This window comes from Stegostoma tigrinum, chromosome 37 (genome assembly GCF_030684315.1).
Source record: "Stegostoma tigrinum isolate sSteTig4 chromosome 37, sSteTig4.hap1, whole genome shotgun sequence".
In the NCBI taxonomy this organism is placed as follows: domain Eukaryota; kingdom Metazoa; phylum Chordata; class Chondrichthyes; order Orectolobiformes; family Stegostomatidae; genus Stegostoma; species Stegostoma tigrinum.
The window spans coordinates 1,101,703-1,173,791 of NC_081390.1; the positions used below are offsets into that span (position 1 = coordinate 1,101,703).

The 72,089-nt window shown below is 44.4% G+C and overlaps 1 protein-coding gene across 3 annotated transcripts; it reads right to left on the reverse strand.

Annotated features, from left to right (window-relative positions):
- Positions 1-2,801: 2,801 nt before the first annotated feature.
- On the reverse strand, positions 2,802-57,683 carry LOC125467436 (polyunsaturated fatty acid 5-lipoxygenase). Of its 3 annotated transcripts, none has more exons than XM_059640247.1 (14): positions 57,663-57,683; positions 51,486-51,680; positions 45,598-45,679; positions 41,921-42,043; positions 33,977-34,083; positions 33,240-33,412; positions 32,169-32,315; positions 19,036-19,239; positions 17,938-18,024; positions 17,679-17,857; positions 15,654-15,775; positions 10,460-10,560; positions 8,346-8,516; positions 2,802-7,460 (listed from the first exon to the last, which is right to left on the reverse strand). In XM_059640247.1, the coding sequence occupies exons 2-14, from the start codon at positions 51,667-51,669 to the stop codon at positions 7,281-7,283; spliced, it is 1,860 nt and encodes a 619-aa protein (XP_059496230.1). In that variant the 5' UTR covers positions 51,670-51,680; positions 57,663-57,683; the 3' UTR covers positions 2,802-7,280. The 3 variants fall into 3 exon arrangements, with proteins under 3 accessions (XP_059496230.1, XP_059496228.1, XP_059496229.1); XM_059640245.1 differs by lacking the exon at positions 57,663-57,683 and adding an exon at positions 56,720-57,185 and having other exon boundaries at positions 51,486-51,684; XM_059640246.1 differs by lacking the exon at positions 57,663-57,683 and adding an exon at positions 56,720-56,816.
- Between the last annotated feature and the right edge of the window lie 14,406 nt (positions 57,684-72,089).

The following is a 72,089-nucleotide window of genomic DNA, read 5'->3' on the forward strand; positions in this document are numbered from 1 at the left end:
GAAGTACCTTCTTGAACAAAAGGTAGTGAAAATCTGCAACTCCTGCTTTCCAAACCCTGGAGATGCAGGAAGCTGGTTAAAGCAGATGAGAGTGGAGCAGGTTGGAGTAAATAGCAGATAGGAGCTGCAGTTAGAGGCCTGCAGTGGTTTGGAGCGGCTGAGGTCCAGAGTGGAACGGGCTGGAGACTTGGAATAACTGAGAGACGGAGCAGAATGGGCTGGAGGCTTGGAATAGCTGAGAGCCAGATCAGAGCTGGCTGAAGGTCGGGAGCAGCTGAGGGCCAGAGTGAACCGGGCTGGAGGCCTGGAGCAGCTGAGGGCCAGGGTGGAGTGGGCTGGAGGCTTGGAGCTGAGCGGGAACAGTTGTTGGTCTGGGGTGTGGCATGGACTGTCAGACCATATGTGGAAGCTCCTGAGCTGAGCTACTTGTAATGCAATATTTATTTGTAATTTGTTTATCTGACTGTAATGTTTGTCCATTTAACTATGTCTTTCTAACTTATAGTATAAATCACTGTACGGTAATGCAACTTTGTTTCTTTTTTATTCCTCTTCATGTACCTATGATTTGTATCTAGATACTCTGTACCTCAGACAGTGCCATTAGAGGTGACATTGTAAACTTTTCACTGTACTCCTGTTCTTGAGTACACATGACAATAAAGGATATTCTATTCTATTCCCCATTCAAAACTAAACAAACACAGACATTCATTTACACATGGGACAAGCAGAAGGAGGCAAGGAAAAGTCCTGGGACAAATTGATGAACACAGAGATCTGGGTGTTCAGGTCCACTGTTCCCTGAAGGTGGCAACGCAGGTCAATAGAGTGGTCAAGAAGGCATATGGCATGCTTTTATTCATCGGACGGGGTATTGAGTACAGGAGTTGACGTCATGTTACAGTTGTATAAGACTTTGTTTTGGCTACATTTAGAGTACTGCATACAGCTCTGGTTGCCACATTACCAAAAGGATGTGGATGCTTTGGAGAGGGTGCAGAGGACGTTCACCAGGATGTTGCCTGGTATGGAGGGCACTCGCTATGAAGAAAGGTTGAGTAGATTAGGATTATTTTCATTGGACCGGAGTGGATAATATTAGAAATTGCACGACACCGGATTATAGTCCAACAGGTTTATTTGAAATCACACTAGCTTTTGGAATGCAGCCCCTTCATCAGGTATAGTGAGAGAGTTTAGCACACAGACACAGAGAGATCAAGGGCAGAGAGATCAAAAGATCATACAACTGGCGTGAGTGGAGTGTCAGAGAACAAGTCTTTGTAGGTGACTAAAGTGTAAGTAAAGTGTCAACAGCTGAATAACCACTAAAGGGATTAGATTAGATCAGACTCTCTACAGTGTGGAAACAGGCCCTTCGGCCCAACAAGTCCACACTGCCCCTTGGAGCATCCCACCCAAACCTATAACCCACACACCCCTGAACACTACAGGCAATTTAGCAGGGCCAATCCACCTAGCCTGCACATTTTTGGATTGTGGGAGGGAACCGGAGCACCTGGAGGAAACCCACACAGACACAGGGAGAATGTGCAAACTCCACACAGACGGTCGCCTGAGGCTGGGATCGAACCCAGGTCCCTGGCGCTGTGAGGCTGTAGTGCTAACCACTGAGCCACCGTGACTTCTAATTTGATTAAACGAGGCAAAGGGATAATTACAAAAAAATTAAAAAGGTGGTGTTGGACAAATTAAATGGCTGGAATTGCATGCCAAATTTAAAACTGTACAAACCAGTTAAGGTAGAGAGATGATAACAATTTATCAAGGTGATGGTGTCAGAACAGTAAGGAAGATTTCTGTACCGCAACACAAACCCAAGATCGCAGTCAAGGCCTTCTTCATGGCTTGTCTCCAGCGTCACCATCTTTTTAATTTTTTGTGAATATTTCTCTGCCTCACTTAATTGGATTATATGTCAGCCCTTTGCTGGTTATTCAGTTGTTGACACTTTATTCACCATCTATCACTATCACCATCACCTACAGTTACGTCTTATCTGACACCAGAAGCTTTCTTTTCCCGTGCTCATTGAGCAATGACTGGAATCGAAACAGAGTCCCAAACAACAGATTGTCCAAAACCAATCGACTCATTACCTTCCTGTCATATCACCCTTTGACTCATTTCTCTTCCACTCATGTTGGAGTCTTCTGTCCCAATTGTTTTAGTGCTAGTGCCTGTCTCTGGGTCTTCCCCAGGGCATGTGGAACTGAGATGGAGTTCGGGAGTGGGGTAAAGGTCACACAGTATGGTGATAGGGCAGTCCGCAAAAAAGTAGTTGATCGACAGGTCCTCCCAAAGACAGGTCACTGGATCAGCTACTGAATGTTTTTCAGGTTCCCAATGTAAACATGCCAAGATGTACTTCTACTTACATTACACACTGAACACCTCCCCAAACTGTGTGGCTAATATCAGAGGTGGAGGGGATGTGGCCTTTAAATACCATCTGAGGGGTATCCACTTGCCTTCTCACCATGAACTCAGTTCGAGTGGAAGTGGGAAGTTGGCAGATTCCCCACCCACCATCTGATTAAATGCTTCCCAGCACCCAAACCTGCCAGGGGAGGGGGCACAAGATTCTGCTCAGGCAGATTTCAGGAGGAAAGGGAACCGTGAGAAACACGTTCACTTGTGGAAGGCTGTGTCTGAGAAGCACAATAGTCCCACTGTGCGATCAAACCTCCACCACCAACTGACTCACACATTGATAGGTCACAGCTGCCAGATGTAGCCCTTCAATTCCCTACTATACAATAAAACATCACATCAAGCAACATTTATAAAGACATCTTTAATGGAAGCATTCCATATTTTATGAGCTTGTAATACCAAAAATGAACTATCAAAAGTGTAGCATTATAATACAGAAGGGTCTAAAGCAAGAGTTTCCATCTTTAATCCAGAGGCATCTCCCTGTTTTCGTTGTAGAAGCTCATACTGCCCGTTGCAATGGTTCATGGAGACTATCTTCCTCCTTATTACATCAGATGATGTTCAGGCTAATTTCTGGCTTAGTGACTTACCCCCCGAGTTTAAATATCAGCTGGACTAGACCCCAGCAAGAGGTCACTTTGTTGACATACTGCTGTGACATTGTGTCATCACTGGAACCATTATCTTCATTAGTAAACTCTTCATTAGTAAACCCCCTTTATACATTCCCATTCCACAATGTTAAAGCAAGAAACTGGGAAAATCGTACATGCTCCAGAGAGTTATGACTGTCCAAAGCTTTTTTTAATTCTGGGATTGTTCCCATAGACTGGAAAATTACAAAGACACTTCATAATCTAAGAGAAGGTGATAAACTAGAAATTTAAAATCATCTCCATATTCTATTTTTATTTGGCACAGGATGAATATGCATAATTGGATAGATAAGAAATGAGAGAGATCCAACATGCTTTCGTAAAGAGTAAGTCAGTTCTAGGAAACCTGGTTAAATATTGTAAGATGGTAACTAACTTGGTGGATGTGGCTGTGTTTACAGGTTTTTATGAAGGTGTGCAAATGGCATTCAACAAGGTTCCACAAAACTGACCATGAACAAAAATAAAACACCACCTTTAGGCATTTCTCTGGAATTGGTTTGGTGGGAGGAAACAGAGTTGGAATAAACAATATTAAGTCCAATCAATGGGATGCGACAGTGCTCGAAGTTCTCTCTAAAATGCATGCACACAGTAGCTCTGATGCTCTGCACACAGTGAGTGGTGTTACTTTAGAGGCTCATGCAGCCCAGAAGAAAGTTAGAGGAAATGCTGCTGGTGGTGTCCATTAGGAGCTGTCTTGGGCTCTCTCTCAGTTGTTGTGGCCACGGAGAAACCAACACAGACGGAGTTAAATAGTGAGCCAGTCTGATTTCTTCTTCATTGGCCTAAAGGAATGTCTAAATAGTTCAGAAGCTGGCAACTATGCACAGAAAACACTCCAAACAAGTGAACAGGCACAAAAGAGAATGTATCAGAGATTATGGGAACTGCAGATGCTGGAGAAACCGAGATAACAAAGTACAAGAGTGTTGCAGTGGGACAGAGATCCTACAAGAGAGCTGCAGTGCGAGAGAGGTCCTACAAGAGAGTTGCAGAGGGAGAGAGATCCTACAAGAGAGTTGCAGAGGGAGAGAGGTCCTACAAGAGAGTTGCAGAGGGAGAGAGATCCTACAAGAGAGTTGCAGAGGGAGAGAGGTCCTACAAGAGAGTTGCAGAGGGAGAGAGATCCTACAAGAAAGTTGCAGAGGGAGAGAGGTCCTACAAGAGAGTTGCAGTGGGAGAGAGGTCCTACAAGAGAGTTGCAGTGGGAGAGAGACTCTTTTCTGATGAAGGGTCTAGGTCCGAAACATCAGCTTTTCTGGTCCTAAAATGCTGCTTGGCCTGCTGTGTTCATCCAGCTCCACACTTTGTTATCTCAAAAGATAATGTTGATTTTTCACCTTAGAAGAGTGGGATGCAGAGTGAGGTGATGGTTATCATGTTTGTTTATTTATCCAGCTCTAGTTTAACCCTATCCAAAGGACTGTTTACAGATCTGGGTGCTATTTCTCAGGAAGGGACAGTTTGGCATTACAGTCTGTAATATAGGTTCACCAGAATGGGCCTTTGTTATAGACAATGAACTGGTGGACCACACTTTTATGAATAAGTGCTGGTGGGGTGAGAAGCGGGAGATGGGGGGGGGGGGTTGGTCGTGTCAAGATTTACTACAATGTTACAAAGCATCTGTTCACAGCTAAGGTGATAATGTCCCTGGAATGGGAATCCAAAGACCCAGACTACTGCTCTGGATTTGTGGGTTCAAATCCCCCCCAAGGCAGTTGGCAGAACTTAAATTCAATAAGTACATCTGAAATTGAAAACTAGTCTCAGTGATTGTGCCCATGACAACTATGATGGACTGATTAAAAATGATCTGGTTCACTTGAGGGAGGGAAACTGCAATCCTTACCTGGTTTGCCCAACATGATTCCACAGCCACGGTGATGCAGTTGTCTTTTAACTACTCTTTGAAATGCACCAGCAAGCCAGGCAGCTCAATGGCAATTAGGGATTCACAATAAATGTTGGCCCAACCAGTAACATCCACATTCTGTTAAAGAGAACTCCTTCCCATTAATTTTGTATGTGTGATGAGATGGTCATTTTGAAAAGGGAAAGTTTGTTGAGGGTTCGGGCATGGGATACAGATCTAAGCTATGTGCTAGAGATAACACAGCGTGGAGCTGGGTGAACACAGCAGGCCAGGCAGCATCAGAGGAGCAGGAAAGTTGATGTTTCAAGTGAGGACCCTTCTTCAGAAATGTGCTACGTCATGTGCTGTTGTTTACTGTGTCTCATATCTATCACTCCATAACACTCCTTCTCATTCTTGACACGTATAGCCTTTCCCATGAAGGAGCTATGCCACGCCCTTTACAGGAGCTCTCCATAAGTGGCTGTATCCCATACTGACTGTTCTAAACACTGCCCTCCAAATGGCCATGAGTTTACAAAATGGCACAGCTGACGAGTGGACTGAATGGCCTACTTTGGCTCCTATATCTATGACCCTACTAAATAACACTCGATATTAAAATTGCTCCTGCAGACACTCTGCTGAAGTAACAACAATTTGCACTCATCCTGCACCTTTGCTGCAATAAAACATGGAGGATTTTTATGAAGCAATCTGTTATGCTGAGTCTCATAAGATAATATGGGGATAGATATCAAAAGCTTGATCAAAGTTTGGTGGAACCTCTCAAAGAGGAATGCGAGGAGCAGACGCAAAGGACAATTCCAGAGTTTCGGACCTAGCCAACAGACAGTCACCTGTGATAGAGCAATTAAAATGGAGAATGAAGTCATGTCCAGAATGGGTGGTGTGCGGAGCTCAGAGAGTTGAAGGGTTGGAGGAGATTACAGAGAAAGGGAAACAGAAACAGATATAAAGTAAAACAATTTCACTTGAGTTGCTTCTTGTCAAACCTATAAACCTTAGCGCGTTTTGTAAAAATGGAACACTTTTGTAACCTGTTTATAACCAGAGTGAAAACATTCCAATGATCAGAAAATCTATGCACACAAGAACAAGTGGAAGCTTAGAATCTTCTCCCAAAAGGGCTGTCGCTGATGTGGGTTCAACTGGACAGTTCTCAAGAGAATTGTGTCGGGTGTGAAATATGGAACATTCAGAGCTACCCTGGTCTACTCAAATGATTTCCTCATTGCAGCTAACTGCCTGGTTAGAAGACAATCTGGTTAAAGAAGCACTCCTTGGTGACAAGGGATTGCTGTTGTGTTTGTTTTTAAACATAATGTGATAGAATTCTCCAACTTGGCAACAGTTGTCAATGAGGATGAGGATAGTATTGTCACAAGAAGCCCACCACCTTCAACTCCCTTCATGAATTAAATGTCATCTTGACTTAGAATCATAGAGAATCCTTACATTGTGGAAGCAGGCCATTCGGCCCATCAAGTCCACACCAACCCGCCAAAGAACATCCCATCCAGACCCACCCATCTACCCTCTAACCCCACATTTCCCCTGGCTAATCCACCCAGACTGCACATCTTTGGACTGTGGGAAAAAATCAAGGCACTCAGAAGAAGTAGGCACAGACACAGGGAGAACGTAAAAAGTCCACACAGGCAGTCACTCGAAGGTGGGATTGAACATGGGGTCTTGGCACTGTCAGGCTGCAGCGCTAACCATTGAGCCATTGTGCAGCAAATTTGGATTCAGCTCTCCATTCCTTCATTGTTGCCAGATCAAAATCCTGGACCATCCCACATAACAACAAACACTCTTGCCTTAAGGACTGCACTGGATCAAGAAAGCCACCTTCTCACCATCTTTTCAGGGGCAAATAGAGATGGGCAATAAATACGGCATTCCAAAAGATGAAACAAGTTTAAAATGTTACAAACCAAGAACCAAATTAGAATAACCAGGGGCCCAGATTTTCTTCACTAGCTTGCGCTGAGGTAAATTTGGGGAGCTTTACCTCCAGGATTGAGGGTAAGGAACTCTCAGGGTTAAAGCAGGGTTGCCTGTGCTCAATGCACCAAAGCCTGACAAAGCTAAAACCTCACATTCTCACCAACACTTTAAACAGAAGATGGTTAAAAAGAAATCAGAAGCGATGATTTTAACAAGAGGGGCTGACTGCAAAACATGTAAAGCAGGAAGCAGAGATCCTCTGTCTGATTTTCTGCCTATTCCAATTGACTAGATTCTCTCTCTCTCTCTGTTTGAGGTATATCAGACCCTTAGACTGCCACACTGTTGGGGATTCTGTCTGGAGAGAAGTAGTAATATGGGAGCTTCTTATCCTTATTGCGTTCTGCAATGCGATGTGTAATTTCTTGAAGGTGCGCTTGGAAATTCTGAATAGCTTCCTTGACAGGTTTTTCTATGAAGTGTTCATCTGGATACATTCCAAGGAAGAGCTGCAGAAATAACAATCATTTTTGATAAATATTTATATAAATCATCTCATGTTATGTTATTCTAATATGATATGAGATATATATGCTTGTACACATGTGTAATAAATTATCCAGAGTTCCTGATGAGGTGCTACTACACTATGGTCACATAACAGAATACCAAGCAATAATTCAACACAAGGTGCAATCTGACAAATATATTGGATGAAGCTCCAGCATTATGGTCTAAGAGTATAATTACTTTACATTTTTGGAAACTACAAGACACAGCATGGTGATAGTGGGGTGTTTGTGAGTAAATTCCATTCATCTTAAATGGATTCAATACAGAATTAGGTCGAGAAAAATGGAAAGAAATGAACAAAAATTGAATAGTCAAAGAACTGGGGATGTTGGAAATGAGAACAAAAACAGAAACTGCTGGAAAAGCTCAGCAGTTCTGACAGCATCCATGGATGGAAAGCAGAGTTCAGGTCCAGTGACCTTTCTTCAGAACTGTGTTCTATGGGAAACACCCTCTCATATCCACCCTGCGGAGTCTCCTCAATGAGATCACCTCCCACATTCCTAAAACTATGATGGATACAGACTGAGTCTGACCAACCTTCCTTGGGGGATAAGCCTTTCATCCCAGGGATGTACTCATACAAATACATCCTTTTTCAGATAAGGTAACCAAATCTATATACAGTGCTCCCGAAGCATTCTCACCAATGCCCTGTACAATGAGCTTTTATTTTATATTGCTATCTTGACATGACCCTTTGTTAAGTGCCAGTGATGGTGATGTGGTCTCAGGGTTACAGGGCACTGAACCTCCTGCCCTGGGAGTCTCCTGTAATCATATCCCTACAAACAGAGATTGGTTACTTACTGTATCCTTACCTCATTGTCCTGAAACTGGCTGAGTGCCCACACAGCACCCAGGTGCCAGCACGAGCGCCCTCTGTCTGGCAGACTCTCAATGATGTACTCCACATTCACAACACCTTTCTTGCAGGGCGGGGGCTGCCGCATTGTGGGAGGAGAGTTTGGGATCCACGAGCACCAATCATACTTTAAATAAAAACAATTACAACATAGAACTAACAATACAGTCAAGAAGGATATTGGTTTCTTCTCTCCAATTTGATCCTCACTTGTGAGAATATGGTTCAACTGGTGGATAAGGAATTAAAATTTACCAGGCAGCCTACCTGCCGAGTCCCAGTACTTTCAATTTTTACTGGCACTTCTGGACAGGCAGTTAAAGCATGGTCCTTTCTCAGCACGCACACTTTGGCAATGATTTGACCTCTGCTCTATGTTCCTTTTCAATGAACACAGTGAGGAAACATAGAAAAGAAGATCAGGAGTAGGCTTTTCAGCCCTTCGAGCCTGCTCCACCTTCAATTGGATCATGGCTGATCATCCGACTCAGTACCCTGTTCCCACTTTCACCTCATATTCTCCATCCCTTTAGCCTTAAGAATATATCGCTCTTTCTTCAGGAAGTGAACCAGCTCTGAGAATATACCAGGCTCCACAAAGGAGGAGCTGACCTCCCCGACCCAAACTCCCACTTCTTTCCAGCACTTCTTCTCCCACGCCAACATCCCTATTTCTCCCAAGTACAGTTCCTGCAGCTGGTTTTCCCTATCCATGGCAGGAAGTGACCTGGCTAAAGTTAGTGCGGATCTGGTATCAACAAGTTAGATATTGGGTGGGTAGGAGCCTGATCAAGTGCCAAGGTCTCACACCCACTGGCTATTAGAGTCAAAGATCCACATTTCCCTGGGATAGCACCATCAGCATCCTTCCCAACCAGAATGTCAAACAGAAGCTTATAAATGGGAAGGGTCCCCTTTGAGTAGGTTCTGTCTAGCCAGCTGCAGGGTTTCCAAAGTTCACATTTTAATTGTGTCTTTTGCATATTGTTCCTCGAGTCATTTTTACTATCTTCCCTCAATTCTCTTCTTATCCTTGGCTGGTTTTTTTTTCCTATGAATGTATCATTGCCCCATATCTTTTTCCAGTTTTCTTTATTATATTCAACTTTTATAACCCTCCAAAGTACGACTATCCTCACTCCCTCAATATACTTAGTTCACTGGTCTTGGGAAATCCTTATGGATCTTAGGCCAGTGATCCCTGACATGATTGTAACAAGGTCAGCCAGCTGGATATCACAGAATATGAATTCCTTGTGTGGGGCTTTTAATCTGGTCCAATCAGGGAGCCCTGGCTCACAGCTTAAAGAATGGGTGTCAGAGAATCAGACACTTTGGGTGCTGACTCCGACAAAGCTGTGGTAAAATTGAGAACTTTCCATGTCTAAATAAGGGGTGACTTTACTGAACACTGAGAGGCCTGGATGGAGTGGACATAGAGAAGATGTTTCCACTAGTAGGGGAGACCACAACCAGATGGTACAGTCTCAGAATGAAGGGCCGACACTTTAGAACTGAGATGAGGAGGAATTTCTTCAGCCACAGGCTGGGTAATCTGTGGAGCTCATTGCCACAGAGGGCTGTAGAGACCAAGTCATTGAGGGTATTTAAGATAGAGATAGATAAATTCTTGACTAGCAAGAAAATCAAGGGTTACAAGAAGCAGGCAGGAGAATGGGGTTGACAAATATATCAACTATGATTGAATGCGGAGCAGACTTGATGGGCCAAATGGCCATTTCTGTTCCTGTGGTCTTATGGTGTAAGACTTTCTACCTACTGCCAAAGATCCACGCTAGAACTGAGAAAGCTTCCCCAGCGCCGAGTACATCAGTAATCAGTTGCCTGGTGACTTTAAGCTGAGCTCCTTATCCTCACTTTTCATGCATATTCTAAATGCCATTGGGGCCACTTTCTGTTCTCCAAACTCCAATAAAAGGTGCCATGCATTGCTGGCCGATATGTGCCCCTCAGTCACTTAATGGAGGTGCACCGATCTACTGTTCCACCAGATTGTAACAAACTAGTCAAAGAACAGTGAGGAATCTGTGAATGATATGAACGCAATACCTGGCCAAAGTTGACTGCAGCATGTTGAGCAGAGGCAGTGAAGATGACCACAGTCAGATATTCAATCAGCTTCTCAATTGTCTTGATTGTTTTGGGAAAGCCTGTAAAAGGAAATCTGTCATTAGTCTAATGTAACTGAGGATTTTTGAATAAATGTTTTACCTGACGGGTCTGAATAGCCCAGAGGTCCATCAGCATTCCAATGCTCCAAGGTGTTCTTAACACTAAGGACATGTGATTTCCCCCCCTCCACCGCTACAATGTCCCAGAGGGGGAAACGTTAATGTGTGACACCTCTTTCAATATCCCGGGGGGGAGGGGGGAAAGAACAGTGTGTCATACCCCTTCCAATGTCCTGGGGGGAAGGATAGTGTGTGACACCCCTTCCAATGTCCCGGAGGGGGAAAGGACAGTGTGTGACACGCTTCCCTACTGTCCTGGCGGGGGAAAAGTCAGTGTGTGACACCCCTCCCCAATGTCCCGGAGGGGGAAAGGACAGTGTGTGACACTCCTTCCAACGTCTCGGGGCGGGGGGGCGGTAAGGAAGGACAGTGTGTGATACTCCTCCCCAGTGTCCCGGAGGGGGAAAGAACAGTGTGTGACACTCCTTCCAATGTCCTAGAGGGGGAAAGAACAGTGTGTGACACTCCTTCCAATGTCCTGGAGGGGGTAAGGACAGTGTGTGACAACCCTCCCCAGTGTCCCAGAGCGGGTAAGGACAGTGTGTGACAACCCTCCCCAGTGTCCCAGAGCGGGTAAGGACGTGTGTTTTCCAACTGGGCTGAGAAGTGGAGTGAAAACCTGTCAGGATGCTGCCGTTTTCTCTCAGTGATGTAAAAGCTGCAACAGCTGAAAGCCAGAGGGATGTGGGTGCTAGCAGGCTCCACACAGTCCTATGTATATTGACATTGTGCGTAATGACATCAGTGTAAATGCTGGTCCAGATCAGCATGTACGAGGGACACGCTCCATAACTGATGCTTAAGGGATAGGCAACAGCATTCAGAAAAAGGTGGACACCTTGGGGGCTGGAGAGTATACCTTTTCTGTCTGATGCAATCTTAATCTAATCATCTCCCTCTTTTGCTCACCTTCCCTTTGGTTATTGTTGTACTGTTCCGGCGGGCAGTGCTTGTATTTTGTTAGTTTAGTCAAAGAAGAGACACAGTAACTTGGTGCTGATTTGACAATAAAAAAGGGTTGGTTTGGGCCCCTGGTGGGTGGTGATTGTTAGTTGTTTACTTTCTGAAACAGGTAACTTGCTGGTGGCTTATTATTTTAAACAGGTACTCCCTTTTCCCTTTGCCAACCTCTTCCTCATCTTTAATGGTCTGCATTGACCTATAACAGGCTTTGCATGTAAATTATTCAATTGGAAACACAAGTAATTTACTGGGGTAGTTAATAGATTAATAGAAATATACCATGAGTGATTTAGTAATGCAAAATAACTGTTCAGCTGTGTGTATGAGCAGTTTTGAATATTAAACCAAAGAGGAGGGTTGGTTCCAAAGTGGAGAGAGCAGACTAACATTTGTATTACACTGTGAAATGTCAGTGAAGAGTATGGAAGCCAGATTGACTCCAGTTTGCTGCTGGACTGAATGGATATCTCTGAATATAAGCTGCAATTAGAGGGGAGTTATCCCCAAACTGTCCAGTGCCTGGTCAAGCTGAACCTGGATTCCGTTTGATCTGGGCAATGGAGCACAGCACAAAGCTACGGAATTAGAGGCTGAGTGATGAAGAGGTATTGCAGAAATGCCAGCTCCTCAGAACTTACGAGAGACAACGGATGAAAGCATGATAAAAGCTCAGGAGAAATTGGGGGAGGGGTTTAGCTCAGTCTCCAGGGAACTGTCACACATGGAGTGTGTGGTGAACAGGGAGAAAGATTCTGGGGAGGAGGGTGGGAAAGTTTGTCACACAGCCCAATCCTCCAGGATGTTTCTGTTTAACTTGTGATTTCATTTTTTTAATTCGCTTGAGGCAGATGGCTGTCACTGGCTGGGCCCAGCATTTATTGCCTGTCCTGAGCTGTCCTTGAGAAGGTGGTGGTGAGCTGCCTTCTTGAACTCCTGCTGTCCACAGGGATGTAGGTAGACCCACAATGCCCTTAGGAAGAAGGTTCCAGGGTTTTGACCCAGTGACACTGAAGGGACGGCGATATATTTCAAAGTCAGAATGTTGAGTGGCTTGGAAGGGAACTTGGAGGTGGTGTTCCCATGTATCTGCTGCCCTTGTCCTTCTAGATAGAAGTGGTTGTGGGTTTGGAAGGTGCTGTCTGCGTATCTTTGGTGAGTTTCTGCAGTGCATCTTGCAGATAGTACACATTGCTGCTACAGAGGGTCGTTGGTAGAGAGACTGAATATTTAAGGATGTGGTGTCAATCAAGCGGGTTGCTTTGCCCTGGTTGGTATCAAGCGGCTTGACTGTCGCTGGAGGTGTACTCATCCAGGCAACTGGGGAGTATCCCCTCACAGTCCTGACTCGTGCCTTGTAGATGGTGGGCAGGCTTTGGGGAGTCAGGAGGTGAGTTACACACCACAGACTTCCTAGTTTTTGACCTGCTTTTGTAGTCAGCATTTATTTATTTATTTTTAAATTAACCTATTTTTATAATCAACCTGTTAGAGATGTTATTATACAACACTGGAGCATGTGGGACGTGAACCCAGGCCTTCCGGTCCAGGGGTAGGTCACTAGCAACATACTACAGTGATCCCACTTGAGTTTCTGGTTAATAATAACCCAAAATGGTTGATAGTGGGGCATTCAGTGCTGGGTCCATTGAATATCAAGGTGTGGTAGTTATATTGACTTTTATTTGAGATCATCATTGCCTGGCATTTAAATGTCATTTTCCACTTGTCAGCCCAAGCCTGGATATTGTCCAGATCTTGTTGCAATTGAACAACAGCTGAGTCAGTATCTGAGGAGTCGTGAATGCTGCTAAACATTGTGCAATCATCGGCGAACATCCTCACTTCTGACCTTATGATGGAGGGAAGGTCATTGATGAAGCAGCTGGAGATGGCTGAGCCTAGGACACTACCCTGAGGAACTCCTGCAGAGATATCCTGCAGCTGAGATGACTGACTTTCAATAACCAGCCACCTTCTTATATGTCAGGGATGACGCCAACCACTGGAGACTTTGCCTCTTGATATCCATTGATTCCAGTTTTGCTAGGGCTCCTTGATGCCACACTCGGTTGAATGCAGCCTTGATATCAAGGGCTGTCACTCTCACCTCACCTCTGGAATTCGGCTCTTTTGTCCATGTTTGAACCAGGGCTGTAATGAGGTCAGGAGCTGAGTGGCCCTGGTGGAACCAAACTGGGCATCACTGAGCAGGTTATTGCTGAGCAGATGCTGCTTGTTAGCGCTTTTAGTGACACCTCCCATCACTTTACTGATGATCGAGAGTAGGTTGACAGGACAGTGTTTGGCAGGGTTGGATTTGTCCTACTTTTTAGATACAGGATGAAACTGGGGAGTTGTTCACATTGTCAGGTATATACCAGTGTTGTAACTGTATTAGAACAGTTCTGAAGTGCATCTTTTCAATACTAAGGGTGGCAGACTGGCTCAGTGTTCAGCATTGCTGCCTCACAGCACCAAGGGACCTGGGTTCAGTTGCAGCCTTGGACGCTTGTGTGGAGTTTGTATGTTCTCTGTGGGTCTGCGAGGGGTTTTTGCTAGGTGCTTTGGCTTCCTCTCACAGTCCAAAGATGTGCAGGTTAGGAGGACTGGCTACGCTAAATTGCCCTTTGGTGTCCAGGGATGTGCAGGCTAGGTGGCTTACGAATGTGTGCAGTGTCACAGGAGTAGGGTGAGGGATGGAATGCTCTGCAGAGTGTCAGCACAGACTCAAGGGGCTGAATGGCCTGCATTGTAGGGATTTTATGATAGCCCTTGCAGTATCCAGAGCTTTCAATTATTTCTTGATATCACATTGGAGTAAATTGAATTGGCTGAAGACTGGTATCTGTGCTGCTGGAGACCACTGGATGAAGCCAAAATAGATCATTCACTTGGCACTTCTGGCTGAAGATGTGGCAAATGCTTCAGCGTTGTCTTTTCACTGATGTGTTGTGCTTTTTGATGGGGATATTTGTGGAGCCTCCTCCTCCAATGAGTTGTTTAATTGTCCACCACCATTCCTAATTGGATGTGGTAGGTCTGCAGAGTTTAGATTTACTGTGTTGGTTGTGGAATTGCTTAGCTCTGTCTCTTATTGCTTGTTGCTTAATGGTGTTTGATAAGTAGTCCTGTTTGGTGGTTTCACCCCAGGCTGGCAACTCATTTCCAGACATACCTGGCGATGTTTCTGGCATGCCCTCCTACACCTCCATTGAGCCAGGCCTGATGGTAATGGTTGAGTGGGGGATAGACTGAGCTGCTATGTTGCAGGTTGTGCTGGAGCACAATTTTGTTGCTGTTGATGGCCCACAGCACCTCATGAATGCCCGGTCTTGAGTTGCTAGGTCTGTTTGAACTCTGTTATCTCAAATAGCATGGTGATAGTGCAATGCAGTGTATACTCAGTATTAGAGTGGGACTTCATCTCCACAAAAACTGTGGAGTGGTCATTCATCCTGATACTATCAAAGACAGATACATCTGCAAATTGGTAAGGATGAGGTCAAGTATGCTTTTCCCTCTCTTTGATTCTCATATTCAGAAGCTGCACAGACCTAGAATCTCATAGATTGCGCAGGCGGTTTCACACCTGATGGCACTCATTTTAATTGCTCACTTTCCTGACTTGTAGCACTACCTCAACTTCCCAAGGGTTCAGAGAAACCTTGGCTACAGTTACATTGATGGACAAGAAATCTGCAGGGCTAGGCAGTGCAATGATATGAAACAAGATCACACATGGAGCTCCAAGAATATACCCTGACACATGTTGAATGCTACCTATTATCTACGGGAGGTCAGGGCCTGACTGAGCTGTGAGGTTTTTCCCATTCATGTAGACCCCAAATGCAGTGTCAAGACTGGTACCTTAGCAGTAGTCATGGGTGAGGTACATAAGGGTGCTAATGTATCCAGCCCAGCTCCAGCAAGTACATCTAAACATGGAGATGAATTCCTCCATAGCTGGGAGACCAAGCAGCTAAGCCTGCACAATGAGGGAACTCTGTTGCTCAATACTATTCAAGTCACCTTTGTTACCGGGCAGTTACCTGTGCTTTTATTGTCCTTCAGCCCATACACAAAAACATCTTTCACGAAGGCCTGCAGTTCTGTGTCTGTCTGAACAGCCTCATCATTATCATAGTAGATGTTCACCACTTCAGTGACAAAACTGTCAGAAAGAAAGGAACACTCATCAATAACAATTAAGACAGAAAGGTCTCACTGTTTCAGAAGTGCACTTTGAGGTATACAAGATGCTAAAGGAGATTGACAAAGTAGATATAGAGAGGATGTTTCTTCATGTAGGGCAATATAGAACAAGGGGTCACAGTTTTAGGATAAGAGGGTATCGGTTTTAAAACAGAGATAAAGGAAAAGTATTTCTCTCAAAGGGTCATGAATCTTGCGGAATTCACTGTCCCAGAGCATAGTAGACGCTGGAACATTGAATAAACTTCAGGAGGAGATAGACAGGTTTTTAATTAGTGATGGGTTGAAGGCTTATGGAGAACAGGCAGGAAAGTAGAGCTGAGGCTGAGATGAGATCAGTCATGATTATATTGGAAGGTGGAGAAGGCAGAAGAGTCTGAATGGTCTACTTTTGCTCTTAGTTGTTATATTCTAATGTCTTGGTCTTCTCAGTTTTCTTCAATCTGGAATCTCTGGTGGGTTCTGTGTTGGTCGATGGTCGTGCACTTTGTGAACTTGTGTGTGCACACTGACCTGGGAAGTGGAAATGGTGAGATATTTGCCTTAAAATTGCTGAGGGACATTGACACACCTGGAGAATGACAATGTGCCTTTTTAATTTCTTCAGAATTCCTATCGAGATTACATTCTCTTCATTTTTAAAGCCCTTTTTCATACATTTGCCACTCTTCCAAGCACTATCACTGAGCCCTATGAATCCTGGAAGCCTCACTGTGGGAGGTGTCATTCTGTTTGAGAATTAGTCCTGGGTTTTAGCTGTGCCTACTGACACAAGCGTCTTGCCTTCATTTATCAATGCAAACACACAGAGTTATTGCTGGACTGCAGGTCAGCTGGTGAGGAAAGCAATAGTGCACACAACCTTTCTCAGCAAAGGAAGGCATTTGGGGCAGCGGTATTTAGAAAGGATCAGGTGGGGAAAACGAAAGTGGAGAGGAGATTTGAACAAAGAACAAAGAAAATTGCAGCACAGGAACAGGCTCTTCGGCCCTCCAAGCCTGCGCCGATCGAGATCCTCTGTCTAAACCTGTCGCTTATTTTATGAAGGTCAGACAGAGGTTTTCAAAGTCATGAGCAGGTTGGATAGAGTAGATGGAGGAAACTGTTTCCTCTTGTAAAAGAGATAAAAATGATAGGAGCATAGAATTCAAATGATGTGCAAATGAAGCAAGGATGATGTAAGAGTAAATTTATTCACACAGCAAGTAATTAAGGTAAAGAATTCACCGCCTAGAGGTCTGCTGGTGGCAGATTCAATTGAGGCATTCAAGAGGGGATGATTATTTGGATAAAAATGGTGTTCAGGATTATGGGGAACGGGCAGGAGATTGGCAGTTGGTTAGAGAACAGGTGCAGGCATGATGGGCTGAATGGCCTCCTTCTGAGGCACCACATTTCTAAGGTTCTGTGATGTGGACAGCTTGGGCAAGGCCAGCATTTGATACTCATCCCTAACTGCCCTTGAACTGAGGGATTCATGAGGACAATGTCAGAGGGCAGAATTAAGAGTCAACCACATTGATTTGTGCCTGGAACCAAATGTAGGCCAGACCCGGCTAAAAAAAAACCAGAAAGGACATTAGTGACATGTGGTCTTTATAACAATTAATAATAAATACTAAGACTAATGTTTCTATTCAGTTGTTATTAAATGAGTTTAGACCACATCAGGTGCCACAGGAGGACTTGAACACTTAGAGCCTTAAACTGGGACCTCTGGATGCCTAGATGAACCTGGGGCCAATGGATGATGCATTCAAGTACAGTACCACAACAACACTATCTCCCCCGTGCCCTGAGCACTTGGGTTCAACCCATCCTGAAATCCAGATTTTGGGAAAGGGAGACGGCCCCCAAATTACCTCTGGACTGCCTCCCAGACTCTCAGGCCGTCATCCCTGTAGTAGTAATAAGGAAGAGCCTCTGTGCTGTCTAGTCCACGCATCTTGATGCTCTCAGGAAAGCAGAAGGATTTATAGGTGAGGCTGGACATGGCTCGCTGAACCATTCGAACATGGCCCCCTCCTCCTGTGCCATTCGCCTGTATACAACCAGACAAATATCAGACACACATAACTTGAGACTGTACCAATGAAAACAGCTCCTCACAGCTGCGTTTACCTTGTCAAAGAGGCCACACTCACAGATCAGCTGCTCCCTTGCTTTGGTGTTGATTGCAATGGTAAATCGAACATGAGGCACCAACAGCTAAAGATCCATGCAGTGGGAAGAGAAGAGGAAAGATGTTAAATGGCAAACGAGTGAATGATTGTATTTCAACATCGGTGAAAACAGAAATATTAAAATATCCAAACACTCTTCCTTCAGCCCTATGTCAACTTAGTATTAATCCCATCCCAAACTCATCCAACTAATCCCAGGGCACTGTTCTCTCTCTAATAGCTTTTTTACACTGCCTCAGCAAACATTCCCAGGATAGGCACAGCATGGGGTTAGATATAGAGTAAAGCTCTCTCTAAATATTTTCTAATCAATTAAGAGCTGCTCTGGCACACCTCTGGAGCAAGTGGGACTTGAACTAAGGCCTCCTGGCTAAGAGATAGGGATACTACCATTGCACCACAAGGGTACTTAAAGCTCTTTCTACCCTGTCCCCATTAAAATCTCCCTGGACTGATATAGCACTGAGTTAGATACAAAGCCAAGCACCCGCTTACATTGTCTCCAACAAACACTCCCAGGACAGGAACAGCAGTGGTTAGATACAGACTAAAAGGTCACTCTACACTGCCCCCAACAATATTCCAGGACAGGGATAGTACATGGTTAGATATAGAGGAAAGCCCCCTCGACTCTTTTAAACTGGAAGTAGTATAGCTTCCCCTACGCTTTTAAACTGAAAGTAAAGCGTCCTCTACATTGCTCCCATCAAACACTCCCAGGCAGGGACAACACAGGGTTTGATACAGAGAAATTGTCATGGAAAATGACAGCACCCTCTCCTCTTCCTACATTCAGAGCGGGTTTGTACCTTTGCTGAGTTTTCACCATGAATGAGACAGGGACTGATCACATTAACTTCAAGCTGACGGTCAGTGTAAAGGCAACATTTCTGTTCCCGGGAATGTGATTGCTGCCCCCTCCCACGGATGAAGCCACAGAATTTATCCTAATCTCACCCAGTTCATGATAAGCAGGTGTTTTTGCTACATTCGTTTGACAATATCTCAGGGAGGCCAAACAGCATGGCAGCATTACCTTGAACAGAGGGTGGACAGCTGCAAGCTGTCGATAGAGCGCTATACCAAACACTTCCGACATAAGGTGAGTCTTCAGGAGATGGGTGACCGTCTGATGAATGTGAAAGTCTGTTGACCTCACCCATATTTTTGCCAACAACCATTCATACTTATCATCAGTGGGGAGGAATATGGGATTATCTGGCCCAGGTTCTTGTTTCAGCTGTTGAAGCAAAGAAAATCCTCGCGTTACTGGTGGTCAGGTATTTGATCCATGACCTTTGCAGGATTTTAATCAAGAGCCAAGGTAATAGGAAATAAGTCCCAAATAAACCTCAGAACAGAAGGCAGAGCTTGGGGGACACTGTGGAATAGAACACAGAGCTATGGGAGAGTGACTGGATTAAACAGTGTGGGAAAGAACCAGTCATGGTTTCATGCAGAGCGGCATGATTAACTCAGCATGGAACTTGTGTCCTTCGATGAAGGTGACTGAATTACGGAGTGAATTATAGTGCAAGGAAAATTCCACCTGTGTAGTGATTTTTTCCGGATCAGCATTGCACAAAATGCACTCAAAGGACAGTGCAGGATAAATGAATAGGCCACAAGGAAGGAATTAATGAACAGCGACGGAGGAATTAAAGGTCAACGCAATGAGAAGGAAAATTAATGTTGTGATATCATAAATGGGTTGTAAGCAATTCTGAGTTTTTTTTATCTCAGTGTAATATTTAGGTTATCTAGTGTTCTTAGAAACATTTTACAAACACATGTTATTGACTAATGAGCTCTGGTTTTAGAAGTACCAAAGAGGGCAAAATAGAGAAGATGGGGAATGGAGTAAAGTAATAGAGGGAAGGCTTGAGAGTTGACAGTGAACAAAGAATTTGTTTCCTTCCAACAAGCCAGAAAGAGATATGGGTAGAGTTAAATTGTATGCCTGTAAATGCACAGAGTATTGTAAGCAAGATTGGGGAACTGGAAGCAGAAATTACTCGAGGGGATATGACATAATAACATTGACAGGAATGTGGCTCAAGGCAGAAAGAACTGGATACTTAATATGCTGTGTCATAAGGCATTTAGTAGAAATGAGCTAAGTAAAACAGGAGGAGATGTAGCAGTCTTGGCCAAAGATAGTACACATTTTGAATTAAAATCTATATTGTTGGAGGGGAGATACAAGGGGGAGTGGTGACTTTGTTGGGCAATTATTGCAGACCTTCAAAGAGTGGGGAAGAAGTAGTAAAGAGCATTTGTAGGCAGCTTATGGAAATCTGCAGGAGAAGTAGAGTTGTGATAGTTGGTGACTTCAATTACCCAAGGACAGACAGGGAAAAAGGTAGAGTGTGGGGCACAGAAGGTGAGAACTTCTTGCAATGTGTACAGAAGAACTTCCTGGAACAGGAATTTTCCAGTCCTACCAGGAAGGGGGCTGTGCTGGATCTGATCCTAGGAAATGAGGCAGGCCACCTGGAGAATGTTGGAGTGGGGGAGCATTTAGGAAACAGTAATCATTATATAATAAGGTTCAATATTAAGTTGGATAGGGCAAAAATCAGTCAAGGACTAAGATCCCAGGATGGAATAGGGAAAATTTTAGGAGTCTAAATGTTGAACTGGAGTATGTTGATTAGAAACCTATTTTGGTAGATAAACAAGTGGATGAAAAATGAGAGATTTCCAAAAGAGAGATGAATAGTGTGCCAGCTAGCTACATGGTCATGAGAAGTAAACACAGGATATCTAAAGCAAGTGAACCCTGGATGACTAAGAATATTGATTAAGAAATATGGAAGAAAAAGAAGGCAAATGATGCACACTGGAATAATAATAGCAAAGAAATCAGGAAGAGTATCTCAAATGCAGGAGAGAGGCTAAGGCTAGAATAAGGAAGGCTAAGAGAACGCATGAGAAAAGGATGGAAAACAAATAGTAATATGCACATTAATAGTAAAAGATTAGTGAAGAATAGAAATGAGGAGAGTAAACTGCTTGCTGAAGTAATGAGTACAACAGAGTTACTAAATGAATATTTTGCTTCTGCCTTTACGAAATTAAGATAGAGACAATGGCCGATGAAAATGTGTCTGTTAAGTAACTGAGCAGCATAGTAATAGATAACATAGGATTTGTCCTGGGGAACTGGAGGATTGCAAATATGATGGCATTGTTTGAGAATGGGACAAAGGATAAGTGATAGACCTGTCTGCTTGACATCCATAGTGGGAAAACTGATGGAAGCCAAAATGCGGGTTAAAGTAAATATACACTTAGAGAAAGATAAGCCACACTCTTTGGCTTTGTCAAGGGCAGATGATGTCTAACAAATTTAATTGAATCCTCTGACAAGGTCACACAGGCAGTGGGTGAGGGTAATGCTGTGGATGTTGTATATTTGGACTTTCAGAAAGCAGTTGATACCGTACCATGTGGCAGTTTAGAAATATGTGTGATTTATCTTTTCTTGGCAGCATGGATTAGAAGTTGGCAAAAATTTCGGAAACAGATGATAGGTTTAGATGGACATTTCTCAGATTGCAGACAAGATGAAAATGTTGTTCCTCAGGGATTGGTGTTGGCACCTTGGTTTTTCTGATGTATATGAATGATTTGAAGATGGGTGTTGAGGACAAATTCTCAAAATTTATGCATGATGCTAAGCTAGGGAGAACAGTAAATTGTTAGGATGATGTTGAGCGACTTTCAGGGATATTGACAAGTTGGCCAAATGGGCAGATACCTGGTAAATGAAATTCAACGCAGTCAAATGAAGAGACAATACAGGCTCAATGGACAAACTTTGAGGGGAGTACAGGAGTTGAGGGACCTCGGGGTTCATGTGCATGATTCTCTGAAGGTGGCCAGGCAAGTTGAAGCAGTTGTGAAGAAGCCTTATAGGATCCCTGGGTTTATAAATAAAGGCACAAAATATATAAGCAAGGAAGTGATGCTACACCTCTCCAAATCATTGGTCAGACCACATTGAAGTATTATGTTCAGTTCTGGGCACCTTATTTGAGGAAGGATGTTAAGGCCCAGGCCAGAGTGCAAAATTAGAATATAACCAAGAATGAGGGGTTTTAGATGCCAGGAAAGATTAAACAGATTGGGCTTATTCTCATTGGAGCAGAGAAGATTAAGTGATAAACTTATCTAAGTGTTCAAAGTCATGAACAATTTTGACAGGTTAAAGAAGGAGATTCTGTTTCCACTAGTTGGTATGTCAGTAACTAGGGGGCTGCAATTTCAAGATTTTCAGCAAGAGAGGCAGGAGTGAGATCAGGAAAAACATCTTTACCCAGAGAATTGCTAGGATTTGGAATGCGCTGGGAGAGTGGTAGAGATGGATTCAATAAGAGATTTCAAAAGAGAGCTGGATACATATTTTTAAAGTGATGGATTTAGCAGGCAATAGAGACAAGGTTGGAGAATAGGAATAGCTAAGTTGCTCTTTCAGGAACCAGGACAGATGCAATAGGGCAAATGGTATCCTTCTGTATTATAAAAGTCTATGGTTCTATGCATTTTACTTATCTAACAAAGCAAAAATAACTGCTGTTGTTGGAATAAGAACTGTTCTATTTTTACTGAGCCACACGTAACAAAAACCATAAACAGTCTGCAAACACCTCAATTGTCCTGGAACTGAAGAACAAGCAATTAATCATGAGCGAATAAAGACTACTTTTATTCATTTTTAGAGGTAAGTCCGAAGGACTGTGTTCTCGTTTCACTGTGGAAAAACAAATGGGCCGTGAGAATAGACATGACGGCACGACATCAGATAACTCTTACCAGCCAGGAGCAATCTCGCACACAGAACACTGACATTTAATGAATGGGATACTGTTCATTTTCAGAAAAGGTGAACATTATGAAAGAATCCATTGTATTAGGCTGAGAGATCATGCACACGTAGAACCATGCAAGCAAATTAAGTAGTGCCTCTTTATCGGCAATGTTTGAATAAGGCTCGGCAGTAAACTCAAGGGGACGATAAAATAAAGGTTTTGAATGCCATGTTGTGTGCTTGTTTATGGGTAATTGGGTGTGGTGAGGAAGTGACCCACATCAACTGGACAAAGGTATTGCTCTAAAGGTAGTCAGGGACTGGTTCCCACAGTGTTTTGTCTCAAGGGAGGAAGAAGCACCCTGTCCAGGAGCTGGGTTTTAAACCCAATTTGAAGTCTGCCCTGTATCGTTGATACATTAAACTTTTGTTTGTTATTGATAGTCCTGGGCGCACCTGTTCCCTCCATCACCACTGCAGATGTCAGATCAGTCTTCATGGGAGTCAACTCAAAGAAAGTGATGGGTCTGGATGGAGTCCTGGCCATGACCTTAGATCCTCATGGACCAATTGGCAGACGTATTCATTGGCATCTTTCAACCTCTCTGCCCTGCAAGCCGAAGATATCACCTGCTTTAGAAGACTACCATCATCCTTGTACCCTAGAAAGCACATGCAAGGTGCCTTAATGATTGCTGCCCAGTGGCTCTGAGCTCAATAATCATGAAGTGATTCGAAAGGCTGGTCATGGCCCACATCAATTCTAATTTCCCAGCATTCCTTGATTTCCAGCAATTTGCCTACTGACATAACAGGTCCATAGCAGTAGCCATTTCCCTAGCCTTGCACTCATCCCAGGAACAACTGGACAACCAGGACATTTACATCAGACTCCTGCTCATTGACTACAGCTCCACCCTCAACACCATTATCCCCTCCAGGCTAATACCAAAACTCCATGTCCTTGGTCTCAGCTCCGCCCTCTGCAACTGGATCCTCAGCTTCCTGACACATAGACGCAATCTGTGAAGATAGACAACTGTGCCTCCACCACAATAACACTCAACAATGGAACCCCTCCATGGATGCATTCTCAGTTCCCTACTGTACTCCCTGCACTTCCATGACTGTGTAGCCAGATTCTGAATGAATGCCATATACAAGTTTGCTGACAAAACCACTGTGGTAGGATTATGAGGGCTTAGTGATGTGGGGTGCCTCTCTCTCTCAATGTTGGCAAAACTTTAGAACTGATCATTGCCTTCTGAAAGAAAGGAGACAACGCCCCCATCTACATCAATGGAGCGGAGGCTGAGACGGTTGAGAGCGTCAAGTTGCCAGGAGTGACGATAACCGACAACCTGTCCTGGACTTAATATTGATTTCAACGCCTTTAAATTGTGAACCAATTCCCATTTCTCCTCATTGTTTCAGCTTTACATGTTACATTTTCCCTTTTCTTCCCTTTCTTTTAGCTTTAATTGTCACATTCTCTGTCACCATGTCCTCTCTTCCCTCTCTTCACCCCCGGGGGACTGTCTGCTCTTTCCAGTCTGGTAGTTAGATACAAAATTGTTCTGCCATTCTCACATTCTGATCACTTAATCTGAACTATCAACATCTTTTCCCCAACAACACCGCCACATCCGCCCCAACTACAGCATAAAGAGGGAGAGGCAATGGCCTCGTGGTATTAGCTGTGGACTGTTAATCCGGAGACCCAGATAACATTCTGGTTTGAATCCCGCCCCAACAGCATCCAGATGCTGGAATTTTAATTCAATTAGAAATATTTGGCCTAGTGATAACAAGGAATCCATTGCTGATTGTCAGAAAAATCCATTTGATTCACTAATGCTGTTTAGGGAAGGAAACTGCCATCCTTACCTGATCTGGCCTACATTTGACTTCAGACCCACCGCAATGTGGTTGACTCTCAACAGTCACCTGGGCAATTGGGGATGGGCGATAAATGCTGCCTAAAAGTAACATCTCCTCATCCCATAAATGAATTTTTAAAAAAATGCTGCCCTGTCCACACTTCACTTCAGCCCTGATGAGGAGTCAGACTCAAAACGTGAACTTGCTCTCTCTCCATGGATGCTGTCTGACCCACTGCAATTTGCAGCTATTGTTATCCATATGTCCTTGCTTATTATGATCTGCCTGTGCTGCTCATAGACAAAACTTTTCACTGTACTCAGGTACATGTGACAATCAATTGATATTCAAACTGTTAGTTCGAAGAAGAGATCAGTTTGAAGCTTTTAATTAGATGAACTCCACCAAATTGAACTAATCTAAATTCTGTGATTTTGAAACTTAGGTTATGATTAGATTAGATTACCTACAGTGTGGAAACAGGCCCTTCGGCCCAACAAGTCCACACCACCCCTTGAAGCATCCCACCCAGACCCATCCCCCTACAACCCACACACCCCTGGGCACTATGGGCAATTTAGCAAGGCCAATCCAACTAGCCTGCACATCTTTGGACTGTGGGAGGAAACTGGAGCACCCGGAGGAAACCCACACAGACACGGGGAGAATGTACAAACTCCACACAGACAGTCGCCCGAGGCGGGAATCGAACCCGGGTCCCTGGTGCTGTGAGGCTGCAGTGCTAAACACTGAGCCACTGTGCTGCCCCTGGAACTGAGCAAAGCAAAAATAAATAGTCAGAAGCTCAAAGGATCTGCAAAAGAAATTGGAAAACAAATATACCAGAAAGGATTTATCTACTTTCTATGAACAGGACGAAGGGGGTATCTAAGAACCTGTTGACTGTGGGAAATATTGGCAGGTGAATCTTGAAAAAATTAAAGGCTATGAATACTTGTGGCTGTTTAACCTGGGTTTATACTGGGGGTCGTGGTAGCACTTTAGCAAATTGGTCACACCGCAGATTAGGATTGCAGAGAGAGAAAGGGAATGGGTGACCAAAAGGCAGAAAAAAAGCAGGAAGGCAATGCAGCGTCCCTTGCCGTCTTCTTCCTCCAAAACAGGTTTTTCGTTTTGGATACTGTTGGGGGAGATGGCTCACCAGGCGAAGGCAGCAGTAGCCAAGTTCATGGCACCGTGACTGACTCTGCTGTACAGAAAGGCAGGAAAAAGAGTGGAGGGGCTGTAGTCATAGGGAATTCAATAGTAAGGGGAGTTGATAAGTGGTTCTGTGGTTGAAAATGAGACTCCCGAATGGTATGTTGCCTCCCAGGTGCATATCAGGGATGTCTCAGATCAACTGCAGGACATTCTGAACCGGGAGGGTGAACTGCCAGCTGTCGTGGTGCATGTAGGCAACAATGAGGTCCTACAAGCAGAATTTAGGGAGTTAGGAGCCAAGTTAAAAAGTACGACTTCAGAGCTAGTAATCTCAGGATTGCCACCAGTGCCACGTGCTAGTCAGAGAAGAAATGGAAGAATATCCAGGATGAATGCGTGGCTTGAGAAATGGTGCAGGAAGGAGGGGTTCAGATTTTTGAGGCATTAGGACTGGTTCTGGGGAAGGTGGGACTATTACAAATTGGACGGTCTATACCTGGTCCGGACTGAAACCAATGTCCTTGGGGCTGCTTTTGCTAACGCTGTGTGGGAGGGTTTATACTAATGTGGCAGGGGGATGGGAACCAAATATTGGACAAGTTATTGGACATAAAGGAGGTAGTAACTAAAGCCCGTAAGAAGGTAGATAATGAAGTCAGCGTGACTAAAGGGAAGAGGAGGCAGGGAGCAGATGATGATCAGAAAAGGACAAGTGGTCTGAGGTGCATTTGTTTTACTGTGAGAAGTCTAGTAGATAAGGCAGATGAGCTTAGGGCTTGGATCTGTGCCTGGGAGTATCATGTTATTGTTATTACTGACTTGGTTAAGGGAAGGGCATGATTGGCAACTAGATGTCCCAGGATATCGATGCATAAAGGAAGGTAGATTAGATTAGATTAGATTCCCGACAGTGTGGAAACAGGCCCTTTGGCCCAACAAGTCACACCGCCCCTTGAAGCATCCCACCTAGATCCATCCCCCTAGAACTCACACACCCCTGAACACTACGGGCAATTTAGCATGGCCAATCCACCTAGCTTGCACATCTTTGGACTGTGGGAGGAAGCCGATGCAGACACAGGGAGAATGTGCAAATTCCACACAGACAGTCGCCTGAGGCTGGAATTGAACCTGGGTCCCTGGTGCTGTGAGGCTGCAGTGCTAACCACTGAGCCACCGTGCCGCCCCGAGAGGGAGGTAAAAGGGGTGGAGGAGTAGCATTACTGGTCAAAGACAATATCATAGCTGTACTGAAGAGGGGCACTACGGAGGACTCGAGCAGTGAGGCAAAATGGGTAGAATGCAGAAATAAGAAGGGTGCAGTAATAATGTTGGGGCTGTACTACAGGCCTCCCAATAGCGAGCGTGAGATAGAGGTACAAAAATGTAAACAGATTATGGAAAGGTATAGGAGTATTAATTTTCCCAACATTGACTGGGATTCACTCAGTGTTAGGGGTCAAGATGGAGCAGAATTCACAAGGAGCCTCCAGGAGGGTTTTCTCGAGCAGTATGTATGTAGTTCAGCTCAGGAAGGGGCCATACTGGACCTGGTATTGGGGAATGAGCCCAGCCAGGTGGTTGAAATTACAGTAGGGGACTACTTTAGAAACAGTGACCACAATTCCGTAAGTTTTAAAATACTCATGGACAAAGATGAGAGTGGGCCTAAAGGAAGAGTTCTAAACTAGGGGAAGAGCAACTATATCAAAATTCGGCAGGATCTGGGGAATGTAGATTGGGAGAAACTGTTCAAAGGTAAATCCACATTTGATATGTGGGAGGCCTTTAAAGAGAGGTTGAATAGCGTGCAGGAGAGACATGTTTCTGTGAAAGCGACAAGATTAAGGAACCATGGATGACAGGTGAAATTGTGAGACTAGCTAAGAGAAAAAAGGAAGCATACACAAGGTTTAGGCTACTGAAGACAGATGAAGCTTTGGAAGAATATCGGGAATGTAGGGCAAATCTGAAACGAGGAATTAAGAAGGCTAAAAGGGGACATGAGATATCTTTAGCAAACATGGCTAAGGAAAATCTCAAAGCCTTTTATTCACATATAAAGAGCAAGAGGGTAACTGGAGAAAGGATCGGCCGACTTAAGGACAAAGAAGGAGAGTTATGCGTTGAGTCAGAGAAAATGGGTGACATTCTTAACAAGTACTTTGCATCGGTATTCACCAAGGAGAGGGACATGATGGATGTTGAGGTTAGGGATAGATGTTTGTTTACTCTAGGTCAAGTCAGCATGAGGAAGGAGGAAGTGTTGGGTATCCTAAAAGGTATTAAGGTGGACAAGTCGCCAGGTCTGGATGGGATCTATCCCAGGTTCTTGAGGGAAGCAAGAGAGGAAATAGCCGGGGCCCTAATAGATATCTTTCCAGCATCCTTAAACATGGGTGAGGTCCTGGACAACTGGCGAATTTATAATGTTGTCCCTTGTTTAAGAAGGATAGCAGGGATAATCCAGGCAATTATCAACCAGTGAGCCTTATGTCAGTGGTGGGGAAGCTGCTGGAGAAGATACTGAGGGATAGGATCTATTCTCATTTGGAAGAAAATGGGCTTACCAGTGTTGGACAACATGGTTTTGTGCGGGGAAGGTCATGTTTTATCAACTTAATAGAATGCTTTGAGGATGTGACAAAGTTGATTGATGAGGGAAAGGGTGTATATGTCATATACATGGACTTCAGTAAGGCATTTGATAAGGTTCCCCATGGTAGGCTGATGGAGAAAGTGAAATCGCACGGGGTCCATGGTGTGCTAGCTAGATGGATAAAAAACTGGCTGGGCAACAGGAGACAGAGAGTAGTAGTAGAAGGGAGTTTCTCAAAATGGAGACCTGTGACCAGTGGTGTTCCACAGGGATCTGTGCTGGGACCACTGTTGTTTGTGATATACGTAAATGATTTGGAGGAAGGTATAGATGGTATGATTAGCAAGTTTGCAGATGACACTAAGATTGGTGGAGTAGCAGATAGTGAAGGGGACTATCAGATATTACAGCAGAATTTAGATAGACTGGAGAGTTGGGCAGATAAATGGCAGATGATTAGATTAGATTAGATTCTCTACAGTGTGGAAACAGGCCATTCGGCCCAACAAGTCCACACTGCCCCTTGAAGCATCCCACACAGATGCCTTCACCTATAATCCACACGCCCCTGAACACTATGGGCAATTTAGCATGGCCAATCTACCTAGCCTGCACATCTTTCAGCCGTGGGAGGAAACCGGAGCACTCGGAGGAAACCCACGCAGACACAGGGAGAATGTGCAAACTCCACACAGACAGTCGCCCGTGGCTGGAATCGAACCCGGGTCCCTGGCGCTGTGAGGCTGCAGTGCTAACCACTAAGCCACTGTGTCGCCCACTGGGGTTCAATCCGGGCAAATGTGAGGTGATGTATTTTGGAAGATCTAATTCAAGGGCGAACTATACAGTAAATGGAAAAGTCCTAGGGAAAATTGATGCACAGAGAGATCTGGGTGTTCAGGTCCATTGTTCCCTGAAGGTGGCAACGCAGGTCAGTAGGGTGGTCAAGAAGGTGTTCAGCATGCTTTCCTTCATTGGCCGGGGTGTTGAGTACAAGAGTTGGTAGGTCATGTTACAGTTGTATAAGACTTTGGTTCGGCCACATTTAGAGTACTGTGTACAGTTCCGGTTGCCACATTACCAAAAGGATGTGAATGCTTTGGAGAGGGTGCAGAGGAGGTTCACCAGGATGTTTCCTGGTATGGAGGGTGCTAGCTATGAAGAAAGGTTGAGTAGATTAGGATTCTTTACATTACAAAGACAGAGATTGAGGGGGGCCCTGATCGAGGTCTACAAAATAATGAGGGGTATAGACAGGGTAGATAGCAAGAAGCTTTTCCCCAGAGTGGGGGCTCAATTACTCGGGGTTATGAGTTCAAAGTGAGAGCAGGAAAGTTTAAGTGAGATATGCGCGGGAAGTTCTTTAGGCAGAGGGCGGTGGGTGCCTGGAACACGTTGCCAGCGGAGGTGGTAGACGCAGACACGTTAGTGTCTTTTAAGATATATCTGGACAGGCACATGGATGGACAGGGCAAAGGGATACAGGCCTTTAAAAAATAGATGACAGGTTTAGACAGAAGTTCTTGATCAGCGCAGGCTTGGAGGGCTGAAGGGCCTGTTTCTGCGCTGTAATTTTCTTTGTTCTGTGTTCTTATACTGAATTTAGTAAATGGGGAGCGGTAGCAAAAGCTGCAACAACGAGATCAGAATTTGTTAAAATGCAGATAGAAATTTGGAAAGGTGCAAGCAAATGAAAGATGGGTGCAATTGGGATTTTCACAGAAGGTGTTTAGATCAAGTCAAGAAATAGCAAAAGAGCAGGGAGGACAATGAGAGATAGACAGTGGATGTTTTCCAGTATTGATATGTACAGATTAAAATTGACAATCAGCACGAGGGATGGGGGAGGCATCTACCGAGTGACACCAGAGCATCACAGAGTGTGACAGAGAGAGAGAGAGAGAGAAAGATGGCCCAGATATTGCACGGATTCTTACAGCTGTTTACACAATACCTCTTTGAGAGGTCTGTAACATAGTCGATAGTCAGGATGAAATATGTATGCACCATAAATATAGAACACATGTGGCTATCAAAATTAATATCATTATATGTTATTTTTAATATTAATATAATTGGAATGTTATTAATCATATTAATTTTGTAACTTATCAAAATACCTAGGACAAAAGGCTGTCAGCTAGTTGATGACCATGTATTGACTGGTATCTATATCCTGACTATGAGCTGTTCACTAACTGGGTGGACAGGTCCTGTCTTTTCTCAGCTAAGTATGAAGAGAAGATCACAATACACTATATGAACAGCAGGAACGGACTTGTCCCCAACATTCTGACATCACTGAAACAGTTCATGTGGTCATTATCTCACTGCTGTTTGTGGAAGCTCTCTGCATCAAAACTGGCAACTGCATTTTCAACATTACAGAAGTGAAGATACTTCAAGAAATAGCTCATTGGTTGCAAACACAGAGTCATAGAGTCATACAGCATGGAAACAAACCCTTCAGTCTAACTCGTCCATGCTGATCAAGTTTCCCAAACTGAACTAGTCTCACTGGTCTGTGCTTGTCCATATCCCTCCAAATCCTTTGACATAGGAAGTGTTACTGATATAAACTCATGACCTACGTCAATTCCTTAGTCATGTGATACAACAGTAGTGCAGTTGTTGACTAGTTACTTGGAAAAAGTCCTGAAAGAGTGGAAAGTGCAACATAAAACACTTCTTCGTGTCCCATTCAACAATGTACCTTCACCCAGCACACAATGCCTCCTCTTAATTGATTGAAAGGACATTAACCACCTTAGCTTCCTCCTTCTCAGTGTCTAATTTGTGCCCAGCACCAGCTACAGTATTCTATCTAATTTTGGACACAGCCTCAGGAAGGATGTCAAGGCCTGGCGTATATTAGGAATTCACCAGAATGGAATAAAGGATAAAACTTTATATTTTTCAGAGAAGCTGGGATTGTTCCTATTGGAACAGGAAAATTTTTTTTATAGAATAGAATCCCCACAGTGTGGAAACAGGCCATTCAGCTCAACAAGTCCACACCTCCGAAGAGCACCCCACCCAGACCCATCCCCCTACCCTATCCCTGTAACCCTGCATTTTCCATGGCTAACGCGCCTAGCCTACATGTACCTGAACACTATGGGTAATTTAGCATGGCTAATCCGCCTAACTTGTAATTCTTTCGATTGTGGGAGGAAACCCAACAGATTCAAGGAGAATGTGCCACACAGGCCCGAGGCTGGAATTGAGCCCAGGACCCTGATGGTGTGAGACAGGAATGCTGACCACTGAGCCATCGACATGATGTATTAGAATTGCTCAAAATAATGACAGGTTCTGATGGAACAACAAGAGAGGAACTGTTCTCACTGGAATCATGCTTGGTAACTACAGGATACCAGCATCTAATTGGAAAAATAATTGATAAAAGATGTAAAGAGGAGATTAGGATAATTTTATTTGCAGAGTAAGCTGTCTGGAAGCAGATTCATCTGTAAATTTTAGAAAGAAGTTGGTTAAATACGAAGAGAAATTTGCAGGTACTGTGTGCATGGAAGAAATTGGCTAGTTGTTTCAAAGAGATGGCAAAAATAGGACAGCCACAACGGCTGTAAATAGAAACCTTTCTCTGACAACCAACAGTCTTAAAACCTCGCGTCTACTAGTTCTCACTCCTGTCTCTTATGGTACTGCTTTATTCTCTGGTTTTATTTTCTTGTTTAAAGATGACACTTACCTGGATTGCGATGGGCACCAGTTTATTTTGGGAGTTATTGTATAGCAGGCACATGGGTGCTGTCAGGTATTGGATGGTGCAGGGGTCAGTGCAATTGGCAGGAATCCCATCCATTATCTCGTAGTCTGCCAAGTAAATGTTTCCTTTCTGTCCCAAGAACAAAGTAACACAGTCATGTTAAAATCCTTCCTTTGTAAATTTTCAAGGCACAGGGCTGTGCAGGGGCATGGACCTGTATTGGGGATGATCTGTAGTGATTTGGGGACAGTTAATTGGGCTGGGGTTGATCCAGTGGGCTGTGTCTGGTCTGGTGTCGGGGGGATACTGGGCACTGACCTGGGCTGGGGTGAATTCCCAAGATAGTGATCTGTGCTTGGGTGCCTTGTGCCCTGAACAGCAGTTTTTCCTGTATTCCCACCTTCAGGTCTAAGGTTAGCCCAGGATTTTACCAAGCTGCTTGACTCCGAAAGGCTGTGTACTGGGATAATATCCTGCCCTCTCACAACAAGCAATCTGAGGACGGGAAGTGCAGACTAGGGCTGACTACTTTGACCTGGCATACAGCATCTCATTTTGGCTGCGATGACACCATGTGCCCAGAGGAAATGCAGCCAGTAGCACCGTGGCAGAGAAACCGTGCATTCTCCAGATTACGCTTGTCCTGACAGTCAATCTTCACCTGCTTTGGGGATCTATCCAGGTGAAGGCCATTGGCTGGAATCTCTGTTGGATAATATCAGAGTGCTGCTGACTTGGAAATTAGGAAATGACAGCTGATTTTTAGCTTTGCTGATTCTCGTGGAGGTGATTGACTTTGGAGGTTGTGAGAAGTTGAGTTTTATTGTAATCAGTGATCTCAGCTTTTCACGGGCCATTTTAATCTTTTTTGCTACCCCTGTCCTTGTCCCTCACAGGTGTCCCCTTCCTAAGGGACCCTCTTATGCCCCATGTTGGCACTCTTCCCTGCACCCTTGTACTCATCACGCTCCCTGTAGCCCATGTGCCAGGCACCTTGCCCTCAGCTCTACCCTTTGTATCTCTGCAGTAACTGGAGGTTGAGGATCTCTGCACCTCTACTTCTTCTTCCAGCGTCAATTGCCGTTCCAAGCAGATCTGCACCATTTCGTTGGTGACAGGGAATTTCTCTGGCAATCTGTTGCATTTCTTAAAGATGACGGGATTGCATCCATTCAGGAACTGGTATCCAAACATGAAATCCTCCTGCCAGTGTTGCATGACGTACTCTGCAAGAGGCACAAACATTATCACTCCTCCCTCCTCAGTTACCCTCTTCCAACTTCTCCCCATAACTGTTATAACACAGTGCAGGGCTGGACCCTCCTTGAGTGAAATCCTCGCTGATCTACAGCTGCCCTTTTCTCCTCAACACAAACCCAACTAAAATTTATTGACTAAAGCAGAATACAAGGTGCCTAAATGGAAAACGAGGTGCTGATCGTCCAGCTTATGTTGGGTTTCACCAGAACACGCGTTTCTTCAGATCTAAAAAAAAATGAGATTGGGCTTGAAACGATATTTCTATTGTTTCTCCACAGGCCTGCTGAGTTTCTCCAGCACCTTTTGCTGTTCCTTCAGATTTCCAGCATTTGCAGTATTCTATTTTTATGATGGATAAGTTACTTGACAAAAGGACAGAGGCTGCTTGAGGACCATCTTATTTAAACCAAAGCTGAGCAAGTGTAGGATTGAGTTTTAACCTGGCACGGGTGCTTGGTTGCTGGGAGCAGGTCTACCAGGGGCACTAGGATTTTACAGTGTTTACAGCATGGAATAGATATATGTCATACCTGAAATCGTGTTGCTAATACGAACAAAGATCTTCTCAAAGTCCGCAAAATCACTCCATGAAGACTGAAACATGTGCATGAAGCGATTCACGTAAAGATTCTCCATCCTGTGAAAAAATAGTTCCTTTCATTCGAAACAGGTATGGAATTCTTCTGAGTGAATTAGATGAGCTGGGACGGTGATGGTGGGTCAGCGTGAGAGGAAGGTATTGGGGGGAGATGTGCAGGCAAGGGGATAGGGGCTCCCACTCACTCTTGGAGGGTCCCAGGTTTTGGAGTCTAATCTGTGTTCATAGAAGCCAATGGGAAAATACACTGAATGGAAACAGTGGGATGGTATCTAATTTCCCCAAAAATGCTGGTAATGGCCATCCAGATGGGGCTCAGAAAATGACTGTCCACATAATAATACAGTGATGACCTGGGATCTTCCAGTGAGTCACTAACAAACCCCGTCATTGGCACCAAATCAACTTCCTCAGATTGTATATAACCTTATGACGTGAGACAATTGACAACACAGGCTGTACACAGCCAACAGGAGGAGGCCATTCAGCACCTGATGGCCATTTGCTCATTTCATCAGATTGTGGGTGATCGGGTTGTAGCTGGGACTCCACTTTGCTGTTTACTGTCATAAGCCTTGACTCTCTTAGTCAAGAAACTATTAACCTCTGCCTGGAGAATTTTAAATGGCTCTGCCCCTACTGTGACTCTAAAGACTGTCTGTAAAATAGTACGTCTTTACCTCATTTCCATCTTGAATCTGAGCTCCCTAGTTTTAAACTGCGATCCCGGATTTTAGTCTCTTCCACAAGATGAAACATGTTTGCAACATCCACTTTATCCAATCCCCTCAGTAGCTTGTGTGTTTTAATAAAATCACTTATTATTCTTCCAAACACCAATGGTCACATGTTCCTTATAAGGCAAGTCTCCACTTCCCCTACCCAATCCCAGGTATCAATTGAATTAATATTGCCTTAATTATTTTCAGTGAATTTATGTCCTTTCTTAACTAAGGAAGCTAAAGCTGTTTTTCATACTCCAAATGTGTTCTCACCCATATCTTGTACAATTGTAGTCAAACTTTCCTACTGTTAAATTCCATTCCCTTGTGTAAAGACAATGTCTTTTTTCATTTCCTATATTTTTAGTGGTGGATTAAAATGGGAAAAGAATGGTTTTGGAAGTAAGGATTGCTGCATGTTTTGAAAACAAGTAACTGACCCTCATTGTAAGCACTATTTACATAGCTGCTGGTTCCAGCATTGTTGACGTATAGTTTACAGATAAACTGTAGTCAAAGAGTAGTGTATAATTGCAGCTTTGGTTCGCAACAAATAGCTGATTGGTCTATGGACTAGTGACCAGTTATCAATTAGAAAGACCTTCTGCCTTGCTGTGAATTGTTCCAATAACAACGTGTGTGAAAGACAGTGACTCTGACCAACTTTTATAAATTTACCTTAGAAGGCATGCTATCTGGATGCATCACAACATGGTACAGCAACTGCTCTACCCAAGACAGCAAGAAATTAGAAATTTGTGAATATATCCCAGTCCCTCACGCAAACTAGCCTTCCTTCCAGTGACTCCATTTACATTTCACAGTGCCTCGGGAAAGCAGTCAACATAGTCAAAGACCACTCCCAACCGTCTTCCATACTCTCCATCAGGCAGAAGATACAAAAGCTTGAAAATACTTACTGACAAATTCAAGAACAGCTTCTTCCCTGATGTTATCAGACCTATGAACAAACCTCTCATATATCAGAGTTGATCTTCACCTACACCTTCTCTATAGCTGTAATGCAATATTCTGCATTCTGTTCTATTACCCTAATTACTTGTAGAAAGTATGATTTGTCTGTTAAGCACGGACAACAGTATTTTTCATTGTATCTTGGTACATGTGACAATAATAAATCAAATCAAAGGAAATCATAAAAGGACAGATGAGTTGCCTTAAACCCTAGTAGACCAAACAAACTGTAAATGAACATCCGCCTGACCTGGGCAGTCCATGTAAGAATTCACTGCAAATATCTGGGGCTATAGCCATGTTAATTGGTTTCTGGCACATGAACACCCTGCACTCAGGTTATTCATTAAGGTTGAAGTTTCATAGAAAATCTGGTGAGGCTTACAACACTGTATGAAGCTAACACAAATAAATTTTCTTAAGTTCTGAGGAAGGGTACTCGACCCAAAACATTAACTCTGATTCCTCTTGACAGATGCTGCCAGACCTGCGAATTTTTTCCAGTAATTTCTGTTTCTGTACAAATGAATTTTAATCTGGGGAGGTGGCGTTTATATAAGAGAAGCACGCAAAGAGTGGAAAAATCTAGGTAGCGTTACAGTGAAATGATGAAAAAAAATAGTAATTTGACAGTAGGGCAACCAAACAATTAAGGTGCATTCTCAAGGTTTATTGGCATTGGTTACACATTCACAAAATTGGAACATGTCATTGAAAGTGAGGAGGTTCTACACACTTCATACACAGACACAGTCTCTCACACATGCTCTCTTAGACAAACACATACATACATTCACCCCCCCCAAAACACACACACACACACACACACACACACACATGCACTCACTGTCATTCACAAACACTCACGCATGTACTTCCTGTCTCTCTCACTCACACATACACACAAACATACACTCATGTAATGATAAGCTAGGTGAACTTAAATGAGATGATATAGAAACACAGGACAAAGCTACTTGCTTCAGAGAACAACAACTAAATATGGGGATCAAAGATCCACATATGCCAGAAGGGGCCAGGAACGTAGGAATGCAACTATTATAGGGAGAGCAGGGAAAGACACCGGGAAATGCAAACATCACCAAAAGGGTGAGAAGAAGAGACAGGAGTTTAAATCCATGGATTGTGTGATGATACTAGGGTTTAAGAGGTGTATTTTGTTCAGATTTTTGTTTAAGAGAGATTTTGAGCCATTGGTGATAAATTGTCTGGTCTAAGCCAATAAACAGCTTGTAAGGCCTTGGGGGGTTTTTAATGTTGAAACAATAGAAGTACATGAATGGGTGGAGTCAGGCTCCCACAGAGTCAGGGTTTTCGTTTAGCTTTCAGTAGCTGTTGATGCATTGAAGCTGCATGTTGAAGCTGTTACATCTCTCTCTCTCTGCTACAGCTAAAATCTTGGGTTCTCTCTCTGCTGCCAGAATCATGTGTGAGATAATCTGTTTTATTAACTTTGCCAAGGTTGTGTTTATGGGATTGGAACAGTTACTTTTTCATGGTTGAATAATCTATTGTTCTGATGAGATTTTCAGTAGAATTATAGTTATACCAGCTCTTCTTTCTTTTGTTTGTATTTTAACTGTGGGTAAGGATAATGTTTGCTTAAAGCCGAGTAGTGCAACAAATTGAATCACATCTGGAACATAGCACCTTACATTTGTCTTTAAATACGATAAAAGTTAGCCTAGACCCTATCTCCTTGAGAAATTTGAAGGGGATTCGGTCTGGTCCACAGTGATTGGCAAACTAAAGAAAAGATGTGGAAGGCAAGAAAATGCAGTACAGTCTCTGAAAGCTGAGCTGGAGGTGAACATGGATCTAGGAAAACATTGTGAGCTTGCAAAAGGAATTCTGGTTATTATAAGAGCAGATTTTGTTGTAGTCAACCAGAATGAGACAGGAGGAGGGACAAGGATGATGAAACAGACTGGGAATAACATCATGAGAAGTGAAAAGCCCTTGCAATACAGAACTTTTGTTGGATATAAACAAATTAGAAGGCAAGTTGATTGAGGATGTCAAATAAAAAGAGTTGGAGAGTTGGAAAGAAGTTGGTGTATTTATCAAGTAATCAGATAGAGCATATTTTATTATTACATTATACAGACAGATGTGCACAGAAAAGGTGCTGCCTGAGGCAGGTACAAATCTAAAAGCAGATGAGACACTCAGGAACACTAGCATTTGATCTGGGAAACCTAGAAAATAGAAAGGGTAGTTTAAAATTCCTTGGCTGCTGAAACACTGGTGGTAACAGAAGCTATGGATACATATAGAACATAGAAAAGTACAGCACAGTACAGGCCCTTCGGCCCACGATGTTGTGCAGTGGAATAATCCTAATCCAAAAATAAAATAACCTAACCTACATTCCCCTCAATTCACTGCTGTCCATGTGCATGTCCGGCAGTCGCTTAAATGTCACTAATGACTCTGCTTCCACGACTACCACTGGCAAAGTATTCATGCGCTCACAACTCTCTGGGTGAAGAACCTCCCTCTGAAGGGCCTGTACTGTGCTGTACTTTTCTATGTTCTATATGTATCCATAGCTTCTGTTACCACCAGTGTTTCAGCAGCCAAGGAATTTTAAACTACCCTTTCTATTTTCTAGGTTTCCCAGATCAAATGCATAGTGTTCCTGAGTGTCTCATCTGCTTTTAGATTTGTACCTGCCTCAGGCAGCACCTTTTCTGTGCACATCTGTCTGTATAATGTAATAATATAATATGCTCTATCTGATTAATTGATAAATACACCAACTTCTTTCCAACTCTTTTTATTTGACATCCTTTATCAACTTGCCTTCTAATTTGTTTATATCCAACAAAAGTTCTGAATTGCAAGGGCTTTTCACTTCTCAAAATATTATTCCCAGTCTGTTTCATCATCCTTATTCTTCCTCTTGTCTCCTCTATACCTTCCTCCTAACACCTTAAAACTATGACCCCTTGTGGCAGTCAATCGTGCCCTGGGGAAAAGTCTCTGGCTATCGATTCTATTCATGCCTCTCATTACCTTGTACACCATATGTTTACCAATATTCTAAAAGAAGTATTATATGATGGGCAATCTCCCATTGACTGTTATGTGAATAATTTTGCATAGTAACCTTTGATGTGGCACCTCATCAGGTAAATTTTGGAAATCAAAATACATCATGTTGATAGGTGCCCTTGTATCTCTGTTACTTGTTACTACCTGAAAGAGCCCTAATAAATTAGCTAAACATGACCTCCCTTTCTCAAAACCAAGCTGACTCTTCTCAGTTGCAGAGAGGTTTTCTAAATGTCCTGCAAGAACCTCCGACAGAAAACTTGATCAAACTCCCACTCTTCCCATTTTACCTTCTGAGCCCCTCAGCCGCCAGGTTGAGTAATGACCTGGAACAATTCCTCTGAAGAGCGTTTCATTATGTGTAATATACTCATTTTTTTCCAATTTTCATTCTGGGACAGCCTGGTGGCTCAGTGATTAACACAGCTGCCTCACAGTGCCAGAGACCCGGGTTTGATTCCACCCTTGGGTGATTTGACACAAGCAGATTCAGTTACAGACCCAGGTGCATGTTTCCAGCACTATGTGTGGGTCAGGGGTAGGGGGTGGAGCATGTTTCCAGCACTGCTTGTAGGTCGAGTGGCGGGGGGGTGCATTTCCAACATTGCGTGTGGGTCAGGAGAAGCGGGGGGGGCTTTTCCAGCACAGTGTGTGGGCCAGGAGAAGGGGGGGGGTGCATTTCTAGCACGGTGTGTGGGCCAGGAGAAGGGGGGAGTGCATTTCCAGCCTATGTGTGGGTCAGGGGGCGAGGGGTGTGCATTTCCAGCACTGCGTGTGGGTCGGGGAAGCAGAGGCTGCTTTTCCAGTATTGTGTGTGGGTCAAGGGGTGAGGGGGGGGTGCTTTTCCAGCACTGCGTGTGAGTCGGGGGTGAGGGGGGTGCTTTTCCAGCACTGTGTGAGGGTCGGGGGAATGTGGGGGAAGTGTGTTTCCAGCACTGTGTGTGGGTCAGGGGGATGGGGTAACGTGTTTCCAGCACTGCGTGTGAGTTGGGGGGGAGGGGGCAGAGGCGTGCTTCCAGCACTGCATGTGGGTCGGGGAGGGGGGTGCCTTTCCAGCACTGCATATGGGTCGGGGGAGGGGTGTGCCTTTCCAGCACTGCATGTGGGTCAGGGGAGGGGGGTGTTGCTTTTTCAGCACTGCGCGTGGGTCAGGGGGAGGGGTGTGCTTTTCCAGGACAGCATGTGGGTCAGGGGGAGTGGGGGATTGCTTTTTCAGCACTGCGTGTGGGTCAGGGGGATGGGACGTGCCTTTCCAGCACTGCGTGTGGGTCAGGCAGATGGGGGGACTTGCTTTTTCAGCACTGTGTGTGGGTCAGAGGAGGGGGGGGTGCCTTTCCAGCACTGCATGTGGGTCAGGGGAGGGTGTGCAGCATCTGCATTTACCTTTACTTTTGCTTGCTCTAACTTCATTGGGAAGACAGGGGAAAGAGCTGGCGACTGTCTCTCATCTCTTTGTGTGCTTGGGAGAGGGAGTGTTTGTGGTTGAGTGTGTGCCTGTGCGGTGGTGGTTTTTTGTGTGTCTGTGCGCATGTGTGTGTATGTGTGTGTGCACATGTGCACAAATGCCTGCGTGCATGAGACATGTGTGTGGGTTTGGAGGGTGTGCATTTGTGGAGATGTGAGTATCCGTGTGTGTGGGGATGGAGGATTTGTGTGTGCATGTGCAAGTGTGCGTGGGGATGTCTCTGTATGTGTATGAGGGTGTGTGGGGATGTCTGTGGGAATGTGGGAGGATAGACAGTTTGCGTGTCTGTGGGTGTGTGAGAGTGTGAGTGGGATTGTGTGTGAGTGTGAGTGGGATTGTATGTGTGGGGATGTGTGGATATGTGGGTGTGCATGTGTGCGTGCATGTGCAAGTGTGGGTGTTGTGTGTACGGAGGTGTGTGTGGCATGTGTATGGGAGTGGAGGGTGGGTGCATCTAGGTGAGTGTGTGTGTGTGTTTGTGTGTGGGGATGGAGGATTGTGTGTATATGTGTGTATATGTAGATGTGTGTGGGATGTCTCTGTGCGTGTATGAGGGTGTGTGGGGATGTCTGTGGGAATATGGGAGGGTATAGAGTTTGTGTGTCTGTGGGTGTGGGTGTGGGTGTGTGTGTGTATGGCAGTGGAGAGTGTGTTTGGGCATGTGTGGGGACAGTGAGTGGGTGTGTTTCGGGGTGTGTGGGGACAGTACGGGGGTGTTTCTTGGGGTGTGCGGGGACAGTGGGCGGGTGTGTTTTGGGGTGTGTGGGGACAGTGGGCGGGTGTGTTTCGGGGTGTGTGGGGACAGTGGGCGGGTGTGTTTCGGGGTGTGTGGGGACAGTGCGGAGGTGTTTCTTGGGGTGTGTGGGGACAGTGGGCGGGTGTGTTTCGGGGTGTGTGGGGACAGTGTGTGGGTAGGTTTTGGGGTGTGTGGGGACAGTGGGCGGGTGTGTTTCGGGGTGTGTGGGGACAGTGGGCGGGTGTGTTTCGGGGTGTGTGGGGACAGTGGGCGGGTGTGTTTCGGGGTGTGTGGGGACAGTGGGCGGGTGTGTTTCGGGGTGTGTGGGGACAGTGGGCGGGTGTGTTTCGGGGTGTGTGGGGACAGTGGGCGGGTGTGTTTCGGGGTGTGTGGGGACAGTGTGTGGGTGTGTTTCGGGGTGTGTGGGGACAGTGGGCGGGTGTGTTTCGGGGTGTGTGGGGACAGTGGGCGGGTGTGTTTCGGGGTGTGCGGGGACAGTGAGCGGGTGTGTTTCGGGGTGTGCGGGGACAGTGGGCGGGTGTGCTTCGGGGTGTGCGGGGACAGTGGGCGGGTGTGTTTGGGGGGGTGCAGCGTGGGTGTGCATGGAGCTGTGAGTTTTTTTAGTTGCCCCTCCAAATTTGCCATTGTTCATTGACTGCGAGTCAGTGCTGACAGACGGGGGACAATATATCTTGGTCCGACAGTCACTTGCTAGGTAGGATCTGTAGGGAACGGAATCTTCAGTGTCCCAGTAGAGGTCAGCTCACAGGGTTTGGCCCAGAAATAGATGCTCAGGCCATTGGGTCTCTTGGGCAGGTAACACTTGTGCCCAGTGAATCATCCGGGGGGAGTTGGGCTATGCGGACCGGGCTGGGGTCAGTGGACAGAGTCTTTACTCACGCTTTGGAGTAGTTCAGGACAAAGTCGACTCCTTTCTCGCTGTCAAACTGGATGTCACGGGGGAGCTCACTGTGATAGTTGGCATCAATACTCAGTGGGAACCCTGGGTGCCATTCTTTCCACCTGCAACACACAAAACAGCCAGCCTCAGCGGTATCATTGGTGACCACCTCTGGGGAAGGGCACAGGATCGAAATTAAATGGGACCATTTAAGAAAAAAACATGCTCTATGTTTTAAATAAAGTGTGAAACACTGAAGCAAAAAAGTGACATCTAATATTTTTATACAATATTGAGTAGGTGCAGCTGGAATATTGTATCCAATTGTGGGTCACGCACTTTGCTTTGAGCAAAAGCAGAGGAGATTCACCAGAACAGTACAAGGGAGGAAGGAATTCAGTTCCATTGAGTGGCTGGACACATTCTCTTCCCTTAAAGTTTTTGCTAAGATCTATAGCTTGGGTTGTGGGTGAGGTTGTAGACTTGCTCGCCAAGCTGGCTTGTTCTCGTTCAGATGTTTCGTCACCATGTTAGGTAACATCGTCAGTGAGGCCTCCAATGAAGCGATGTTATTCTTTTACGCCTGGAATTTATACTGTCTGGTCCATTATGGTGACAGTGTCATTTCCAGTTTTGATCCGGGAAGCAAGAAAGGAGGTTGCTAAGCCGCTGGCGAAGATCTTTGCTTCCTCACTCTCCACGGGAGTCGTACCGGAAGATTGAGGGGAGGCAAATGTTGTTCCTCTTTTCAAGTAAGGGAAATCCCTGGCAATTACAGACCAGTCAGTCTTACGTCTGTGATCAGCAAGGTTTTGGAAAGAATTCTGAGGGATAGGATTTATGACTATTTGGAAAAGCATAGCGTGATTAAAGGGAGTCAGCATGGCTTTGAGAGGGGAAGGTCATGCCTCACAAATCTTATTGAGTTCTTTGAGGAGGTCACGAGACAGGTTGACGAGGGTCGAGCAGTGGATGTGGTGTACGTGGACTTCAGCAAAGCATTTGATAAGGTTCCCCATGGCAGGCTCATTCATAAAGTCAGGAGGTATGGAGTACAGGGAGATTTGGCTGTCTGGATTCAGAACTGGTTGGCTGACAGGAGGCAGAGAGTGGTTGTAGATGGTAAGTATTCTGCCTGGAGGTCAGTGCTGAGTGGTGTCCCGCAGGGCTCTGTTCTTGGGCCTCTGCTCTTTGTAGTTTTTAGAAATGACTTGGATGAGGAGGTTGAGGGGTGGGTTAGTATGTTTACTGATGACACAAAGGTTGGAGGTGCCGTTGATAGTATCGAAGGCTATTGCAGGCTTCAGCGAGACATTGACAGAATGCAGAGCTGGGCTGAGAAATGGCAGATGGAGTTCAACCTGGATAAATGCGAGGTGATGCATTTTGGAAGGTCGAACTTAAATGCTGAATATAGGATTAAAGGCAGGATTCTCGGCAGTGTGGAGGAACAGTGGGATCTTGGTGTTCAAGTACATAGCTCCCTCAAAGTTGCCACCCAGGTGGATAAGGTTATGGTGTTTTGGCTTTCATTAACAGGGGGATCGAGTTTAAGAGCTGCAAGGTTATGCTGCAGCTCTACAAAACCCTGGTGAGGCCACACTTGGAATATTGTGTCCAGTTCTCGTCCCCCTATTGCAGGAAAGATGTGGAGGCTTTGGAGAGGGTGCAAAGGAGGTTTACCAGGATGCTGCCTGGACTGGAGGGCTTGTCTTACGAGGAGAGGTTGACTGAGCTCGGGCTTTTCTCTCTAGAGAGGAGGAGGAAGAGAGGTGACCTGATCGAGGTGTACAAGGTAATGAGAGGCATGGATAGAGTCGCTAGCCAGAGACTCTTCCCCAGGGCAGGATTGACTGCCAGGAGGGGTCATAGTTTTAAGGTGTTAGGAGGAAGGTATAGAGGAGACATCAGAGGGAGGTTCTTCACCCAGACAGTTGAGACCGCATGGAATAGTTTGCCAGTGGTAGTCATGGAAGCGGAGTCATTAGTGACATTTAAGCGACTGCTGGACATGCACTTGAACAGGAGTGAATTGAGGGGAATGTAGGTTAGGTTAATTTATTTTTGGATTAGGATTATTCCATGGCACAACATCGTGGGCCGAAGGGCCTGTACAATGCTGTACTTTTCTATGTTCTATGTGTGGGTTTGTATATGGGGTCCGATTCTATATGTTTGTTGACTGAAGTACAGGTGGAGAACCATGCCTCTAGGAATTCCCGTGTGTGTCTACGTTTGGCTTGGGCTACTATGGGTATGTTGTCCCAGTTAAACTGACGGTCTTCATTGTCTGAGCGTACCGATGATAAGGAGAGTTTGTCGTGCTGTTTTGCTGTGAGCTGATGTTGGTGTATTCTGATGGCTAGTTTCCTTCCTGTCTGTCTGATGTAATGTTTGTGGCAGTCATTGCATGGTATTCTCCATGTTGTTAATGGGAGTTTTAACCAGAATGCTCAAAATGACAGGCAATTCAGATTAATCGAGCAAACAAAGTAAACAATCTCCTCTGCCTGAAAATGATGGTAGAAATAGATTTAATACCTGCTTTGGAAAAGGAATTGGAGTTTTTAATTAAACACTTGCACGGCTTTATTTATTAAGTGAAACACTGCATCCCACAGTGAATGGGGCTGCACGGTGTCTCAGTGGTTAGCACTGCAGCCTCACAGCGCCAGGGACCTGGGTTCGATTCCAGCCTCAAGCGACCTGTCTGTGTGGAGTTTGCACATTCTCCTCGTGTCTGCGTGGGTTTCCTCCCACAGTCCAAAGATGTGCAGGCTAGGTGGATTGGCCATGCTAAATTGCCCGTAGTGTTCAGGGGTGTGTGGGTTATAGGGGGATGGGTCTGGGTGGCTTGCTTCAAGGGACGGTGTGGACTTGTTGGGCTGCAGGGCCTGTTTCCACACTGTAGAGAATCTAATCTAAACATGCAGTCAATAAACTGGGAACAAATTATCGAACATCTAAAACAAAACTACCAAAAGTTGCAGGAGGTTCACTTGACTGCTCCAGAGCTGTGGCAAAGGCACAGGCAAATGAGAAGAGGACACTTCTGTTTATATTGAGTAAATAATTGCCAGGGCAGCTCCGAATTTCACAATGCAACAGGTGGTGCGGTTAACTTCCCTCCAACTCTCAATCTGCAGCTGCTAGCTGTGAGTATCAATCAGCACAATTCCTGCAGACTTTGTGAAACAAAGGATGTGGGAAGCTGTAGGGGAAAGTAAGTGGGGAGGGGTGCGGTCAAGATTTGTTCAGTCTCACGTCCAGGGCTAAAGAGCCACTGACCTCACTGTATGAGAGACCAGCCACCTGTACATTGATCAAGTCAGGTGCAGGAAGCTAATCAAATAAAGGCCACCAGCTTCAGACAGACGCTCTGAGCTGAGTTAAGGCCAGAAGAACAGCGGCTGGTGCTTTTGGGATTATGCACTGTGGGAACAATGGGTGGCAAGTGCAGTTCATGTTACATTCAGACACAAAGGTGACGTGTCCCCTTATTCCCATATTCACTGCATACCCAGGACACCACAACAACCTACAACACTCAGCACTCCCCATACCAGGTCACTCTGCCAGTAACTGCAGGAAGATACTGATAGGTCTCCCACATGCACTGGTCTCATCACCTTCAGAAAAAAGCAACCACTCTCGTTCCAGGGACACAATCATTTACCTGTACATCTTCTGCCTCTCCTCGAGTTCTCTGCGGCGGTGTTGTCGGACAATTTGAATCTGGTCATCGCGTGGTAATCTAGCTGCAAAATGACATTTCACACAGCATTACAGAGAGTGCCTATCCTGTGTTCATGAACCATTCCAGAGATTGTCTATCCTGTGTTCATAAACCGTTACAGAGAGTGTCTGTACTGTGTTCACTAACTGTTACAGAGAGTGTCTGTACTGTGTTCACAAACCGTTACAGAGAGTGTCTGTCCTGTGTTCACAAACTGTTACAGATAGTGTCTGTCTTGTGTTCACAAACCGTTACAAGAGTGTCTATCCTGCGTTCATAAACTGTTACAGCGAGTGTCTGTCCTGTGTTCACAAACTGTTACAGAGAGTGTTTGTCCTGCATTCATAAACCGTTAGAGAGAACTGTCCTGGGTTCATAAACCATCACAGAGAGTGTCTTTCCCGTGTTCACAAACTGTTACAGAAAGTGTCTGTCCTCTGTTCATAAACTGTTACAGCGAGTGTCTGTCCTGTGTTCACAAACCGTTACAGAGAGTGCCTGTCCTCTGATCATAAACCGTTACAGAGAGTGTCTGTCCCAGGATAGTGTTCATATAGAGTTATAGAGAATGTCTGTCCTGGAATAGTGTTCACATACGGTTATAGAGGGTGCCTATTCCGGGACAGTGGCAGGAAAGTGTGCTTATTGCACAGACTTGATCTAAAATAATGCAGAGATACTGGAACACAATAATTGAAACTTTTGTTTTTTTAGTGTTTGATGTGAGGTGCTACATTTTGGAAAAACAAGTCAGGGCAGGACTCATAAATCTACTGGTAAGGTCCTGGGGAGTGTTGAGACCTTGGAGTGCAGATGTATTGTTCATTGAAAGTCGTCACAGGTAGATAGGATAGCGAAGAAGGTATTCGGTACGATTGCCTTTATTGGTCAGTGCATTGAGTATAGGAGTTGAGAGATCACATTGCGACTGTACAGGACATTGGTTTGGGCCAGTTTTGGAATACTGTGTCCAATTCTGGTCTTCCTGTTGTAGGAAGGATGTTGCAAAACTTGAGAGGGCTCAGAAAAGATTTACAAGGATGTTGCCAGGGTTAGAGTGTTTGAGCCAGAGGAAGACACTGAATAGGCTGGGGCTATTTTCCCTGGAGCGTTGGAGACTGAGGGGTGACTTTATAGAGAATTGTAAAATCATGAGGGACACGGATAGGGTCAACCGCCAAGGACATTTCCCCAGGGTAGGGGAGTCCAAAACTAGAGGGCACAGTTTTAAGATGAGATGGGAAAGATATAAAAGGGAGCTAAGGGGAAACTTTTTCACACTGATAGTGGTGTGTTTATGGAATGAGCTGCCAGAGGAAGTGGTGGTGGCTGGAACAATTACAACATTTAAAGGCATCTGGATGGAACATGAATAAGAAGGGTTTAGAGGGATATGGGCCAAATGCTGACAAATGCGGCTAGATTAATTTAGGACATCTAGTCTGCATGAACCAGTTGGACCAAAGGGTCTGTTTCTGTGCTGCATATCTTTACAACTCTAAATCTATGTTTTTCCTTTTCTTCACCTTTTAAAATATTGTAGTGATTTTATTTTATGTTCATTTACCTGAAGGTTGTGGCCTTTACTCTTTTAAACAAAATTTAAAGTTTCCTTGACACTGTCTCCATCAAACAGTCCCATGACAGGGACAGCACGAGGTTAGACACACAATGAAGCTCCCTCTGCTTTGTCCCCCATCATATACTCACAGGGCAAGAGCGGCACAGCATTAGATATAGGCACTGTCCCTATCACACACTCCCCGGACAGGGACAGCATGGGTTGTAACACAGTAAAACAACAGAGTAGAGCTCCCTCGACACTGTTCCCATCATATACTCCCAGGGTAGGGCAATGTGAGGTTACATACAGCACAAAGCTTCCAATACGCTTTTAAATTGAAAGTAATGCTCTTTCACACTGCCTCCGATTAATGTCAGGTACAACACACGTTACATATAGAGTAAAGGTCCCTCGATACTGTCCCACATTAGACACTTCTAGGATGGCTACAACACAGGGTTAGACTTGTTCTAAATGAAGATGTGGTGAACTTTAGTCAATGATTTATTATGCAATGCCTTACAAAGAGCTTTTTAGAAATCAAAATATTTTACACATACTTGTCTACTCTCTTTTACACTGTCAAAGGCTTCAGTAAGGTTCGTCAAGAGACAGAGGCACAGTGGTTCACATTGCTGCCTCACAGTGCCAGGGACCCAGTTTGATCCGAGACTTGGGCGACTGTTTGTGTGGAGATTGCACATTCTCCCTGAGTCTGCATGGGTTTCGTGTGGGTGCTCTGGTTTCCTGCTACCATCCAAAACTGTGTGGGCTAGATGGGTTGGCCATGCTAAATTGCCCCATAGTGTGTAGGCAGTTTAGCCACAGGATTACAGGGATAATATAGGGGGTGGATCTGGGTGGGATGTTCTTCAGACGGCCAGGGTGGACTTGACAGGCTGAATGGCCTGCTTCCACACTGTAGGGATTCAATGAAAACAGCTCAGGATTTGAAATCTATCCTGATAGTTCTCTATTCTGTTTTTGGATTTCAATATTTTCCATTGTTATCCTTAAATAAAGATTCCATTCACTTTCGTACCACAATCATGAAGCTAATTGGCCCACAGTCCTTTGATTTCTTCTCAATTCTTTTCTAATTCTAGATATCAGGTCTGTGATCCAATCCTCTGGCAACTCCATTTTCTCATAATATACATTCATGAATTGGACAAAGGAATACAATCTCATATCTCTAAATTTACAGATGACATTAAGCTGGGTGGCACTGCATGCTGTGAGGAGGAAGCTAAGAGGCTGCAGGGTGACTGGGTAAACTGGCTGAGTGGGCAAATACTTGGCAAATGCAATATAATATGGATAAATGTGAGGTTACCCGCTTTGGTCACAAAAACAGGAAGGTGGATTATTATCTAAATGGTGGCAGTTTAGGAAAAGGCGAGATGGAACTCGATCTGGGTGTCACAGTGCAACAGTCACTGAAGGTTGGCATGAGGGTGCAGGAGGCTGTGAGAAAAGCTAATGGCATGCTGGCCTTCACAGCGAGAGGGTTTGAGTATCAGAGCCAGGACGTCTTGCTGCAGTTATACAGGGCTTTAGTGAGGCCACAGCTTGAGTATTGTGCGCAGTTTTGATCTCCTAGTCTGAGGAAGACATTTTTGCTACCGAGGGAGTCCAGCAAAGGTTCATCAGACTGATTCCCAGAATGGCAGACTGAGGAAAGACTGGATCGACTGGCCTTGTATTTGCTGCAATTTAGAAGAATGACGGGGGGGGAGTCTTACAGAAACATATAAAATCCTGATGGGACTGGACAGGCTAGATGCAGGAAGAATGTAGCTGATGTAGGGGAACGAGGGGTCACAGTCTAAGAATAAGGGGTAGGCCATTCAGGACTGAGATGAAGAATAATTTCGTCATTCAGAGAGTTGTGAAGCTGTGGAATTCTCTCCCACAGGAAGCTGTTGGAGCCAGTTCATTAGATATATTCAAGAAGGAGCTGGACATGGCCTTTGTGGCTGAAGGGATCAAGGGGCATGGAGAGAAAGTGGGAGTGGGATACTGAGATTGCACAATCAGACATGATCGTATTGAAGGGTCATGCATAGTCTACTCCTGCACTTATTTTCTATGTCTCTAATAAAGGCATACAATTGTAACTGTGCTGTCTCTTTCTTAATGTGAATTGAATGCTTGCTGTCATTTTCAACCTTAAACAAAGCTTTTAACAAAGTCTCCAGTGAAAGAGTAAGACTAATAAAATATCAAAAACACAGTTAATGTATAAGTTAGTAAAATAATGAAGGAGTTAAGAACAAAGAATAGGCCCTTTGGCCTTCTACATCTGCACCACCACATTTTGCTCTTCCATACTAAACCAGCCTTCACTCACAGTGATTACACTTAATTAGCAACATGGGAAAATTGGGTGATGTGTCTCAGCATGTGGGAGCTCCTGGATGCCAGTTTCGGCCAGAGCGAATATGTCTCAGTCAAATATTTGAAATTTCATCAGTTTTGGCTCACATTTTATGAGCTGGAGGCTGAATTACAGAGATATACAATGCATCAAAGTGGGGAAGTTGGGGGTGGGGCGGTAAAGTTATTTGTATTTATGTAATAGTATCCAGCAGGCAGAAGCACAGGAGCCTCAGCTTTTTAATTGTCTAACAGGTTTGAGATTCTTGCAGCTTGTCTGGTTGAGAGTGGGGGCTGCCAGGTGGATGAGCTAACTGACTGTGGTACAATGAATGGGAAGCCATTCAACTGGGGAGTACAAAAAGGAATGTAGCAGTATTGGGGGACAGTACACATCGAGAAATTGATACTATTCTCTGCGGCAAAGAGCACGAGCGCGAACAACTGTTACCAGTCCGGTTCCAGGTTGTCATGGTCCATGTTGGTACCAATAACAAGAACAACATCTAAGTCACTTGAGAATTAGCGTAGGGCAAATCAGATTGGGAAGATTAATATACAGCTCAAAGTCGGCTTTGGGACAAAGGGATTCTGGTTCATGGGACACTGGCTCCAGTGCATCTGGAATACATCAGGAATCTGGGATGTGTGCCAATGGACAATCTCTTCCTCAGCTGTGCTGGAACTGGTGTTCTAGCCAACAGCTGCATTAGAAAGGTAAGAGAGGACTTCAATTTTTTTTAAAATTCATTCACATGACGTGGGTGTCACTGGCTAGGCTAGCATTTATTGTCCACCCTTAATGGCCCAGAGGGCAGTTAAGAGTCAACCACATTGCTGTGGGTCTGGAGTCACATGTAAACCAGACCAGGTAAGGAGATAATGGGAACAGGTAAGGAGGGCAGTTTCCTTCCCTCAAGGACACTAGTGAGCCAGATGGGTTTTTCCCAATAATCAACAAAGATTTCATGGTCATTGTTACACTCTTAATTTCAGATTTTGTTGCTGAATTCATACTCCACAATCTGCTGTGGCAGTATTTGAACCCAGGTCCCCAGGACATCATGTGGATCTCTGGATTAGCAGTTCTGACTTGCATTTCGGGGTTGGTATGGTGGCTCAGTGGTTAGCACTGCTGCCTCACAGCGCTAGTGATGTGGATTTCCTTCCACCCTTGGGTGAGTGTCTGTGTGGAGTCTGCATGTTCTCCCCGTGTCTGGTGGGTTTCCTCCGGGTGCTCCAGTTTCCTCTCACAGTCCAAAGATGTGCAGGTTAGGTGGACTGGCCATGCCAAACTGCCCAAGGATTAGCCAAGGGAAATGCAGTGTTACAGGGAGAGGTGGGGGCAGTGGGTCTAGGTGCAATGCTCTTTGGTGGGGTGATGTGGACTCAATGTGCTGAATGGCCTGCTTCCACACTTTATGCACTACTGAGAATGTGGCCTGTTTCTGACATTATCAAGCAGTTGATTTCTCAACTAAGTGGCTCTATCTTCCCAAATGCAAAGTGCTTCTGTGATTTCATTATCATTTCCCACTCACTCCCCCATCCTTGCAGCCCAAAGGCACTGCTCAGAATTGTTCATGGTGTTCTGGCCCCATGTATGTGATTCAACAACTTGAAGGCAGAATGTTTAAACACGGAAGGTGTCTCTGCAGAGCCTGACAGCTGCACTACACATCTAGGGTTGGGTATGGCTAGGTGGGTGCTCACTCGATGGAATCAAAAGTAGGTAGCCTAGCTGGCATCTGCTCACTCTCGCCCAGTGATAGAATGGCCAGCTGTAACTCCCTGCAACCAGCTAATCAAACAGAAACAGAGCATTAAACATGCCACACCTCCTCCCACTCACTGCCCAAATTCAGATTCAGGCTTTGGCACTAACCGCGTCCATCCCGTAGTTCAATTTCCTTGTCTTCAGTAATCCATCGGTAACATGGGAACTCCATGTACTCGCCAGAAGGTGTTTTTACGGTGATGTATTTACAGTACCAATCATCCTGTACCCAGTATTTGCGCTTCTCAATCTTCACCAACAGGATTTCGCCAATATCATTCGACATTGTCATATCATATGAGTCTACCTACACAAAACAAAGAGGAGCATTACTGAAGGACTGACTGTAAAGAGACACCGGACACCTAGATTAAGATCAGGTTATCAGGCAGAGTCTACGTGGTTTGGTTAAAGAGAAATCATATTTGACTAATCTATTGGAGTCTTTGAGGACGTAACATGTAGTGTGGATAATAGGAAATGGGCGGTTGTACTCTAGTTAGAGTGCCAGAAATCAGTTGATAAATTGCCACATCAAAGGTTAGTACGGAAAAATAAAAGTTTGTGGTGTATTCAGTAACATATCGGCATCTACAAAAGATTGTCTTGCCATCAAAAAAAACAGAAAGTAACTATAACATGCCAGTATATGATAGAAACAGCCATATCAACAACATGGCTACAACGGCACTTCAGAAGCCCCAACTGCAAGGCAAAAAGCAGCAGCCATGTTCCCCCTCATTGTTTCTCTTCCTAAACAGACTTCTGGGTTCTGCGTCTGTGGGATGTTTAAAGTAGAGCGGAATCAGAGGCGCATACGTGGGATCTCCCAGCAGCTCCATGGCTATACAGCTGAACAGCTGGTACGGAATGCAGTGTCAATCAGGAGTGTGATGGAAGATGCCGCATTTGCCTGGATGAGTTCAGTTCTAACAATACTCAATGCATAGCATTCACAAGATGCACTGAAGCATTCACCAAGCCTTCCTTTATAGCAGCTTCCAAAACCTGACCATCTCCACCCAGAAGGACAAGAGCAGCGGATACATGGGAACACCCACCAGCTGCAAGTTCCCTTCTAAGCCGTGCATTATCCTGACTCGGAAATAGCTTCTTTTTAGAGGCCTGCTACCTTTTCATTAATCAATAATCCACAGTTTCTCATTTTCACTCTCATTCATTGTCACTGGGTCAAAATTCTAGCATTCCCTCTTTGGTCTACTACAGCACATGGACTACAGCAGTTCAAGAAGACAGCTCGCCATTACCTTCTCAAGGGCAATTAGGGGCGGGCACAACCACTGGCTTAACAAGCAATGTCTACATCCCCTGAAAGAATAGATAGATTAAAAAATGCTGTGACAAACATTACCTACAAAGCGAAAACATAAATATTCAGCACTTCCTTATTTTGGTCTAAAATCAGGTTTGAAATCTTCTAAACACAAGTAACTCCAATGTGGGAGTAGCCCAATATCAAGGTTTATCCAGCAAGATCTTTTTTAATTTTCCAATCATTAAAATGAGTCCTGACAAATTGGTCAATGCTTCCAACTAAATATTCAAATTCCCTTTTGTTTACTGCTGGGTTAGCTCTGAGCTCAATTTGAGCACCAAACTAATGATGTTTTCCCCTTCACACTATCCTCAGTTAGAGGACAAATTGGAAATAATTTTCCTTCATCATAAATAAAATTAAATGCTAGGGAAGGCTGTGTGGCAGTCTGGGCTTAACTATTGGAGCAGGAATTTATTTGAAAGGAGAATTATTTTCTCTAGGTCTTAATTTAACATGTTCAAAATGATAGTAGTCCTCTCGGTAAATACTTAGTGTCCTGTAAATTGAACATCATTGGACAGCTTTTAAATTTTTGATTAGGAACAAAGATTTATAAACATAAATCAAGCAAAAGAACTTATCCAATTTAATTCCAAAGAATTATAGTTAGTATTGAACAAAAGGAACAGGTTTATAATGCTCCAAAAAGAGTAGCAAACTCAGGATTGGGAGCATTTTAGATTTCAGCAGGAGACCACTAAGGAATTGGCAAAGAAAAAGATAGGAGAGTAAACTGGCAAGTGGCATGAGCACAGGTTATAAAAAATCCATCAGGATGTAGGAAGAATGTCGAGAAATTAAATGTGTCTCACCAATTGGAGGAGACAGAGGTTTATTGTAAATGAAGAAATGGTTTGAACATTAAATCAACACGTTTCATCTGTTTCCACAATGGAAAATAAAGAAACAATCCCAGAACAGTAGAAAACCTAAAATTTAACACGGACAAGGAACTTAAACAAATAAGCATTAATGAGGAGATAATGTTGGAGCACTTAATGAATCTAAAAACTTAATAAATCCCCTGGTCTACATTACTGGTTTTAACGTACCTAGCCGTAAAGGTAGTGTGGCTGTGGTTCCCTGGATTCTGGGACAATCCCAGTGGGGACAGAGAATAGCAAATAAAACCCTTTTCTTCAGGAAAGGAGTAAGAGTGAAAATGAGAAATTATGTATTATTGCCGAACCAAACTGTAGTAGCCCTCTAAACAGGAGCTATAAATAAGAACGCAGTAAGCACTTCGAAAATGAAACATGTTAAAAACAGAGTCAATGAGGTCAGATCGTGTTTGGCAAAACTGTTGGAGTTTCTAAGAGGATATAATTATTATGATGGCTAAGAAGGAACGCTGATGTATCATCTTTAAAATGTATTACAAGGTGCCAAAACAGAGATTATTACCAAAATCTAGGATTCAGAATTGGTGATAGTATGGTTAAGCATGCATTGGCTCACAGACAGAAATAAATCCTACACCTCTGTATCATTCTTGGAGAACACACTCTTTTACTGATCTGTCAAGATGCAGTGACATCGCAGCCTCACAGACCTGTGCCTGACTTCCCCCTTACCTTCAAAACAACTGCTGAGCATGGGCCAAAGCCAATAAACAGCTCCCTGTCAAATTCTGACAATTCCTTCCAAAATCTACTTTCCAGGGATCTCGGGTGACTCAGGAAACTCAGAAGGGTGACTGTGCCCAGCAGTTTGTGAATGAATAATTATAAATCAGGAACCTCTCTATACATCAAAGTAACATCACTAAACATGAAATGAACTCTCTGACTGACATTAAACTTTCAATGGAAGTTTCAGAAAGCCACTTGCCTTCAATTTCAAACCTCATTCTGTGCTACTATTAGGGCAGAACACGGCTCAGGCAAACTCATGACCATGCATTTAGGTCAAGCCATCTGGTCAAACCAAATTAGAATCAGTTTGTTTATAAACATTTGTGGTCCTTCCCCTCTGGCTTTCAGCTGCTGGCTGACTGTGGACAGTGTCAGCAAACTTTCGGCATAAACCTAGACATCAGAGAACCATACAGGACAGAAGAGGCCTTTTGGCCCATCAAGTCAGTGCTGCCAAGAACACATGTCTTTTGACACTAATCCTGCTTTTCTGCTCGAGGCCCATTGTTATACGTATAACAAATGTTATACATTTCAAGCGCTCATCCAAGTACTTTTTCAAGGTTGTAAGGTTTCCGCCTCAACCCCCCTCCCAGGCAATGCATTCCAAACCCCACTACCCTCTGGGTGAAAAAGTTTTAGCTCTAATTTCCTCTAAACCTCCTGCCTTTCACTTTAAAATGATGCCCACTTGTTATTGACCCTTTGAAGAAAGGGAACAGCTGTTTTCCATTCACCCTTTCCATTCAGTCTTAAAAGCCTTGATCAGAACCTCCTTAACCTTCTCTGCTCTAAAGAAAACAATGTGAGCTTATCAAGCCTCTCTGCATAGCTGAAGTGCTTCAACATTGGTTACATTCTAGTGAACCTCCTCTGCACCCCCTCCAGTGCAATAAGCTTACTGAACTGGGAAGGGCACGACAATTACAACATGTTAAAATTATTGTACTTCCATCCAACCTGTGCAGAATTATTATTACACTCCTCAGTAGTAGGTGGGACTTGAACATGGGCCTCGTGGATCGGGATAGGGGCACTACTGCTGCACCAGTAGAGCCCTATTAGCTTACTGTATGTTTATTCTGGATAAGGGCAGCTACCATTAAAGACAAAGAATTATCAAACAGATTGATCCCATGATGATTGGGACTGGGGAGAATCATCTATGGAGCAGGGAAGTCGGTGAAAAGGGAATAATAATCATTGGAATTTCCTCATGGTTCTACTCAGCGTCTGATCCATGGGCAACGATGGGGGTAAACTGTTTCCCCAGCAGGAGCAATGTGCCCTAGAGCCTATTCTGGAAGGGCTGGGAAACCGAGAGCAAGGTGAATGGCGGTATTACTGTGGTCTTCAGAGAGTCCCAGAACAACAGCAGGCTGGATACAGACTGCATGCAAGAGTGAGTGGTACTATCTGGCTGCAATCTGATTCTTCTCAGAACGTGATCTTCAGCAGGATGTTACTTTCATTTTTTTTCTGACAGGAGACAGAATCTGCTGGATTTATCTGCCTGGGAGTTAGGGGTAGGGGTGGGGGTTCTCAGCAATCAGGGAGTTCTGGTCAGATGAAGGTAGAATGCCAAACACTCACTCTCCATTTCACCAGGCTTCCAACAGCACAACTGAATGTTAGAGATTGGGCACAAGACCAGGCATGACAGCTGCTGGCAGAGGGGCACATCAATCGGTTTTCTGAAGTTTGCAGCAGCCAACAGCAAGCAGCTGAGCACAGGTTCACCTGGCCAGACAGGACACAGGCAGGGCCCAGTCACAGATGCCGCATGGGGCTGACTCACTGGTCCCACTGCAAATACAGGCACCGCTCCACTCAAATTACAGGCACAGATACCATCTCAGCCCTCTCTGGGAGGGGAGGTTTGAGGGGGGCTGAGGAAAGGGAGATAGAGGGGAGACTGAGGTGGCAGGAAGAGAGGGCGGGGAGAGAGAGTATAAAGGGAGGGGGAAGTGGAGGTAGGGGAGGAGAGGAAAGAGAGATGTAGGGATAGAGGGACAAAGCAGGCATGAATTATAGCAGAGAGGGGAGGGTTGAGCAAAAAGTGGGGAGGGGGAGGCTCAGTTTGACAGAAATGAAGAAACCAGGGAAACCGTGGAGGACACTGATGGCAAGATCAAAGAGATAAATAACCAGCGACAGAGAGGGGAGGAATGGGACAAGTTTAAACTGGAAACAAGTGGCATTGAGAAGGGGAGGGAAAGGGAGGGAGCCTGAGCAAAAGGGGCCTCTGCCGGAGTCTGGCCACGTGTAGTCGAGAGAGAGAGATGGAGGTCGTTTCTGGAGCTGAGCCTTTGAGAAGATATCATCCTGGAGGTAAAGTGAAAGAGGGGTACTAAAGAACTGATTCTCACCGCTCCTCGCTCGAAGTCATTGTAGAGGGGTTTATCCAGGAGGGTTTTCTCGCTGCAGCCTTCAGTTCCCACCAGAGTCAGGTAAATATAATCATCCGTGCCTGCAAACCACTGGGAACCAGTGGCCACTGTCACTGTATAGGAGACCATCTTCCCGGAGGGCAGCCTAGTCCCAGGCTCTAACACATCGCCGCACTGACAGCCTTACAGAGCGGTGACGGCTCTGACTCCCGGGGCCGGAGTGACTCGCTGTGGTTCCGCCCAGTGTCTTCACTCTGAATGAAAGCCTTCCTCTCTCGTCCCCAAACGGCGGGGATTAACAGCCCACAGCCTTTGCCAAACAAGGGCACACAAAGTAAAACAAAGGTGGGGTCCAGGTTTCAGACAGAGAGGGCGTACTTTGTAATGTGATCTTTGTAATTTCACATTCTGGTTAACCACGCACAGCAGCTCCACCTGTGAAAGGTCCCGCTGAATAATTTGAGCTGGAAACTGGTGCCTTATTTAAAAAAAAAGACACGGAAGTTTCGTGCTGGAATAGCAGCGGCAGTTTGGGAAGGTGCCAGTGCTGCCGGAATGGTCCCAGTCTAAGGGGAGGCCACTCGGCCCGAACTGGGTGCCAGCTCCCTGCAAGGGGTTGAACAGGTTAGTCCCACTCTGCCCCCTGGCTCTGCAGAAGTGGTCTCTTCAGACCAGGCGGAATATCATTTGAAAACTCCTCAGTGCTTCAAGAACAAAAACAAAGTTGCTGGAAAAGCTCAGCAGGTCTGGCAGCATCTGTAAAGGAGAAAACAGAGTTAACGTTTCGGGTCCAGTGACCCTTCCTCAGGGCTTCACGTTGCTGCTACAGACTCCGGGTGCTCTCCTGTCTACCTGTGCGCAAACTTTCAGGGATCTATGCATTCGGCTTGCCTCTCGCTCTCTTTCTGTCTAAGGGAGAAACCTACCGGTTGAAAGATCGCAGGATACAAAAACCATAGAGTTCAGCCTGCAGAAGGCGTTAGATGGAACTAGATATATAATTTCGCCTGGGGGGGGCGGGGGGGATGGCGGTTTCAATGTTGCTGAGCAGAGTGAACAGCCCTGGAGCCGTCCAGACTTGTCACAGTTCTGATGAAGGGACTCCAAAAGTTGACTCTCTTTTCTTCCCACAGATCCTGCCAGACTTGCTGAGTTTCTCCAGCAATATCTGTTCAGTATTTTATGAAGTTAGAACAAGACTTCCTTGATCTTAGATTCTACAAACTGGTTAATGAAGGCAAGCATCCTGTATGCCTTCTTCATCACCCTGTCCACCTGCGCTGACACCTTCAGGGATGTTTGTAGTGGCCTTTCCTCATAAGGCATTTCTCCCATTCCAGGTATTAGTATTCACAATTCAGGTTTTGAAGATTTTGGCCTAAGCTTGGGAAGAATGGGTTATTCACAGGTTCAGACAGAGATGGATGCTAAGGGGGCTGTTATGTGGATACTGTGGACAAGACTGGAATAAAAAAGTGAGAGGAAGATGAGGAGCTGGAGGCAAACTAAACTGAATGGCGGAGAGGAATGTCTGGTGTAGGGTTATCATGCAGAGTCCAAAAATGCACACTTTTAGGGCCTTTGAGAAAGCTGATGAGCATCAGGACTGAGCCTTGTTTTTTGGGGAGTGCTGTCTGTGTTTGTCCTGATGTTAATAGCCAAGGCATGGGAATCTCCAGCCACAGTCACCGATGGTCAGGCCTCAAACTAGCATACCCCAGTAAGGCAGATCACAATTAAATGACCGGCTAACGCCACTGTGAATGCCTCAATTGAAACTGCCTCCACCACATTTCCAGGCAATGCATGCCATACACTAACAACTCGCTATGTGAAAATGCATCTCTCAAAGCGCCCTTTGCTTTGTTTGCACATCATTTTAAACCTTATTTCCTATCATTTCTATTTTCTTTTATGAGCAGGAACAGCTTCTCCCTATCTACTCTGTGCACTCATGATTTTGAAGCCTCTGACAGATCTCTTTTCAGCCTTCTTCTCTCTGAGGAAAACAGTCCAACTTCTTCAATCTATCCTCATCACTGAAGTTTCTCTTTCCTGGAACATTTTTTGTAAACTGCTTCTGAAAATCTTTCCTATAATGTGGTGCCCACAATTGTACACAGTGCTCCAGCTGAGGTCTAACAAGTGTCTTGTATAAGTTCATCATCACTTCCTTATTCTTGTACTCTAAGACCTACTAATAAAAATGAAACATAGTCAAAAGATTTTGTTGACAAGATATACTTCAAAATAAATTAATTGGTTGTACAGCACTGGGGTCAGAGATGGTGTTACGTGTGCGCATGTGCTCTCTTTTAGGCCAGTGTTGTTGGTCTCCAATGACTGGACAAATTGAGTGATCCATTTAGATCACAGGGAACTGGAGAATTGCTGAATTTGCTATGGGTTATTGTTTTTGATCTCTCAAGGTGATTCCACTGACATCAATTCATTCACGTTTCAGTGATAGTTGATATCAGATGAATATTTTGTGGTCTTTGGGATTCTCGCTTCCAACAAAATGTTCTCTCCACTGATAATGTGCATGTTGCTGACGTATTGCTGTGTGTTGCTCACGTGTTGCTGTTTCTGGCATGGAAGCGACCTGGTGAGGTGAATGGTCTGATTTCAACACTATTCTCCACCCACTCTTCAAGATCGACCATGAGCCTTCCTCTTGTCTTGACTTTTCACTGCATTAGCCTCCATTAACATTTCATTGACTGCCATTTCTATCACCTCCAGGGCAATGCCATCACTGAATGTACCCCCTACTTGGCCTTTCACTTTTCAGCATTCAGAGGGCGAAGGTCCCTCTGCTATTGCCTGATCCAAAGTTCACCAGGATGTTGCGTGGTCTCGAAAGGTTAAAAAGACTAGGATTGTTTTCACTGGAAAGACGGTGACTGCGAGGAGACCTGATAGAGGTCTACAAAATTTTGAGAGGCGTAGATAGAGTGGATATTCAGAGGCTTTTTCCCAGAGTTGAAGATAAATTACAAGGGGGCACAGGTTCAAGGTCAGAGGGAGAAAGTTTAAGGGAAATGTGCGAGGGAATTTTTTTAAACAGAGAGTGGTAGCAGCCTAGAATGCGTTATCAGAAGAGATGGTGGAAGTGGGCACATTGAAGATATTTAAGAGCCACCTGATAGGTATATGAACAGGGAGGAAATAGAGAGATACAGATTGGAAAATGGCAGGTTTGTTTTTAGATTAATTAGGGTATGATGATCGATGGTCGAAGGGCCAGTGCCTATGCTATGCTTTTTCACTTGTTCATTTGAAAACCTGTAACTCTGAAGAATATGGTTTTTAGCAGACCTTTGGCATAGCTGTGGTATTTGCATCCTGCTTTTGGGGCTCCTGACCTAATAATGAGGACTTGATTATGATGAGCACCTGACTGATGTTATCGTATTTAAAAGGACATTGGTGAAGGACAGTATGGGTCCAATGACAACTGAGAAACACACTAACAACCCCATCCTTTCCAATTCACCTTTCCTTGAATACCATTTCCACTGGAATCATAGAGTCATACAGCACTGACACAGTCCCTTCAGTTGTAAGGGTTTGTAAGGAGCATCCCGGAGGGCTTCTTGAAACAGTATGTAGAAAGTCCAATCAGGAAAGGGGCCATGTGGACCTAGTATTCGAGAATGAGCCTGCCCAGTTGGTGGAAGACTCAGTAGGGGAGCAGCTTGGGAACAGTGATCACAATTCAGTAAGCTTTAAGGAACTAATGGATAAAGGTGCAAGATTGGGGGAAGATTAATTACAACAATATTAGGCAGGAACTGAAGAATGTAGAATGGAAGCAGATGTTTGAGGGCAAATCAACATCTGGTATGTGAGAGACTTTCAAGTGTAAGTTTCTGTGAACTCAGGACCAGCACGTTCCTGTAAGGATGAAGGAGATGTATGGCAAGTTTAGGGAATCTTAGATAATGAGAGATAGTCTGAGCCTAATCAAAAAGAGAAAAGAAAGCATTTATCCAGGCTAGGAGGCTGGGAACACACAAAACAAGGGTGGAATACAAGGAAAGTCAAAAGAAACTTAAGTAAGGAGTCAGGAGGACTAAAAGGGACCATGAAAAATCATTGGCCAACAGGATTAAGGAAAATCCCAAGGCCTTTCATGAATATATAACGAGTGAGAGGGTAGCCAGGCAGAGAGTTGGCCCACTTAAGGACAGGGAAGGGAATTTATGTGTGGACCCAGAGGAAATGGGCGAGGTATTCAATGAGTATTTTGTGTCAATATTCACTGTAGAGAAGGACTTGGTGGATGATGAGTCTGGAGAAGGGTGTGTAGATAGTTTGGGTCATGTTGAGATCAAAAGGGAGGAGATATTTGGGGTCTTAAAAAACATTAAGGTAGACAAGTCCCCAGGACCAGATGGGATATAACCCCGAATACTGAGAGAGACAAAGGAGGAAATTGCTGGGACCTTGAGGGAAATCTTAGTATCCTTACTGGTCCCAGAGGATTGGAGAATATCCAATGTTGTTCCTTTGTTTAAGAAGGGTGCCAAAGATAATGCAGCTAATTACAGGCGGGTAAGCCTTAAATCAGTGGTGGGGAAATTTTTGGAGAGGATTCTTCGAGACAGGATTTACTCCCATCTGGAAATCAATGGGTGCATTAGCAAGAGGCAACATGGTTTTGTGAAGGGGAGGTCATGTCTCACTAACTTAGTTGAGTTTTTTTGAGGAAGTGACGAAGGTGATCAATGAAGGTAGGGCAGTAGATGTTGTCTACGTGGACTTCATTAAATGCCTTTGACAAGGTCCCTCCATGGCAGGCTGATACAGAAGTTAAAGTTGCACAGGGTCAGAGGTGAGTTTACAAGATGGATAAAAATCTGGCTCGGTTGTAGAAGACAGAGTGTAGCAGTGGAAGGATGCGTTTCTGAATGGAGAGCTGTGACTAGTAGCACTCCTCAGGGATCAGCATTTGTTTTATATATATATATATGATTTGGAGGAAAATGTAACTGGCCTGATTAGTAAATTTTCCATTATCGCAGAGATTGGTGGAATTGCGAATAGTGATGAGGATTGTCAAAGGATACAGCAGGGTACAGATCGGTTGGTGACTTGGGCAGAGAAATGGCAGACAGAATTTCATCTGGAAAAAATGTGAGGGAATACATTTTGGAAGGCTTAATCCAGATTGAAAATATACAGTAAATAGCAGAACCCTTATTAGTACTGTTAGGCAGAGAGATCTGGGTGTATAGGTACACAGGTCACTGAAAGTGCCAACACAGGTAGAGAAGGTAGTCAACAAGGCACATGGCCTGCTTTCCTTCATCGGCCGGGACATTGAGTTTAAAAATTGGTGGTAATGTTGCAACTTTATAGAACCTTAGTTAGACCTCATTTGGAATAGCATATCATAATACTAGAAGGATGTGATGGCTTTGGAGAGGGTATGACAAAGATTTACCAGGATGTCACCTGGTATGGAGGGCATTAGCTATGAGCAGAGGCTGGAGAAACTTGGGTTGTTCTTACTGGAACAGTGGAGGCTGAGGGGCAACCTGATGGAGGTCCACAAGATTATGAAGGGCATGGACAAAGTGGACAGTCAGAAGCTTTCTCCGAGGGTGGAAGAGTCAGTTATCGGGGCCATAGGTTTAAGGTGCAAGGGGCAAGGTTTAAAGGTGACGTGTGAGCTAAGTTTTTTACACAGAGGGTGGTGGGTGCCTGGAACTCGCTGCCCGGGGGGATAGTGGAAGCAGATACGGTAGTGCCTTTTAAAGAACATCTTGACGAATATATGAATAGGACGGGAATAGAGGGATACAGTCCCTGGGAGGATTATTTGTGATGGGCAGCATGTTGGTGCAGGCTTAGAGGGCTGAAGGGCCTGTTCCTGTATTGTAATTTTCTTTGATCTTTGTTAGTTGTTTGTTGGTCCAACCAGTCCGTGTTGAACATAATCCCAAACTAATCTAGTCCACCTGCCTGTGCTTGGCCCTTATCCCTCCAAACCTTTCCTATTTATGTACTTATCCAAATATCTTTTAAACATTGTAACTGTACCCACATCCACCACTTCCTCAGGAAGTTCATTCCACATGCAAACCACTGTCTGTTAAAAAAAAATTGCCTCTTACATCTCTTTTAAATTTCTCTCCTCTCACCTTAAAAATGTGACCCCAGTCATGAAATCCCCCATCCAAGCCAACTCCATTAACTCTATGTATATTTCATTATTTTATAAACTTATGTCACGTCGCTTCTCAACCTCCCACGCTCCAGTGAAAGAAGATCCAGTCAATCCAGACTTTCTTTATAACTCAAACATTTTATACCCAATAACGTCTTGGTAAATCTCTACTGAACCCTCTCCGACTTAATAATATCCTTGCTATAACTGGGCAAACTGGACGCAGTATTCCAAAAGAAGCCTCACCAATATCTTATACAATCTCGACACAACTTCCCAACTCCTATACTTAAAGGACAGAGCCATGAAGGTAAGCGTACCAAACAGCTTTTTACCATCCTGTCTACATGTGACATGAACTTCAAAGAATTATGTATCTGCACCTCTAGATCCCTCTGTTCTACAACACTACCCAAGGAACTACCATTAATTGTATCAGCCTATTCTTTGTTTGTTGTACCAAAATGCAATACCTCACACTTATCCAGATTGAACTCTATCTGCCATTTTTCAGCCCATTGACCCATTTGATCAAGATCCCTCTATAATCTTAGAAAACCATCTTCACTATTTATGATGCCACCAATTTTGGTGTCATCTGCAAACTTACTAACTGTGCCTTCTATATTCTCATCTAAATCATTTATATAAATGATAAACAAAAGAGGACGCAGCACCAATCCCTGTGGAACACCGCTGGTCACATGCCTCCAATCTGAAAAGCAACCCTCCACCATTAAACCAATTATGTATCCAATTGGCACACTCACCCTGAAACCATGTGACCTCACTTTACTCATTAGTCTACCATGCAGAACTTTGTCAAGGGCTTTACTAAAATCTAAATAAATAAAGTCTGCTGCTCTGCCATCATCAATCTTTTTGGTAAATGGGAATGATTCAGTAGGGATCAGGGAAAAATTCTCTGTTGATTGGAGTCATACAAAGAGTCGTGGTTGTTGGACATAAGTTATCTCAGCTCCAGGACATCTCTGCAGGAGTTCCTTGGGTAATGTCCTAGGCCCAAACATCTTCAACTGCTTCATCAATGACCTTCCCTCCTTCATGATGTCCAGGATAAGTAACAAGTGACATTCATGCCACACAAGTATCTCCAATAACAAACCATCTAACCACTGTTCCTTGACATTTAATGACATTCCCATCACTGAATCCCCCATTATCAATACACTGGAGATTACCACTGACCACAAACTGAACTGGACCTGCCATATTAGTAGCATGGCTCCAAAAGCAGGTAAGACGTTAAACATAGTGCAGCAAGTAACAAAACCTCCTGACTCCCCAAAGTGTCTCTACCATCTACAAGGCAGCACATTAGGAGTGTGATGGAATACTCTAACTTGCCTGGATGAGCGCAGCTCCAACAACATTCGAGCAGCTTGACACCTTCCAGGTCAAAGCCGGTCTCTTGATTGGCATCAGATCCACAAGCATCCACTCCCTCCACTGCTGATGTGTAACATCTACAAAATGCATTACAGAAATTCTCCAAGGTTCCTTAGATAGCACCTTCCAAACCTATGACCATCACCATCTAGAAGGTCAAGGACAGCAGATACATTGAAGCACCACCAACTTGCAAGTTCCTTCCCAGTCACTCGCCATCCTGACTTGGAAATTTATCATTGTTTGATCACTGTTACTGGGTCAATATCCTGGAATTCCCTCACTTAGGGAATTGTGGGTCTATCTACAACTCATGGTCTGCAGTAGTTCAAATAGACAGCTCATCACTCCCTACTCAAAGGCAGTTAGAGATGAAGCTGTTAATCTGATCCAATCAGGGAACCCTGGCTGACAGATAAGCACATGAGTGTCAGACACCCTGCTTACTCTGAGACCTGGCTCTGAGGAAGCTGGATCAGTGTCAAGGACTCTCCGCATGTAAATAAAAGGTGACTTGGTGACTGGATACTTGTATTACTTCATCCATGCCCTGCAGGAAAACATCCTACCACTGTTTCTCTCTCTCCATAGAATGCTGCCTGTACTGTTGCATATTTCCAGCATTTTCTCCTTATAAGCCTGATTTCCAATTCTATGCATTTTGCTTTTATTGGAATTTTGGTTGGTATAGGTACCATAAATGAGAAACTAAGGGTTAATATTTTAAACGTCTATTTAATTTTGTGCCGCTGATTATCGTCCACATACCGTGAATCAGAAACAGGACTGCAACATAGCAAGCTCAGTTATCCCATAGAAGAGTCCACAGAATGCTATTTACACTCTAACTTGCCTACAGCTTTGGGACTATTCGCAAATGCAGCCAACATCATACATACAATAATTCATTTCGGACTTGTCACATTTGAAAAAAACATAAAACAAGAAGACCTGCATAATTCTGACTCCCCTTCAAAGCTTTATTTTCATTTTTTTTAAAATAATCCTCAACCAAATCATCCAGTTGACAAATTAAAACATACAACAAAGTACAAGCATTGCCCACGAGGGGCAGTGCAACAATAACAAAAGTGAAAAAATGGATGGAAGATGAAGGGAACTAAATTAAAATGGAGTTAGAGGGGATGTAATTCACTCTAGCCCCTGTAGTTCACACCTCTGTCTAAATGCCTCAAGCTGGACACCACATGCTGTTTTCTAGGACACCTGAGTGCCCAAAGGTCAAGAGTGTAGGGAAATGTCAAACATTTACTGCAAATTTGCAAACTGGCTGCAGTCCTCCTCCTCCTACTCCTCTGATGCTGCTTGGCCCGCTGTGTTCATCCAGCTTCACACTGTGTTATCTGTAGTCCTCCTCTATTTGGGTTCAGGATGTGCCCGCCCACTGCCCCAATTGTAGCGGCACAATGAGACATTGTATCTTATCTCTTAGTGTGGCTCTGTACTCATTTACACAGCAGCACCTCTGTGAGCCACCTCAGTCTGGTGTAAGTGCTGGAATGCAAATCTCCTGGTTTCCAATGATGTAACCTGAGAGAATAGAAGGAATGTCACCACACTTTCTTCTGAGAAAGAGGCATTGTCAGTTACCAGTACCCTACAGCAAACAGCAAAGTCACCACAGACCTTGAACAAAGAACAGAATGACGTTCCCACTATGCAGAGTATTTGATATTATTTGAGAAATAACAAAGCTGGAAAACAACTTAAAACATCCAACAGGATCCACCTAGTCACAGCAGCAGAGTTTCATTAGTTGTTAGTCGTACTAATTGTCTGATACATGATTGTGTGACTCACTTACAGAGACATACAGCACAGAAACACACCCCGTGGTCAATTCCATCCCCACTGATCAGACAACCCAATCAGTTCTAGTCCCATTTGTCAGCATGTGGCCCATATCCCTCTAAACCCTTCCTATTCATATACCCATCCAGATGCCTTTTAAATGTTGTAATCGTACCTGCCTTCCTCCCTTCCTCTGGCACCTCATTCTATACACGCACCACACTGTGTGAAAAAGTTACCCCTCAGGTCATTTTAAAATATTGCCCCTCAAACCTTAAACCTATAACATTTACAGCACAAAAGTAGGCTACTTGGTCCATTATATCTGCGCTAACTATTGAAGAGCTGACTCTGTTTTCCAGCTCTTGGCCATAGCTACGGCAACGCAGGTGAACATCAAAATGTTGCTGAAACTCTGTTTCAGGGAGTAAGTCCCAGACTCCCCCAACCCACTGTGTGAAAAAAGAATTGCCTTCAGTTCTCCTCTCCACCTTCCATTTCTTAAATCTGTACCCCCAATAACGGCCCCTTTATTTAATGGAGAAAGTGCCTTCCTATTCACTCAAGTTATATCCCTTGTAATCATATACACCTTTATAAGTTCCCTGCTCTGAGGAAAACAGCCCCTGCCTTTCCAATCTTTCCTCATAGCTCAGACTCTCAAGCCCAGGCATCATCCCAGGAAATCTCCTCTGCAATCACATCCCTCCCACAATGTGGTGATTAAAATAGAAGCAGTATTGTGGCCCTATCAATGTTTTGTACAGTTCTAGCATTACCTCCCTGATCTTATATTCTACGCCTGCACTAATAAAGTCAAATAACCCATGTGCTTCACACTTTGTTATCTTGCTTTTTTAACCACTTTATTTACTTGCCCTTCTATTGTTAGGGAGCTGAAGATATCCACACTAAGGTCCCTCTGATCTTCAGCACTTTCCATGGTCCTACCATTCACAGTGTAATCCCTTACCTAATTAGTCTGCACACTTTTCTGAATTGAATTCCATTTTCCAAGCTCTGCCCAGCTGACCAGTCATTGGTCCTCCTGCTACCTTACAGCTATCTCCTCACTATTTACCTCCCTGCCAATTTCATGTCATAAGGAAGTTCCTCGATCGTACACCCTACTTTTATGTCAAAATAATCTTAAATGTACACCACAAACAGCAAAGGCTCCCAGCAGCATTCATAGCTGAACCCACTGGAAGTGAGTTCCCAGCTGCTGAAACATTCCTGTAGCAACACCCTCTTGCTTCCTGTCTCTCGAGTCAATTTTGGATGCCATGTAACAATTTGCCTTGGATCCCATGGTCTCTCAATTTCTTGACCAGTCTGTCATGAGGGACATTACCAAAAACCTTTCTAGAGACCTTTAGACAACATCAAATTCATTACCCTCACCAACAATCCTGGTTACTTCCTCAGAAAAACCTGTCAAATTTGTTTAATACATCCTTCTCTTAACAAATCCATGTTGACTACACCTGACTAATACGTGCTTTTCCATATGCAGAGATATTCTGTGTTAGAATTATTTCTGAAATCTTCTCCACCACCAAGGCTAGACTGACTGCTCTGTAATTTCCTGAGTTTGTCTCTTCCTTCCTTTTTTAACAATGCAACAATGTTAGCAGTTCTCCAGTCTTCTGGCACCTCATCTATGGCCAGATTGAATTGAAAATCACTGCCAGGGCTCCTGATATCTCTTTCCTTTCTTGACTATAACTCATCCTGGCCTGCAGATCTATCCTTCTCTCAGGCTGCTAAACCCAATCATAACTCCTCTCTCTCTCTCTGTCTCTCTCTGTCTCTCTCTCTCTCTCTCTATTAAATTCTTCTAATATTTCAAGTTCCTTCAGCCTGATGAATATACCTGTAGCATCTTGTTCCATTGTGAAGCGTGATGCAAAGTATTCATTGGGATTGTGCCCAAGCCTTGTGAACCCACACACAGATTACCCTGTATGGTCCCCAATGTCCCCTATTCGTTCCCTAGTTACCTTCTTGCTCTTTATGTGCTCTTTGGGTTTTTCTTCATCCTACCCATCCCTGCTTTCTCATGCACTCTTGATTTTGCTAATTTCTGAAATGAGCCCCCTTGCACTTTTTAGCCTTCTCTTGGGATACTGCCGTAGTGAGCCCTCAGTGTCTGCCATAAGCTTCTCTTTTCTTCTTAATCCTAACTGTTATGTCCCTTGACATACAGCATTCTCCGGTCTTGCACGGGAAAATATTTGCCCTGTTCTCTCATAATTTCCTTCTTGAATATCTCCCACTGCTCTAGCAATTAATCTGAAGTAGCTGCTCCCAGCCCACTTGGGCCAAATTGTTTCTGTTTGTTGTAAAACTAGTCTTTCCCAAGCGATTTGAGGAATTATTCCGAGTCCATCCATATGCATTTCCAGAACTACTCTAAATCTAACTGAGTTATTGCCACTATCTACAAAATTCTCCTCCATTCTGAATGTTAGGTCTAGAATTGCCCCCTCCCTATCAGGCTTTCTACGTATTGATTAAAAATATTCTCCTGGATGCAGTTTAAGAATTTTGCTCCATCCCTACCTTGCACACTAAAACTGTCCCAGTTAATAATTGGATAGTTAAAATCCCTACTATTACTGATTTATTATTCTTATAATTCCCTGAAGTTTGACTACATATTTGATTCTCTAGCTCTCCCTGACTGTTTAGGGGACTGTAGTACACACTTAACAACAATTTGCTTGGCCCTTTTACACTTTTTACCTCTACACGTATAGCCACGTTTGATGATTTTTTTCGACACAGCATCCCTCCTCCCTGTTAGAAATAACTGTTTGATCAATATAGACCTTCCCTTTTCTGTCTCATCTGAACAGGAACACTGACCTGCCAATCCTGCCCATCTTTCAGCCAAGTCTCAGACATAGCTATGACTCTCACATGCTTCTCTGTGCTCTCAGCTTGTCTGTCTCATTCCCCGGGTTCCTTCAAATATATTCCATTTCACTTTGCTAAACTCAGTCCTTTTTTTCTCTAGCTGATGTCATCCCTATCTTTCAGTTAATAGCTGTTTAAGTTCTAATTCCATCGCAGCTTCTCTCCCCTCTGATCTACTTGTCAGAGTTCAATCCCCCAACAATCTTGCTTAAATCCACCCCAACAGCATTAGGAAACTTTGCCACTCTTGTTGAAATGTAACCATCCAACATGCACTGAAGACAAAGTTGCTAGAAAATCTCAGCAGGTCTGGCAGCATCTGTGATGGAGAAAACAGAGTTAATGTTAAGGTGACCCTTTCCTCAGGACGGTGGCTGGGAAAACAGCAGTTTATATACAGAAAATAGATGGTTGGGGTAGGGAGTAAACGATAGGATAGAGCCTAAGGAGGGAGAAAGACAGTCGGACAGACAAAGGAGTTGCTAACGATCAGGCTGGGAGGGTGAATAGTTGTTAATGGGGACTGTTAGTGACTAACAACAAGGGGTGTGTAGTGGCAGTCTATATGGTAACAAGGCCTGGTGTGTGGGGCTTGGACATGGGAGAGTTTAGACCCTAAAATTATTGAACTCCATATTGAGTCTGGAGGGATGTAGGGTCCCCAAGCGGAAAATGAGGTGTTGTTCCTCCAGCTTGCATTGGGCCTCGCTGAAACATTGCAGCAACCAAGAGACAGAGATGTTGGCCAGGGAGCAGGGTGGTGCATTAAAATGGCAGGCAACAGGTAGTTCAGGGTCTTTCTTGTGAGCAGAACGTAGATGTTCTGCGAAGCGGTCGCTTTGTTTCCCCAATGCGGAGGAGACCACATTGTGAGTAGCGAATGCAGTAGACCAGATTCTGAGAAGTGCAGGTGAAGTGTTGCTTCACCTGGAGCATATGTTTGGGCCCTTGGATACTGGGGAGGGTGGAAATAAATGGGCAGGTGTTGCACCTTCGTCAGTTACAGGGGAAGGTGCCGTAGAGCTGTGGGAATGTGTTGGGGGTGAAGGAAGTGTAGACCAGAGTGTCCCAGAGGGAACAGTCCCTGTGGAAAGTGGACAAAGGAGGGGAGGGGAATATGTGTCTGGTGGTGGCATCTTGCTGGAGGTGGCGGAAATGGCATCAGATGATCTTCTGGATGTAGATGCTGGTGGGATGGTAGGTGAGGATAAGTGGAACCCTATCGCTGTTGTGGGAGGGAAGAGGAGGGGTGAGGGCAGAAGTGCAGGAGATGGTTAGACCTGGTTGAGGGCCCTGCCAACAACGGAGCTGGGGAATCCTCAGTTGAGGAAGAAGATGGACATTTAGGAGAATCCCTTGTCAAAGTTGGCCTCATCTGAATATATATGACAGCGATGGAGGGATGGAGTCCTTACAGGAAGTGGGGTGTGAGGATGTGCAGTCCAGTATTGTACTGGTCTTACCTCCCTCAGGCACCATCTCTTTAGTTGTGCATTAATCTGCTCCGTCTCCCTATTCCTATTCTCACTAATACTGGCATTGAGGATAATGTGAAGATTGCCACCATTTGAAGTCCTAATTTCCAATTTCCTACCCAAAGACTGCTTGCAGGAACACATTTCTCTATCCTTCTATGTCATTGGTCCCATCACGGAATAAGAAAGACATTACAGGTATTTCTCGCACTAGAGAAAAATTGGGAATCAGGAAATCGCTGTAGAAAATCGCTATACATCTACAACAGAAAGTTCATGTTACCCAAATAGTGTCTACTACGCCTCGTGAAGCATCCCACCCAGACCCATTCCCCTATAACTCTCACACACCCCTGAACACTACTGGCAATTTAGCATGGCCAATCCACCTAACCTGCACATCTTTGGACTGTGGGAGGAAACCAGAGCACACGGAGGAAACCCGCGCAGACACAGGGAGAATGTGCAAACTCTACACAGACAGTCAGACTTCTTTCCCTGCAGCATAGGAGAGTGTAGGGTGACCTTACAGAAGCTTATAAATTCATGAGGGGTATAGATAAGGTGAATGGCAGATGTCTTTTCATTAGGGTGAGGGATTTCAAAACTAGGGGGCATATTTTTAAGGTGAGAGGAGAAAGATTTAAAAAAGACACGAGGGGCAATTCTTTTACATAAAGAGTGGTTAGCGTATACAATTAACTTCCAGAGGATGTGATGGATGCCAGTTACAATGTTTAAAAAACATCTTGATAATTACTTGAATAAGAAATGATTGGAGCAATACGGGCCAAGTGCAGGCAGGTGGGACTAGTTTAGTTTGGGATGATGGTTGGCATGGACTGTTTGGACTGAAGGATCTGCAAATATACAAACAACTTGCTTGAAGTAATTCATCACGTAGATTTATATGTATGTGCATGCATGCTTGTACGTGCGCATATGTGTGTGTGCGAGTATGTTTGATAGCGAGAGTGTGTGAGGATGTGCATGTGTGCTTGCGTGTGTGTGTGACTGTGTTTGCATGATTTAAGGGGTGTTTGTGTACTGTTAAACACACGCACACATGTACACACACACTGTCTCACACAAACATACTTGTGCACATACACACACTCATACAGACCCTCTCTTTCACACACACACACTGCCACACTCACACACACACATGTGCAGACCACCACACACATACACTCCTTCAAACTCACGCACTCTCTCAAGTACACACACACATACACATACACAGTCTCTCATACACACTCAATCTCTCTCTCACACATACAAGCACAGATACACACATGCGCACAGATATACACACACACACAGACAAATCTGAGTTGAATTTTTTCATCCAAGATGTTTGTGTATTTATAGATACATTCTATTTTGATCAAAAAAATGAAACTAGCCTGACTGCAGGTTGAAACACAGACAGATTCTAAACACGACCTCACATCTAAAACACATTCAGAGATAGCAGGAACTGCAGGTGCTGCAGAATCTGAGTAACAAGGTGTAGAGCTGGATGAACACAGCAGGCCAAGCAGCATCA

Coding starts and splice junctions, on each gene's coding strand:
- LOC125467436 (XM_059640245.1), bottom strand. CDS start 56,869: ATGGTCTCCTATACAGTGACAGTGGCCACTGGTTCCCAGTGGTTTGCA. Junction 32,316..33,239: donor CGCTGGAAGAAGAAGTAGAG/GTGCAGAGATCC, acceptor TTCTTGGGACAG/AAAGGAAACATTTACTTGGC. Junction 10,561..15,653: donor GAAGGACAATAAAAGCACAG/GTAACTGCCCGG, acceptor TTCCTTTTACAG/GCTTTCCCAAAACAATCAAG.